The following is a 72,089-nucleotide window of genomic DNA, read 5'->3' on the forward strand; positions in this document are numbered from 1 at the left end:
TATAGATGTTTGGGTTCTGGAGCCTGGGCTCTGGGACCCTCCCCACTCACAGGGTCCCAGAACTTGGGCTCCAGACTCAGCCTGAACATCTACACAGCCATTTGGCAACCCTGCAGCGCAAGCCCCCCAAGTCCAAGTCAGCTAACATGGGTCAGCCAGCCGCGGGTGTTTGATTGCTGTGAAGACACACCATATGAGGATATTTGCACTGCTGCCTCATCTGTACCTGTTGTGTGGATAAATATAGGAGCCCAGCCTCCAAGGATAGTTGACTGGTACCTTCTATCAATACTAACAATTTTTAAATGAACCAAAATTTTTTGTAAAAGAAGGCCATTATATTGCTACAGGCAATTAACTGTATGAGGATGGCTGGCAGGGTGGACATCTCTGAGGTATCTAGGAGCAGGAGCACGACAAGCTGCTATGTTGATCAGAGAGGCTATAAAACCTCTAGAAAGGCGGTAGGATTACAAATAGTCACCACTCCCTGCAAACTGCGCTTCCTACACACTTTAGTTCATATTTAAATTGGAGCCTTATGTTCGTTTCAGTTCATTCTTTGCTCAGACCAGGTGACAGAGGTTTCAACACCCCAGGCAGGAAGAAGTGGGGGTCTGAAGATAAAAAGAAGAAGAGGAAAGCATGTGTTTGTTTCTGTTTGAGTGAGAGAGAGAATGAGTGGGGGGTTGGTGGGAGGGCAGGAGATTGTGTTCACATGAGACAGGGTTGAGGAGAAAGTTAGCCTGCACGTATATTTCTTTCCTGTCTATATATAGCGCTTATTATCCTGGTGTGGGATTTTTCTGCTCAGCACCTGTTAATGTCTGTAAGTAAAAATGACATTTAATTTTAAGCACCAGTGCATACCAGTTTTTATTTAATGGTCCGTGTCTTTGGGGTCTAAAGGAAGCTGCTGTGTGTAGTACTTGCCAGCCCAGAGTACCACCGTGCCCTAGAAACAGAGCCAAGGAAGAAAATGTACAAATGTGGTGTAAGGTAGGAGGCCCCAAACTGTACATTAAGTTCCAGATTCTGGCTCCTCCTGTGCAGGTAGAGGAGAAGGCACAGGAAATCATTTGCCTTTGTGGGGAGCACTAGACTCCATGCTTATGGACACTGGGGGGCAGTCATTGCGCTAGATGCCTCAAAAGGAGCCTGATCAGTAGCAGCATAGCTCCAACTCTTCTTCCATATGGCTGGGAAGAAGTGTATATTGCACCCTGTTGTATGGAGTTCCAGCACTCAGAGAAGCTTTTTTTTTTTATAATCGACCTGTGTTCTCCACTGGTGGAAAGTGCCCACCCCCTGCTAGCACAGTGTCCAACCTGAACTCTGAATGTGGCAGAGGATTTAAAAGCCACAACATAGCCCTTGCCCTTGAACAAGCATCCTACCACAGTGGGCATTGGGTAAAGCCAGAGCCCTGCTTAAGTCTGCCAGGGTACCATACTTTCTACATCTAGTTTCCCCTCTCCTTGGGCAACAAATGATAGTCCTCCCACTACAATTAGCCTGGGATGTTCAAACTTCTAAGGAAGTTAGGTGCCCAAATACTGTTGAAATTCATTCGGAGTTAGGCCTAATATATATATATGTAAGATATAAAGATGGGTAGCAGGACAGAGATTTGACAGAATAGCACTGATTCGTTAGCACGAGTCATTCTCTTTTAAGTTTGACAGTTCTCCAAAGTGAGCTAAAAAAGGAGGGTGGGTTCTGGAACTGATGAAAATCCCTCAGTTCTGAAAACTAAATGTCTTTCTGTCTTTCTGTCTGATTCACAAACCAACTGCCAATTTGCCTGATTTCTTAAAGCTGGTGAGAAATGTTTTGATAAAGGGAGTGAGTTTGAGCCATGAGTTCTAAAAGAAGTTTGAGTAGGGAGTTTTGCTTTGAGGCACCTGCCCATGGACCCTCTGTCAGTCATTTGTTGATGTCCAGGACAGACATTTTGCTTTTGAACTCAGCTCTAATTTTTTTTCTTCTGATTGCTGACCAGTTCCTTTGAAACCAAATTCATTACTGTGAAGTTCAAAAAAAGTCCTTCATAAATCATTTAATATCTAACTATATTTACACACACACACCTGCTAACTACCACATCTTTTTGATTAATGGAGCTCAATGCTTCGAATTTTATAATGGCAAAACTCCCATTGACTTCAATAGGTCCAACATTTCTCCCTAAGAACCTGGTCCTGCAAACATGTTTGCCAATGTCTTTGTTCTCTAGGACTTTTTGTGACAGGTTCTGTAGAAAAGCCCTGCTGGTGCCTGTGCTCTGGAGCTGTACAAATTTTCCATTGAGGGATCTTCATTACCAAGTTTTAGTCAAGATGGCCCTAAACCAGAACCCTGAGTCCAAACAGCACAGTTTCATGGTAACTGAACCTGGATTCCCCCTCCGTGGTCCCTCAAAGGCACCCACTTAGGTTTCTGGCTCCCATCCATCACCTTTTGGGGGCAGAGACCAATGTATCTCCCTCACGACCAGGGTTTGAAGGCTACATAACTCCCTGCCTTACACTATGATATCCCCAGCAAGCCAGTCTGCGTAAAGGCCAGCACCTGTGTGTTTCTTTCTCTCTGAAGGCTAGGAGCTGCCTATTGCCAGCACTTACAAGTTACCACACAGCTCTTTCTCAGCAAGCACCTATATTCTTAAGGTAAAAGCGTTACAGAGAAAACATATAAAAAATATAAGTTCCTACACATGTGCTAAAAGCTTGCCACAGGCCACCAATCAGTTTTATGGGGGCTTAGTAGGCCAAAGTCTTCCCAACCCTTCCATAAGGGTTGTGGTCCTCTTTGGACAGAAGGCTCTGTTCATTTGCTGGATCTGAAAGAAGGTCCCGTGTCAGTTTAAACCTGAGTGATTCACCTTAATCATCCCCTACTGTTCTAGGCAGAGCTGTGGCTATCCTCCCCCCTGGAATTGCACACAATCCCTGGCTCACAGTGATACATAAACCATTCACATACTTTACACAACATGGTCCCCAAAGATATTGCATGCAGCTACAATATCTGTCATACCAAAAACATCCAAATCTAGCATTTGGATCTGAATTTTATAGCATGGTTCCCATTCTAATCTTAGACTGACCCATAATCATCATGCTTTCTGGGTCGCTTCTGACTAGAACTGCATAAAACTTGGTGGGTTTGGTTCACAGATGACTGATGCAAATCTTTTTTTAAATTTCATTTTATGGGACGTTGTCTACAGGAACCCCAAACATTAAAGTGAAACTCGGGAGTTCTGTCTAGTTTTAGGCAGAAACAATGAAAAAACAGATTCTCCCAAGAATTTCTCTGTGAAATCTTAAATTAACCCTGGCTCCCTAATACAACAAAACTGGACCAGTTTTGGCACCACGCTTTTGCACAGTTTGAATTCTGGCTAGCTCAACTGCAGGGAATTTGCACAGAATCATGGAAATAGAGTTCTAGGACTGGAAGAGACCTTGATAGAGCATCTTGTCCAGTCCCCTGCACTGAGGCAGGACTAAGTATTATCTAGACCATCCCAAGTATAGTTAATAAGCAGACGATGGGCCAAATCCAGACTGCCAGATGCTTTTGACTGCAAAATTTTTATTTACTTATCATCATTGTGATTGCAGCATGAAAAATGTTTCTCTAGACTCCTGGAGTCTGAATCTTGATTATATCTTGACCAATAAATATGGATCTTTACAAAAAAATAATTCTACTATCTCCCTAGGTAATTTGTGTCAGGGTTTAATTACCCTTATAGTTGTGAAGTTTTTCCTAATGTCTAACCTAAATCTCTCTTGCTGCAATTTAAGCCCATTAATTTATTGTCCTGTCCTCAGAATTTAAGGAGAACAATTTATCACCATCCTCTTTATAACAACCTTTTACATAAGTGAAGGCTGTTATGTCCCCTCCCCCCCAGCCATAAGTCTTCTCTTCTCCAGACTAAACAAACCCAATTTTTTCATTCTTTCCTTGTAGGCACTGTTCTCTCTAAGCTGTGTGCGTGCGCACACAAATCCTAAACCCCGCGCACATGACGAAACACCGGGAGCACAAAAGTTTGCACAGAAGCACAAAAATTTGCACAGAAGACAATTTTTGTGCACATGGCCTGTCAAAAATTTGCAGAGAAGAAATTTTTTGCGTACACGGCCTGCCAAAAATTAGAGGGAACATTACTCGTAGGTATTGTTTTCTAGACCTTTAATCTACATCTTTTGTTGCTCTCCTCTGGACTTTCTCCAATTTGTCCATGGCTTTCCTGAAGTATGGTGCCCAGAACTGAGTTTTAGTCAAGATGAGGGATACACTTCCCATAATTAATGTCTCTTAATGTAAGTAGCTGGCTACAGTTCTGCTTTCATTCTAATGTACAGATGGGTTTAAAACTATTTTCTGCCCTTTCAAAACCAGACTGAGGAGAACCTGATGAGCCAAGCACTGCACAACTTAAAAAGATCATTTTTCTTAAGTGATCCGACCTCAGTTTGTTATTACCATTCACAAAGTGTTTTTTAATTTAATTCATGTCATTAGTCAGCAAATGTACCAATTATCCAATAACTGATTTGCACTGTGGGAAGTCACATACTTTTCATCCTGCACATAAAGCACAGTAAGTGCTTTGAGATCTACTGATGAAAAGCACTAAATAAGAGCAAGGTATTATTAATTACTATTATGTTGTGACCTAGAGTCACAACATTACAGATTCTTGGATTATCTGGAATTTATATAACCAGGCAAGGTTTCTAAGTGTCATTTGATCTTTCATCTAATTTCCAGGGGATTGCTTTGGAAGTGCTGGTCATAAAAGCACTTACCAGTACAAATATATTTTTAGTAGAAGATACAGAATGATTCACGTCTAGATTCACGGCATACTGGGCTGCATTAGTAGGAGCATCTCCAGCAGATTGAGGGAAGTGATTATTCCCCTCTATTCGGCACTGGTGAGGCCACATCTGGAGTATTGCGTCAAGTTTTGGGTGCCCCACTACAGAAAGGATGTGGACAAATTGGAGAGAGTCCAGCTGAGGGCAACGAAAATGATCAGAGGGCTGGGGCACATGACTTATGAGGACAGGCTGAGGGAACTGGGCTTGTTTAGTCTGCAGAAGAGAAGAGTGAGGGGGGATTTGATAGCAGCCTTCAACTACCTGAAGGGGGGTTCCAAAGAGGATGGAACTTGGCTGTTCTCAGCAGTGGCAGATGACAGAACAAGGAGCAATGGTCTCAAGTTGCAGTGGGGGAAGTCTAGGTTGGATATTAGGAAACACTATTTCACTAGACGGGTGGTGAAGCACTGGAATGGGTTACCTAGGGAGGTGGTGGATTCTTCATCCTTAGAAGTATTTAAGGCCCAGCTTGACAAAGCCTTGGCTGGGATGATTTAGTTGGTGTTGGTCCTGCTTTGAGCAGGGTGTTGGACTAGATGACCTCCTGAGGTCTCTTCCAACTCTAATCTTCTATGATTCTAGGTTAAGTAAGCTGTTGAGCATGCTTACTGAGCCCAGGAAAGAAAGGAGCAATGGAGAAACCATAGGTGATGCGGAGGATGGAAAACACTTTATATATACACATATCCACATTTTAGAAAAACATTTGCAATCTACCCCTTTCCCAAAGTTACAACACAAAGGTGGCAATAAAAATCAACTACAAAAAATGTCAGGAAGTTACATACTGTTAGTAGAACAATCATCCAGAGACACCATGGACCAGTGATAATAGAAAGATCTTAATTCACAAATTGTATAGGGCTATCCTTGTTAAGCAGAGCTGAGGAACTTCAGCAATAACAAATCTATAGTTTCCTTAGAAGCACTAGAAAACAACATCATTTCTCTGAAAGCAGCAAAGAGTCCTGTGGCACCTTATAGACTAACAGACATATTGGAGCATACACATTGTAGTTTTCTCAGGACCAATGCACTGGTGATCTTCCAGAAAACACCATCTAGCCATGGATGTAGAGGCTCTCTACACAAACATCCCACACACAGATGGAATACAAGCTGTCAGGAATAGTATCCGTGATGATGCCACAGCACAACTGGTTGCTGAGCTCTGTGACTTTATCCTCATGCACAATTATTTCAAATTTGGTGACAATATACACCTCCAGACCAGTGGCACCGCTACGGTCACCCGCGTGGCACCACAGTATGCCAAGATTTTTATGGCTGACCTGGAATAATGTTTCCTCAGCTCTCGTCCACTCATGCCCCTTCTCTACCTACGCTACACTGATGACATCTTCATCATCTGGACCCGTGGGAAGGAAACCCTGGAAGAATCCCACCATGATTTCAACAGCTTCCACCCCACCATCAACCTTAGTCTGGACCAATCTACAAGGGAGGTCCACTTCCTAGACACCACGGTGCAAATAAGTGACGGTCACGTTAACACCACCCTATACCAAAAACCTACCGACTGCTATGCCTACCTTCATGCCTCCAGCTTCCATCCTGGACACACCACACGATCCATTGTTTCCAGCCAAGCGCAGAGGTACAACCGCATTTGCTCCAACCCCTCAGACAGAGATCAACACCTACAAGATCTTTGCCAAGCATTCTCAAAACTACGATACCTGCATGAGAAAATAAGGACACAGATCAACAGAGCCAGACGTGTACCCAGAAGCCTCCTGCTGCAAGATAAGCCCAAGAAAGAAACTAACAGAACTCCACTGGCCATCACATACAGTCCTCAGCTAAAACCTCTCCAACGCATCATCAGTGATCTACAACCCATCCTGGACAACGATCCCTCACTTTCACAGGCCTTGGGAGGCAGGCCAGTCCTCGCCCACAGACAACCTGCCAACCTGAAGCATATTCTCACCAGCAATGACACAACGCACCATAGTAACTCTAACTCAGGAACCAATCCATGCAACAAACCTCGATGCCAACTCTGCCCACATATCTACACCAGCGACACCATCACAGGACCAAACCAGATCAGCCACACCATCACCAGTTCATTCACCTGCATGTCCACTGATGTAATATACGCCATCTTGTGCCAGCAATGCCCCTCTGCTATGTACATTGGCCAAACTGGACAGTCCCTACGTAAAAGGATAAATGGACACAAATCAGATATTAGGAATGGCAATATACAAAAACCTGTAGGAGAACACTTCAATCTCCCTGGACACACAATAGCAGATTTAAAGGTAGCCATCCTGCAGCAAAAAAACTTCAGGACCAGACTTCAAAGAGAAATTGCTGAGCTTCAGTTCATTTGCAAATTTGACACCATCAGCTCAGGATTAAACAAAGACTGTGAATGGCTAGCCAACTACAAAAGCAGTTTCTCCTCCCTTGATGTTCACACCTCAGCTGCTAGAAGAGGGTCTCATCCTTCCTGATTGAACTAACCTTGTTATCCCTAGCCTGATTCTTGCTTGCATATTTATACCTGCCTCTGGAAATTTCCACTACATGCATCTGAAGAAGTGGGTATTCACCCACGAAAGCTTATGCTCCAATACGTCTGTTAGTCTATAAGGTGCCACAGGACTCTTTGCCGCTTTCACAGATCCAGACTAACAGGACTACCCCTCTGATACTTGACATCATCATTTCTCTGTGATTCTAATCCTGTTTGTTTATAATCACATCTACATTTCTTACAAATAAATTATGATTTACATATTAGAATTATATTAAATGGCCATTAAGGTTGCAAAATCAAGCAATCAAATGTTAGAAAAATGCCAAAATTAAGGTAGAAATGGGTAAAAAAATTGTTTAAGAATTTTTTTTAACATGAGCAAAACATTTTTCCGTAATACTATTTTCAGAAATGGCTGAACCATTTTTGCTGGGACTTCCCTCCCAAAATTTAGGCCGATATAGACACATAATGGCACATACAGCTACATCTTGTCAAAGTTATAAACAATTGGATAAAAGATCTTATAATGGGACATGTCAGGCAACCATAACTTGGGTAGGAATACCAGCTCCGCCTATAATATATGTCTGTTCTTGAATGCACACAATACTCCATTGCAAACAGTGGGAGCAGCACAAAGGTAGATTTTGGCTATGCAGATATAAGGCCTTATTCTCTTCACCAATGCAAATTACAAATAACTCCATTGAAACCAATGGATCTACAATAGGCTTAAACCAAGGCAACTGTCTGTGGATTTTTTCACCCCCTTGGATAGTTTTTGCATTTATTTTTTTATGTGTGAATTTAGTGCTTGTGAAGAAACCTGGTAGGACAGTCCTGCAGACCGATATGCTCAGTTTATCGACAGAAGAGAGACAGCCAGAGAAGTGGCAGTACAAGCTCACCACACTGTGGCTCCCACTAAAGTGCCTCAGACATAATCTGGAGAGTGAGAGTGTAATTCAGTCTCCATCCGCATTTAGTCCTTGGCTTCTCTGAAGCAAAGTGAGGAAATTAATGACAGCTGAGATGGTGCCTTTTGTGATGTGGGGACATTTATTATGGAAAAGCTCACAGAACACACACAAATGGATCGCAGCAAATTCTATACACTTTGACTTTCTTTCTTAAGCCTTGTCTACACTAAAGGGAAAAGTAGATCTAAACTACGCAATTTGAGTTACGTGAATAGCGTAACTCAAATCGACATAGCTTAGATCTACTTACTGTGGGGTCTACACTCTGTGATGTTGGCGGGAAATGCTCTCCTGTCGACTCCCCTTAATCTTCTTGATCAGGTAGAGTACAGGAATCGATGGGAGAGCTATCAATTTAGCGGGTTTTCACTACACCCACTAAATCGACCGCCAATGCATCAATCGCCAATGCAATCAATTCTCTAGTAAGTGTAGACAAGCCCTCAGACTCTGAACAGAAGAATGTTTTCAATACAACTTGAAAAGCCGCACATTTCAGTTGCTTTTCTTTAGCTAGATAGATGCCATCTGCTCTTGCCTCATTAGTGTATCCCTTATTTGTTTCTTGTTTTTTCTCCTCTCACTCCATGTCCTATCTTCACACTCATGTTTATCATTGTTCAGTTGTTTCTGTATTCTCTCTCCTTTGCTTCCTAAATTTTATTCTTTTACTTGGCCATTTCCAAAAAAGTTTTTTGAAAAGTGCTTTTAAACTGCAACTGCTTAAAAAACATCCAGGGGAAGAATCCTGAATCCCTTTTGGGATTCACAGTCAACAAAATGTAACTTCTTTCCTTGGCATTCCTTTTTTATTCCCTATTTTAGAAAATCTACTCCTATGTGTGCCTGCCTTCAACTTCTGTATTTCCATTATGCAACATCACGAGCCTATGTATTTGTAAAAAGAGAGATATCACTTTCTCAGTGCTTTGTGAACAGAGAATGAATGATGTCTATAATCCCTTTCAGCAGACAGGGAAGGGTTAATGTTTTTGTGAAAGAATTCAGCTATGGCTTTGCTCTGAAAAGTGATTCACTGAAAATAGTACTGTGGACTTCTGTCTGCTGTCCTACAATTATTTCATCAACTGCACTATATTTAGAATTAAAAATAGTTTTTTCCAACTACCACCCCTGAAAACCCAACCCAATATCTGAGAATCAAGTCAGGATGCTCTTTCCTTGAACTCTAGTGATAAAGGTTTGCCAGCCAAATGAGTATCATTTACACCCGTGAAACCCCAAGATATTTACAATTGTGACCACAGTATGACCTGTGCCACATAACGAGCCTCAATGGCAGCTGAACAAGTGTCACTGAGAAGAAGTTAGTAAATAACTGGTGCACAAGAAGGAAGAAAGAATCTAGCTCGCTCGCTCCCTCTCAGCTGTATTCATTCTGTAGTGCTAAAGCAATAAAAACAAAGCTTATTTTTGTAATTGATATGAGAAGAATCTGAATACACACAGAGAACAGAACTGAGCTTTTTACAAAGTCACTTTTCAGACCAGAACTGCACTTTAAACACTGAATTTCCTAACTTTTTGAGCATTTTAATTAGAACTTTAATGTTGCATAAATGTAGAGGGCTTTTTTTTTTGGCGCATTAAATTTACAGAATAGATAGCTGGTGACTGGTCTGAAACTCAGCCTGTGGTCTCGGTATCCTTTATCTCATTATTACCAGCACACTTACACACAACTGTGCAGTTTAATGGAATAATCATATCCATGCAATCTAGTTAAAATACAGTAGTTTAACACTCATTAGCATAAAAGTTTAGCCCCAAAAATGTATTGCTCATGAAAGATTCTACAGGAATAAAATTGAAATTGTAATCAAGTAATTATCTAATGAGGTGTTACACAATACATTCTAGCCTGCAGTAAAAGGAAAAGGAAAATCTTCATCAAAGTGCTATAAAACTTGATCTCTTCAAATAGTAGAACTGGATTTATGAATAGCGACTCTAATGCCTGTCCCAGGCTTATATGTTTTACAAAAAAGATTCATGACTTAGCATTGGAGGGGATGAGACTTTTACCCATGATTACTTGTTGTTTTCACACCATGTTTCATCTGAGAATCTCAAAAATGGTTTACAAGCACCAAGTTGGCCTCACAACTCCCCTGGGAGTTTGGTAATAAAGTTTATATATTAGGGTAAATTTGAGGAACACAGAGGTTGACAGGACTGGATTTTTCAGAGCTGCTGAAGACTTGCTGCTCCCATTGACTTCAACTATAATTGGGGGAATTCCGTACTTTTTAGAACATGGGTCCCCTAAAGGCCAGATTTTCAGGAGGTCAGCACCTTCACATGGGCCCACATTTTGAAAAGGGCTCAACTCCTTCTTAGACAGAGAAATGAATGGTCAAATGTTCAAAAGGGCTCAATGCCCAGTGTCGTAAGCTGTTGGGAAAACCTGTCTGCAAGCGTCAGAATGGGAGCTGAGCCCTTTTGAAAGTCCAGCCATTACTGAGATGTCTAAGTGAAAGCTGAACCTTTTTTGAAAGCCTGGTTACAATTGTGAGCACTAAACACTTGAAAATCTAGCCCTGCTCTTTTAAAAAAAAAAAAAAAATCTGAACCCAAGTGACTTGCCCAAGGTGACACAATTAGGACTAGATTTCCAAAGGTGCGTGAAGATGCAGACAGGCTTCTAAATCTGCCTCTTAGTCTAAGGCTATGTCTGCACTGGACCTGGGTAGACACACCTGTGCTAGCTGTGACTGAACTAAAACCAGCACGCTAGCTTGGTCATAGCTAGTGTGGATATATGTACACCTGAGCTAGCAATTCCACCTCCCGTGTAGACATACCCTCAGATGCTGCAAATGCTTACACAACTGCTTCACTTTGTGCACGTAAGTAGTTCCATTCTACAGACCTGCATAAGTCTTTGCAGAATTGGGCCTTTAGTAACAGAGATAAGAATAGTACCCAGGGCCAAGTTTTGCTATTAGCTACTCATGCACAACTTCTGTTGATGTCAGTAGGAATTGTGTGCATGGACAGCTGGGCACATAATAAAGTACGCATGAATGTTTTACTGAAATAAAATAATATGTGACTTATTCAGTTTTATAAAATGGCTGAATTATGGAAATATACCACCAAATAATGTATTCAACATGTATTATGAAATTCTTCAAATAAATTACACAGCACATAGTATTCAATTATACATAAGTATTACTAGGTGGAATTTGGCTTCAGGAGTTCTGACCCCCAGTCATCTGCTCTAACCATTACTCTAGACTGTCTTCTGCAGGGCAAATAAGAGTTCCAATGAAATAAATATCTAATTATAAACACAAAAGTCTATAACAACTATTTATAAACAGAGCTATATACAATATACTCTGAGCATATTCACAGCTAAATCCTGTATTTAATGTCTTTGTTACAACACATCCAGCCCAGGCATAGAGTAAACTGGAACAAAGCTGTAAAGTCAGGATAATCCAATATAAAGAGGGAGAAACTGCCTGAACCATAATTAGTCTATGATTTGAAGATTAACTGCTCTTATTTCTGTAAAGAAATCTAATCCTTGAAGAAAACTTTTAATATGAGCACTTCCAGAGAGAGACCAATAAAGAATAAATCCCAAGTCCAGCTAGAATATTTCACCCATGAAGGGTGAGTATTATGTTTCTTTCATGAGTGTAAAAGGCCCATAAGTTACAACTGCACAGGCATGAATGAATTATGAAGGTCCTTTGCTCTAGTGAAAGGAGCAGGATCAGCCCTCATATGTGAGACATACTATTTATTCTATATTTTATCCATCTATTGATTTGTTTTAATTTAAAAATGTTTAAGACTCTCATCACCCACTGTTAAAGAGGGGATAATAGGAAAGAACCACTCAAATTTACTAAAAAAAAAAACAAAAAAAACCCAATGAGGAGTTCTTGTGGCATGAAAAGATGGGACTATTAATTGAATTGTCTCGTAAGACTGACTCCCACCCCCACTTGGTAAGGCAACTCCCATCTTTTCATGTGCTGTGTATTTATACCTGCTCCTGTATTTTCCACTCCATGCATCTGATGAAGTGAGTTCTAGCCCACAAAAGCTTATGCCCAAATAAATGTGTTAGTCTCTAAGGTGCCACAAGGACTCCTCATTGTTTTTGCTGATACAGACTAACACGGCTACCACTCTGAAACCTGTCAAATTTACTACAGCACCTACTCAGAGATTTCAGAAGAGTATGATAAGTACAGATGAGTTATACAAATCCCAGCTACCTATGGATGGCAAGCATTCACTACACAATCTCAGCTGATTCATTGTTGTGCCTGTGTGCTGAATGATTAGGGTCCTGTGCAAAAAAATTCTATGTGATCGTGTAATTGAGGACTCTATCCTCATTAGAGATGGTTGAAAAAATGGAATTTCCATTCTAAGGGAAATTCTGATATTTTCAGCATTTGCTCTTGTCCTCAGTCTGGCCCAAAGTTGGAAATATGAAAATTTCTCACTGAACATAAAGTTCTGAAAATTTGCGATTCGGAAATACTGTCATGTTACATATGGGGCTGAGCTAATATTAGTTTATATGACCACCAGAGCTCCCATGGTGCCTCATGGAGATTGAGGCTTATGCCCCCCATTCTCTCCCTTGTTGGTTCTTTTCCCCAGTCAAACTGTACCTTCCATGACAAATCGTGGTTTCTCTCTGTGGCTCATCTGCCATGGAGCCTTGTAGGTTGCCCATTTCCTGATGGAAAATCCCATGTAATTAATCTTTTGCCTTGCTAGCAGGAAAATGTTTCAATTGAGTTTTTTCAACCAGGTTCAATCATAATGTATACACAGAAGGAGGCAAAATTAAGGTTAAATGGGAAAGATGCAACAGGAAATATGAGGGGAAGAGAAAAGAATGCAGTTTCACACGGGTTAATAAAAGAGCTGGTGAAAAACTAGGAAAAAATAATCCGTAATCAGTTTTCCTGTAAATTTGCTTTCATTTTGAAACATTGAAAAATAGAAATACATTAAATGAAATACTTTATAGAAAATTTTTTCAACATTTTCAAAATGTTTCCACCAGCTCTAACGAAGTGCTCCGTTTGATAATTCCCAATCATTTACCAGTGTATCAGTTTAAAAATTCCACATCAAGCCATAACCCTCTTGTGTTTCCTCACCCTCCAGAAAAACCACACCTGTGCTCACTGCCTGTAATTGTTCTGCCTCTTCTTTTCTCTTCCAACCACCCCTCTACCTACCATTATTTGTTTCTTTTAATAGAAGTTTAAGCTGTCACCACAACCCCCTCAGCCAATAATGCCCATCACTTGCTGTGTAAGCCCCCATGCCTGGGATAAAGGTTCTCCCACTCTCTTGCACTATCTGGAGGATGGGAGAGTGCTTGCAGGCAGAAAGTTCATTTATCATGTTTGGGGGGCTGTATGGTTTGATGTCCCTAAGATTTGCACTCTGAAGATGCTAGCAGAGCCTATTATCTCCCTTTCCCACATCTCTCAGCCCCATACAACATCGCAGAAAGTCTAGAACTGCTCACATAGGGTTCCTGAGCCTATAAAGGTGTCAATCCCAGGTGACACAAGCTTTGGAAGGGGTGAGGTGACTCCAGAGGCTAAGGAGTGGCTCTGCGGAGGGGTGGGGTTGTAGGCTTCCCATCCGATTCCCTGATGTTGTTTGCAGCAGCTACTTCTACTGAGTTTGTTCTTAAAGTATGAAATTCTATTGAGGACTTCAGTGCACATTGTGTTCCGGGGCCAGCAGTTGAGCTGTGGCCTCATCCTTCTGAAATGTTGGCCTTTTGCAGTAATCGTCATTAGACTATGAGCCCAAGCCATTAGTATTTTTATCACCTGACCTTTATAAAGCACTTTACAAACTAGTCTACAATAAAAGCTGATCCTCAAGGAAGTCCGACGTAATGAAAAGTAATGGCAGCCTGCCCTCCCAGGAACATAAGCTTGTCCGCTGCCTGCTGATTCAGCATCCGTGGACTGTTTCAAAGAGATGAATATGTTGAGGGCCTTGCTTGATGCCTGTAGCTCCTGGGCAGAATTGACACCACTCTTTCATCTCAAACAAAGACAGATCACTGCAAAGAAGTGAGCATACACTAACCGCAGGGGCCTTGTCTCCCTCCTCCTCCTCAGCACCAGTGTCCAGTTCTAAGAGAGTTTAATTAAGAAGAGTATATTTTCAGGAACATCAAGGAGGGCAAAAGAATCTAGTGAAGACATAACAGCTTCTTTGGTACCACCAGGACCATCAGTAACTGCAATAAAAAGTGCTAGTGAGCCTTCATCTCTAGCATTACAGCCAGCGTTTGACCATGTGGCTAGATTAAGCTTCTTGTCACACTAGAAAGATGCAGGATTATCCCAACTGGGGCAGGGGAGGTTAGAGACGCAGGTGTATGTGCCTGTCCATGCAGACTGGGGAAAAAATACCCACCTCTACCACTGGAGAAGTTGGAAAAGCAGATGCTGCTACTGTTGGCAATGGAAAAAGCAGCAGCCAGAACATCATGCCATGGTCGCTGGCCTATGGCCCGGAAAATGCATTTGGGCACCTGGGGCCTAAGGCTTTGTTACTGTTTGTTACTGTTTTTGCAGGAAAAGGCACAATTGGGTAGAAGTTTCTTTAAAGCACCTTTGTTGCACCTCTATTCTGGAACTTCTCGGAGGAGTGAAAAACTCTGGCCTCAGTTAAAGCAGCCTCAGGGGTGTTCTAGCTCATGCTTTGCTTTCCATCGCCCCCTATGGGCCCAGGGAGGCAGAGAATAGCTGGAGCATGGACCATGTCCCCTCCTATCTCCTTCCTCATTTCCCATCTCCTGGACAACACCAAACACAACCCCTACAGCAGGGAAGAGCTCCAGGGAAGTTTAGGGCTATTCCAGCAGCTTTCTGCCAACAGTGAAGCTCTCTTACACAGAAGGAGTGTTCCCTGTCCCCTTTATGTTGCTAAAGTGGTTTGAGGTGGTCTTAGCATAGTGGCCTTCAGGATTAATGGGTCATTACCTTTTCTCCTAGTAAGTTGTGTTACATCTAGACTTAAGCGGGGAGAAGGGGGTTGCTGGCCTTCGGTAGCAGTGGGAAGCATGAGGGTCTGCAAAGGGCAAGGCTCTTTGTCTGGAGCAAGAGAGGTGAAAGGGGACAGGTTTTTTAAAAAAACCCACAAACACACATACAGGAAGAAGGGAAAAGCGGAAGCAGCAAAATCAAATGTATCTGCTCAATCACCTTGTTTTTATGTAACAACCCTTTCCCCCATACTACCCCTGTGTTTTTGTCTATTCAGACACAGCAGTGGGGCTCGGCTTGGGTGAAACATTCTGCATATACATTGTCACTTGCAGGATGGGAGCCTTAGACTATAAGCTTTTGGGGGTAGGGATCTTGTTTTCATATCTATCTGTGAAGGGCATACCACAATTTTTGCTGCAGCTAACTATAATAATGAATAATTAACAGAGGCAGAGGCATAGTCAGAATGTTGTTATTATTTAGGCTGAATAATCAGCAAACTGTCCAATGCCTACAACAATTCCACCCTTTGACCACCTTGTGTATTATCTATGCGTATTGAAAGGAAAGGAAGTTAAACCGTATTTTTTTCTGCTCAATTTCTCTTTACATTAACCCCTGGCTGATCTTAAAATGTAGAAGACGGTAAAGGAGGCAGTCACATGGGGTCGGTGTGTTAACATCAATGGGGGCTGCAAGCTAAATGCAGGCACAACACTTGGAAAAGGGGCTATTAATGCTGCTTCCACCCCTCTATTATGGTGCCTACTCCTGGGAGGTAAGGGCACTCAGTAGAGCCAAGACGTGTAACTGCAACACAGTAATGCTGAACACTTGCAAACAAAAACTTGCTCTAGTCCTCGCTATTCATATTCAAGTGTTAAATGAAGGCACCATGCCCCTGATCTATATATGTTACCAGGCTTGTGGAGTTACTCAGAAATCCACAAGGATATTTTTAAATAGTTTCCATGGGCTCCTCATTCGCCCCCTCCCAGCACTGCAGTGGCCCGGCTGCAGCCTCTACAGGGCAGATAGTGCAGAGGGAGTTCCTGCTCTGCAGTGGGCTCATGTGTGGGGGGTTCTTTGATCTGTAAGCTCCACAGCCCTGGGCAGTGAGTCGCAGAGCCTGGGCTTGCACTATTGCACTAAAAATAGCTGTGCAGACATTCTGGCCCCGTCTCCTGACTTCAGAGCCCAAGTCCTAGCCTCTATACAGCTGTTTCTAGCGTGGTAGCCTGAGGCCTGCAAATCTGAGTCGGTCAACCTGGGCTCTACGACTCACTTCCATGGGCTGCTGCTCACCGTGTAGATGTACCCAGATGGACACGGAGAGGGCATTATGTTCTCGGGCATTTTCTGGCATGCTGCAGTGCACGAGATGACCATTCGTTTGAAACGGAAAGGTTTTAAAAAAATTTTAACACGGTTTTGGATAACCATTTCCAACAAGCGCATGTACCACAACTGGGACATGTACGACAGTTTGGTAACCCCTTGGACTAGACAGAGAGAAGCACACTGTATCGTTTGCAGAATAAGAATTAATTAAAATGAATTATGTGACTTCAAAAAATGTTTAGAATGATAAATTCTCAATGCAGTATTGGCTATTTGCATAATATCTTGTCAGGCATTAATTAAATTCACCAATCGGAAATTGTACCCAACTGTAGCAAAATGGCCTTTATCATTAATTCTGTTGCAAATGGGAAAAGATTATGTACACTGGTTATAGCATGGATTATCGAACAGGGTATGAGCTGTTAGTAAGGACATACTGTGTGTCTTCTACAAGAAGTCTGGAGTAAAGTGGATTATAATTCCATTAGGAACAATGATTGTGAGAGAAACTAGTTTAGAACCACAAAACCACAGCTTGAACCAGAACTGGAATTTAGAATGAAACTGAACTATAAATTAGAAACATGTGGATGTATCATACCCTCAACATCACCACTGTGACAACCATTCAGCTACAGGAGAACCATCCTTGATCCTACCATTAACTAACCCAAAGCCATCTTTCAATATCTGTCAGACCCTTAATAACAATAGCTGATACCAAGTTAAAGTTACAAATTAATTGTCAGGAAAACCCCCATAATTATATCTATTCTGCTACAACCCTCTGAAAACCCCTCTAACATACTGTATCCAAACTAGTGCCACTTGTAATCTTCTGGAGCCAAATGTCACTCCAACTGTGCAGTTGCTCCAGGGCTCTTATGAGATCCTGTATTGTGGGAACATCAAAATCCTATCACAGAGTTATATTCAGGTTAGGGTATGCTCCTCAGATCAGAAAAATTTAAGGTGAATTGCCCTGATAAAATAAAGAACAGCATGTGCCACAGTGCCTCTGCTTATAACTCCTCTCCCAACACACTCAGAACAAATCTTTGAGGTGTCACCATTTGAGAATGCTCTCTGCCAGTTTACAACTTTAACTTGTTTGTTTACAAAAACTTTTTTAACCTTAGGCAGCTGGGCCAGAATCTGCTCTCTACACCCAGAGTAGGCCAGATGACACCACTTATCTTAAACCTGCACCTTTTTTCACCTCCTCAGCAGGAGAATTACACAAATACAGACTCTCCTACAAACCAGAAGAATTGATGTATGTAGATTTAAGGTAGGGTGACCAGATGTCCTGATTTTATAGGGACAGTCCCGATTTTTGGGTCTTTTTCTTATATAGGCTCCTATTACCCCCCACCCTCTGTCCCGATTTTTGACATTTGCTGTCTGGTCACCTTAATTTAAGGGCATCTAACTGGGTGAAAGGGAGTCTGAGTTAGTAAGAGAGAGTAATTTACATCAAACTAAGCGCGTCCTGTGAATTTGACCCATATGGTGAACTAGAGTAAGCACAGAGCCCAATTTATACATTTTTTAAAAATGTGTATTAAACCATTTGCTTTGCTGTAGTCATAGCATTCATTTTTAACATACCTGTAAAAAAAACGTTAGTGGGTTTATCTCATCCTAGTGGTTCCAGCTTCTGTAATGCTATTCCCCTTTGCCATTGTGCAGATGCAGCTCTCTATCCTCATGTAATCCATCATTTTGGTTTTACTCATTAATCTCTGCCTCTTCTTTGAAAGAGGGTGTCCATTTAATGTCTGACTTATGTAACATGCTTTTGGCTGAGGGTAGCTTAAAAATTCCAGAAGGACAATAGAATAACGTTCCAACAAATTTAACTAGGCATCTACGGCCTGCTCCTGCTCCCATTAAAATCAATGGCAAAACTTTCATTGACTTTGGTGGAATCAGGATCAGGCCTCCATTGCAAGATGTCAGAAGTCTGAGCAGTTTCCAGGTTTGGGAGTTTAAAACGGTTCACTCTGCAGTGTGTCCACAGTAGAGTGTGGGGGGCTTGGTGGAAGGAAGAATATGCCTGATCAGCTAGATTTCCCGCCAAATATCTACTGTATCCTATAAAAATTAGCTTAAATGTTTGAAAACATTCACATACAAAATATTGTTACACTGTAAAACTATCCTCCTTGAATATCAGCTTTATCAGATAGTTGTGCAAGATGAGAGGGCCTGTGAATGAATGAATCAATCAAATCATGTTCCTGGGTTCTGCATTAGTAATTTGATGCCTTTGCATTGAACTTCACCTGCATATTAAAGACACAAAAGGACCTTTAGTTCCTGAAACTTGCTTCATTGGAAATGGTGCACAGATAGGCACTTGAAGAAGCATGGTCCAGCTGTCCATATATAGGAGGCTGGCAGGATGTGGCTTAACTTTTGGCTTTAGACATACTTGGGAACAGTGTGATGGGATATAGAGCAAAAAAATTCAGAGACTGAGGAAGTGAGGAAGAATGGAGTGCGTTAGTTTGGTTAGTGCTAGGTTAATTATTGGATATAGAGAAAGCCTGTTTCCATTGGTGACATTAGGTAAGAATAGCCCACAGACCTGTATAGTCAGTGGCCAGGCCTGGCACACTCATATAAGGCCTACCTGAACAGCACACAGCAAACCTCCTCTCGCCATCCTCCAGTCTTCTTTATCGTCTCCCTGCCCACGTAACAGCAGCTGCCAACAGCCAATGTCAGAGGCGCCGACTTCCCAAGTTCCTGGGGGGTGCTCAACCCCTGCTCTGCCAGTAGCTTTTGAGAAGATTGGGTTCCCTTTCCTTGAGTACAAAGGGGTCTATAAACATTTCATTTTTTTGTCCTTTGTGCAGGAAGTCAGATCTCGCATGTGTGACAGTAACAATGTCCACCAAAGCAAGAGAAAGAGAAACCAGATTAGCACCAACAGTAGCATAAATTTCTGAAATGGAACCTCTCTCTTTTAGGATGACATCCTTCTTGATGGCGTGTTTCAGTCTTCTATCAATTGGTAGATGAAGACTCAGAGCGAGTGAAGCTAATGTAGGTGGAGTCTGCATAATGATTTACTGAGATGGAAAGCGAGTCTAATATGTGGTCAGTGACAAAACATATGAGGCAGCAAAAATGACCCATCTTCATTGCAGTAGACTGTCATACAAGGCTAGGCTGTACCGTCTTTACTTATATGAGTGGTACTTCCTCACAGGAGGAGGCTCGTTGACTTCAGTGGGTCTGCTCATGAGAGTATATGCTCGCCAATCAGAGCAGGGGTGCATAATCTAGTTCATAATTTGTATGCTTATAGTTTGGAATGACACAATCAATACACTCAAACATAAAAATCTGGTGATTAAAGAGAGACATGCATTTAAGTAAGAATAATCAGACGAGAATCCTTAATTGAAATTTTATATGACTATCTGCAAGTCGCTCCGAGATCCTTTGTCAATGAAAGGTGCTATATAAATGCAAATTTCTTTTGTATTATTCATTTCATGTATCTATGTAATTGAAAAATCTGGATTTGTATTGTACTTTTTTGGTTGGTACAATACTAAATATGAAGGGCTAAATTCATCCCTCTTGTAACCTACTGATTTTAATAGAGTTACACCACAAATGAATTTGACCCCAAATATCTATTGTACGCTACTGAAAATAGAGCAGCAATTATGTTAACTAAAAGAAAAGCAATACACTTTTAGATTCAATATATACACAATATTTTTGCATTATAATTCTTTATAAACTGTGCCTTCATCATGGTTTTAGACCCTGTGTTGCTTTATAAAACCGATTTAGTTACCAAGTGCGGTTTTGATAATTTAAACATAAATGAAGGGTAAGAAAATTGTGGCCAGCCCATTGACATTATTTGAGTCTATCCCTAGAAAGGTTGAATGCAATCTTCTACAAGGCATACAAAGGGTTAGTAAGAAAATATGCAAATATTTTGTTATGAGGTGTTTCCAGTTTGGAAGACCCTAAGGTTCTGTTTAAACAGGAGAAAATTCACAAGAGAAACATTTTAAAGAAAAGTCAATCTATGGAATAAGAAGCAGAGAAAAGAATTTGCATATGCAAAAGAGGAGGTGGGTGGAACAAAAATATTATATGTATTTTGAGGGATAAGTCTGCTTTGGAATTGTAACACCTCAACATAAATGACAGGGCTGCATCTTCTGTTCCACAGACATAGCCCATGGAAGGGTCAGAACAAGTTTCATCAGCACTCATTGCTACTGTGGAAACATTCCGCCAGGAGTTACTAATACGGATCTCCTCCCACCTGTGCCCATCACTTCAACCACTCCTTTATGTAGTGGGCAAGACTACAGTATGACCCTCCAGACCAGCAGATGTCCCACAATCTACAGGATTACTGGGACATTCCGGGAGGGCTGGAGCAGTTGCACAGGGGCCCAATGCATCCACACTACTCCCCCTCTTCTGCTCTCACCCCACAATTCAGCACTCTCCCATAAACTCCCTGTTGATTGATGACTGCCCCAGCAACTCTCTCTGGGACGATCCCAGAGAAATCCTTCAGAGGATTTTAATTAAGAAAGGACAATTTCCAGTCACACAGAGTATTCGCTTTGGAAGCATGTCCCACTCCTCAAAGCTCTCAGAGGAAAGAAAACAACCAGCTCTGAACTGTTACAGAGCTAAGAGTGTACTATCATGAAAAGGGTCAAGTAAAAAAAAAAATTATTCATTCTGTAGGGCCACTTAATGGAACATTTCCTAGAGTCCATTCTCACACATGTAACATTTGAGTATCTTTTATAGTCTGTTGTCTCACTGGCCTGGAATATTCCAATAAATATTTTTTTTCATTTTCGCTGATTTGGGTTTTGACTCTCATGGTGTAGTCAATAGTCCCTTCTGTGGCTACTTTGTTCAGGCCAGGAATGAGGAAGACTTTGTTTAGTAACAGTAAGCAGAATAGGCTTTGCTAGTCACCCTGGAGCTAGAGTCAGAGGGGACTCCAGCAGTTTCCTGTAATACAACCAACTCCAGTCTCTTCTTTAGCATAAGGGCCATTACAACTCTGTGTCCTGGGGACTCTTCTTGCTGTGGAGCTCTCATAGGGAATAGATATTTATCCAGAAAGGTGGAAGTGACAGTCCTTGCATGGCATAAGATGTAGAGACACTACAATATTGACACCTACATGACCCAAGATGGGGTGGTCCAATCGGATGTTGGCAGTCTCACCACAGTGCAGATTGTTTCAATTCTTCCCTCGCTCTCTCACTTTAATTGGTGGATTATCATTTAAATGCTCCATAGAAAAGTGTGTTTCAAGGAGGGATTTGAATGACAAGAGATTATTTGAAGTATGGGGTGCAGCATTAAAGAAGGCATGAAGAAGAATGTGGAAGGAGATTACAAAGTGTGCAGTTAGAAAACTGACTTGAGTGGTGTGAAGGGAGCAAGACAGGAACATATACTGTGTATTTACAAGCGGCCAGTAAGGTGATGTGCACTTGAGCGTGCACATGCACCAGACATCATCATAAAGCTATCAGAGATGGCTGTTCTAAATTAGAACACTAGACTTGATTCTGACTTCAGGTACACACAAATAGAAGTCAAGTATGGGTATCCCAAGGCAGAATTTAGCATACCATTTTTAAAAATAAAAATATTCATAGATTCATAGGTATTAAGGTCAGAAGGGACCATTATGATCATCTGGTCTGACCTCCTGCACAATGCAGGCCACCCATCCACTCCTGCGATAAACCTCTCACCTTTTGCGAAAACTAAAACTATGCATCTTCTCTAGTTCACATCACAAAGGTGAGTCACTATTTAGACTGAAGGATTGATGTTACCAAATGCACATATATAGATGTTACAGAGCTTTTATGGCTGTGTTCAGGCGGGAGAGAGGCAGGAACGAATTTTCCTATACAGCTTGCTTATTACTGTTTACATCAAAGAAAACCACCATTTAAATGCAAACAATTCCATCTTCTGCTAGGAAAGATTATCCACAGGGCACTGAATAGTAATCCCCAAAGACATTCAGCAATGTGCATTAAAACTGGATTGACAGCCAATTACCACTGGCGCGTTGAAAAGAATGACCAAAGCATTTAAGGATGAATCTATTGAATTCAATAAACAATTTCCAGGTGATTTGATTAGATAATTAGAACTTCTCAAACACTGAATTATCAGAAGATCCCTGTAGAAAAGACAAATAGTGACATGCAATAATGCTACTCTTTAACAGCAGCATTTGTCTCCAATTCTAAAACTAGTTAGAGAATGCCCAAGGTTTAGTAGAGATGCTGCGGAACAACATTATATTAGGGAGTCTTAGATGTTGTTCTTGATTTGATAAACTGGATATTATGGACAATATTTTTCTAACCTTTTAACTTAATTGGGAGGCTCCTCCTTACTCCACATTTCTAATTCACTACATGATGCCCTTTCCCAATACCTTGCTCAGAATTAAGACAGTGGAGCTATTGTTCTATTCTGAAGGTCAAATGCAGCCCACAACTTTGTAAGTATAACAAGCCACTCTCCACCCCACCCCAACCCCCCCCAAAACAACAAAAACAACAACCCCAAAACAAAACAGTTTTGATGGAAAAATTTGAACCAACACTAGTTAAAAGTCTGACAAAGTAAAGTCTTAGCTGTGCGGAATGTTAGAAATTTTTTTCCTATTAGGGCAACATTAAGGCAGTTCAGGTATATTGGTGCTTGGACCACTGGGAACCACAGGCCCCAGGCAGCTTATGACATTTTAATCCTGAGGATCGTTAATTCTGCTTAGCTAACTTAAAGGTAAAAATGGATCCAGCCACCAAAACCAGCAGGTACTGATACTAACACTGGTGCAGAGGAACTGAGAATAACATTGTTGAAAATATTTTGTAATATTCTGTTGTGTAGACAAGATTTCTGGCTAAAGATCTGAGGGGAAATTTTTCAAACACTGTTAGGCTCCTACGTGACTTAAGTCCCTTTTCAATAGAGACTTAGCCCTGGTCTACACCACGAATTTAGGTCGAATTTAGCAGCGTTAGGTCAATTTAACCCTGCACCTGTCCACACGATGAAGCCATTTTGGTCGACTTAAAGGGCTCTTAAAATCGATTTTTGTATTCCTCCCTGACGAGGGGATTAGCGCTAAAATCAACATCGCTGGGTCGAATTTGGGGTAGTGTGGATAAATTAATAAAGAAAGAATGCATGGTTTCAAAACGACAGTTACTTTATTTCAAAGGGGGAAGAGTGGGTGGCTTACAGGGAATTAAAATCAATGAAGGGGGAGGGTTTGCATCAAGGAGAAACACACACAACTGTCACTCTGTAGCCCGGCCATCATGAAACCGGTTTTCAAAGTCTCTGTGATGCGCAGCACGCCTACCTGTGCTCTTCTAATCAGTGTCTGACTGCTCAAAATCGGATGCCAGGCGATTTGCCTCAACCTCCCACCCTACCATAAACGTCTCCCCCTTACTCTCACATATATTATGGAGCACACAGCAAGCGGCAATAACAACAGGGATGTTGGTTGCGCTGAGGTCTGACCAACAGCACCGGCGAGGTTTTAAAGGTCCAAAGGCACATTTTACTACCATTCTGCACTTGCTCAGCCTATAGTTGAACTGCTCCTTACTACTGTCCAGGCTTCGTGAGCCATGGCAGCAAGGGGCAGGCTGGGGTAGGTGCGACCACGCGGTGCTGCCGGCTGGGAGAGCAGCCTGAGGCAGAAGCCTCCAGCTTGCAGGAGATCAGGATAGTAGAGTTGTAGCGGAAGTGGTGGAGCGAGCAAAACACCATTGATGAGGACAGCTAACAGTGCTATGGCGTCTGCACAGGTAGCCCAGGAAAAAAGCTGTGAAATGATTGTCTTCCGTTGCTTTCACAGAGGGAGGAAGGGAGGGAGGAGCAACTGACGACATGTACCCAAAACCACCCGTGACAATGTTTTTGCCCCATCAGGCATTGGGAGCTCAACCCAGAATTCCAATGGGCAGCGGAGCCTGCGGGAACTGTGGGATAGCTACCCACAGTGCACCGCTCCAAAAGTCGACACTAGCCATGGTACTGTGGACTTACCCCACTGACTTAATGCACTTAGTGGGGACACACACAATCAACTGTATAAAATCGCTTCAAAAATCGATTTCTATAAAATCAACCTAATTTCGTAGCGTAGACGTACTCTTAGGCACTAAGGCATCAAAATCTCATTGAAAGCCAATGGGACTTAGGCTCCTAAATCTCTTTCACAATTTTTAGCCCTAACCTAAAGCAAGATTTGTCATCATCAAGGAAATTTGTAATGAATTTACTTGCCAGACTAGCTAACTGTTGAAGAGATTATATACACATTAAACTAATTTATCTACAGATCACGTTATTTCCTTATCCCAGTCCTGGACAGAAATCAGTGGCATTGCCTCGACCAACATATGGTAGAGCAGCTCTGGCTTTGGAGGATAAAACCTTCCCAAACCCATGCAACTTCCTTCTTATGCTGAAAGAGAAGAATGGCTTCCCTTTCACCTTTTCCATGGCTGCACCAAAAAATAGTAAAGGGAAACCTGACCATTTAGACCGCAGATTCCCTGCTCCATCTTGCTCCAGTGGGAGAAGAGGTTGTTCATAGGGACTCTTTAGAAGAAATTTTTTGCCTTAACACTTACATTGTTAAAATGTTCTGCAAAAATCTACATTCTCAATGGAGGAAAATGTTGTGTCTGTGTCAAAAAAAGTTACATGCTCTGGTCTCTTGAGCTGCTGGTATTAAGCAGCAACTGAACCCCGGGGAGAATGAGACCACCACCACCACCAAAGAAAACAGCAAGAGAACCCTCCAAACTTGAAAGATCCTTAATTAGAATCAGTTCTCTAACAGATAAAAAACCCAGGTGGGAGTGGGGGGAGGACGGGAAATACTATGAAATCAGGCGAGAGTTTGCAGCTTTCAACTTCTAGGCTTTCCAAACAGCTTTCATTCGAAACCTCAGACCATGGGGACAACTTTACAGATCTCCTGAAAACTGATATTATTGAGGACTCGCTCTCTGTTGGAAAGGACTACAGAATCCCCATGTGTAAATCTGGAGAAAAGGACAATCCAGGCAGCAACATCTGTGTGATATCCATGGATAAGCAGACAACTAAAAAAAAAAAAGCAGCAGGAGGCATTAACTGTAAAGGTAATACAATCCTGTTCTTTTTCCTAACTAAGGGAAATTCTCACTTTGACTTCAGTGGGCTTGGGATCGGGCTTTAAGGCTTTTTACATATGCAAAGCTTCAATGAATTTATTCCCGTAAGAAAGTAGGAGAAGCAGAGGAACAAATGGCTGTTTCCTGCAGAGCTCTTTTTTCCCCAGGGGTGACAATGAGTCTTGTCTGCATTTTTGGGGAACACTAAAGAGTATGCAAAAGTGAAGCATTTTGTTTCCTCAGTGCCTCAGAAAAAGACTGATTTAGGGTTTGTCTACACGAAGCAGCAATGAGCACTAGAGAGGTGTGATTTTTCAAGTGCACCAGTGTGTTGCATGATAACTGGCCCATCTAGACCCTCCTGGCACAAACTAAAAGTTCCCTAGTGTGTGTTAAAGTAGTACTGTTTGAAACAGCACTTTGCTAACATGCATGAGGGAACCTTTAGTTTATGCCAGCCGGGACTATACAGGCCAGTCAGTGTGCAACACGGTAGTGCGCCTTAGAAATCATACCCCTCCACTGCTCATTGTTGATTCATGTAGACAAGCTTTGGCACCACATGTCACCTCTAGGCATTATGGGATATTATTAAAAAAATATTAGGTTTTTTGCGTTTGTTTTCTAAGGTCCCTCTCTGCCTCCAATAGTGGGTGACCTCATAATTCTTTCTATAGTTAGATATTTCCCCTCTGCTATCTTGAATCTTAATTTCACAGTTTAAGCCCCCAATACAGGAAAGTACTTCAGCATAAAAGTCTAATGTTAAATATGAAATAGTTCCATTGACTTCAACAGGTCTACTCATGGAATTAAGTACCTTGTCAAACCTTAATTAGGAGCACCCTCCAATGAAAATAGGTGCAGAAAATATGGCCAGTTAAATTTAAATCAAGATACGTGCCCAATTTATTGAAATATTTTGTTCTATTACATTATACTTGAATTTTTGTTAAACTAAAGTTGCCACTTCTGTAATTAACAGAATGATGCATCATGAACTTTGGCTGTGTTCTCTTACTTTTGTTTCTTTTTATTAGAATTTTAAAATTATTTTAATTTATTATTTGTATTAGAGCAAATAATTGCCTAGGTTATCCAATCAGGAACAAGACCCCACCGGGACAGATTTTATATTACACTTTCCTCTATTCTCTGTGTAAAAATCAATTTTAATAAAATCAGTTACAGCCATGCATGCACAATGGACATCAGCCCATAACACTGAATCTGTGATGTTATGTTCATCTGCATGGCCAGAGGCTGATATTGCAAATCCAGGTCATGACTGGACTGCAGGAGGAATTGAGGGAGAGGTTCTGTCTGTGAAGGAATTTTTTATTCTAACATCTACTGCAGCTGAAATAATAGCAAAGGGAATATGGGGAAATAGCCAGCCAAGGAAATTGCTTTTTTTTCTTTTAAAAAGTGTTTGCTTCTTTTGAGATTACTCCATTAAGAAATATCCTTCCTTAAACTCACAACAGCAAGATCTAATTTAAGGCTTGTCACTCCATCTATGACTTGCACTACTCCTCTAGCTTTCAGAGCACACAAGTTATGTAAGATCACAAGCTGACCTCACACCCTCTTGCAACCAATCATATAGTTTAAAGGACACAGAAGGGAATCATTTTGGATTTTCTTTTCTTCTGCCCCTCAATCACACTTAACATTGCCAATACGCAAACAGTGGTATTAAAACAAAAGGGAAAAGTTACATCATGTAATTAAGACTTCAATGGACGTATTAGGAAATGCTCTTGCTATCCACAAATTGGATAGCATGGAAGTACTGGCTCCAAATGAGCTGTCTCTATCTGCCAAGCAAATGTTTATGTAGGGGACTTCATTCAGATGGATCTGCATATGCAAAGTAACTGTGTTTGTTGAAGGATGTCTTGAAATTTCTGATGAGAAGTTCAACACATGCTCAATAACCTTTAAAATGCTGGCATTTTCCAGGGTACCAGTCTACTTAATCATTAATAGAATGAAGATTATTATTTATTTTATCTATTAGCTTATCATAACTAGACCTCAGCAAGTCATCTGATTTTACAAACAATTGCAGTGTGTTGGAGTCCATGATTTTAGGATAATTTCTGAATGTGAATTTTCTCCCAGTGCAATTGCATTTCCCAGATTGGTTACCTTTTAGATGTCTTGGTTATTATTCCACTTCAAACTTGGGGCCAGGTGTTGTAGTCCTTACTCCTGTTCAGTAGTATATACTTATGGGAATATCAACAGAGCTACTTTGATCAGTGAGTCAGGTTATAGAATCTCATAAAAACTCATGAAACTGCACCACCAAAAAGATCTATGACTTGATGAAGTCAATGGCAAACCTCCCATTGACCTCAAAGGCAACAAAACTGGGCCTTTATTTCCTCTAAATCTTTCTGTGAAATCAACATCCGGTCACAAAGAACAGCACAGGATCAACAATAGATATAAAGTTGGGGTCTGTTTCACTCTTCATAAATAGGTACACAAATCAAAGAAGAACAGTGGAGAAATATATTTTAAAAAAGGAAGTCACAAGTGTAGAATGAAGTTTCTCTTCTCAGTAGCTCTGGCTAGCTTATAGAGATTCAGGCTTCCGTCTTATAAAATGGCTTTGAATAAGAAAGGAAGCCATGTTATTGCAAAACAGTATTACTTAAATGCAGAATATGAAAGATCTACTTTTCATAACTGCTCATACTAAAGTCCATGCATAATTGTGCACACAATTACCAGATTTGCTTGCACAAATAACTAAATTATCACTCTTAACAGTAATTACATGCACAAGTTAGAGAGATTAGGTGGGTGAGGTAATATCTTTGATTGGATTAGCTTCTGTTGGTGAAAGAGACAAGCTTTAGAGCTACACAGAACTACACAGAGCAGTTTTTCAAAGCTAAAGTAGAGCTCTGTGTAGCTTGAAAGCTTGTCTCTTTCACCAACGGAAGCTGATCCAATAAAAGACATTACCTTACTTACCTTGTCACCCTGACTTCCTGGGACCAAGACGGCTACAACACTGCAAGTGCACAGAACTGTTATTTTATTGGGTTTTTTAAAAACCCTTGTAAGTATATGGGAGAAAAGTGACATTAGCTAAAAGAGTTATTTGCTGTTATATGAGTTTGAAGTTAACAGGTTAGTCGATGATCAATACAAAATTTCCACTACCTTAACAATTACATTGCTATTTCTAGGACTGTAAAATAATATAAATATATAGGTGCAACATAGCATTGCTATTTCATGGTACCATAGTTGGATGCAATATTGACCGTGCAACAACCCAGCAAGTTAAGGTCTGTATAGAAATTAATGGTTTGTTTAATTATCTATTTAGAAGATGGAAATTAAACACAAAAACTTGCTTTAGTGTAATGTTAAGGTTACAACTTTAAACATTCAAAAAAATCAAGGAAGTAAAAATGTAAAGTATCTCTGTGACATACCAGGGTACAATTCAGACCAATGAGTAACTGTGTCAGCCCTGCCCTGTGATCTGGGGTGCCCTTTACAATGCCTTGCTGATGTCTCCAGCCTGGATTGCTCAGAAACACTCTCCAGCTTGTAAGTCACTCCCAGCTATGCCTGTGTCTGCGCACTGCAGCCAGCCAGCCACACACTTGGCTCTTACCAGTCTTAAATATCACTACAGGGTGAGCCCAACACACTTCCAGATTTTCCCCCAGAAACTCATGTTCTGTACTGACCTGCCTTTCCCTGGACAGTACAGATATGTTAAATCCATTACTCCTTTAAGGGAATAAAATGCACACAACTTGTTGCCTCACATGGAATTACCCAGACCCTTCAATCTGAACACACTGGATTAGATAAAACAATAAAACAGGGTTATTAACCACAAAGAGAGAGATTTTAAGTGAGTACAACTAATGAGGCATAAAAATCAGAAATGGTTACAAGAAAAATAAAGATAAAATGCTTATTGGTGCCTAACAAACTACATTAGATTCAAAGCAAAGTTTTCTCACCACATGCTTTCAGCAGTCTTACTGAGCAAACCCTTTCGGTCAGGAACCCACCCCCAGAATCCAATAGCTGTTTCCTTTGTCTCTTCAGGTACAGTGAATGTGACGGCCAGGCAGAGAGAGGGATGCCTGGGAGTGTTTGTCCCTTCATTTTATAATTGCAGTCCCCCTCTTCAAAAAAAATTCCAGCTGAGAACCAGGAGCCAATGGGTCTATGTGGAAGGATATTCCTTCTTGGTTTTGTCACCTGTTTGAACTTCCTTTGTCTTCCCTTCCTGCTTGATGATTCTGTATACTGCTTACATGAAAACTGAGCAGAGCACATGTTCTTTTGTTTAGGACAGACCTGTTTGCCAAATTCCTTTTGGGCAGGGCTGTGGGATTTTGAATCTTATAACTGGGGGAATCTTATAACTTCACACACAAAGTTGCCACACATTTTATCAAGACAATACTGACCAGCAAATTATGAGTTTTCAAACGATCCTTACAAGCCATATATTGTACAAAGGTTATTGCAGTAGTGCGCAGCGTGTGAATACAAGGGTGTATTTGGTCACAATCTCATAGTAACCTTAGCTTGAAGACATTGAGTGCATGGTTTATTGTTTATTCTCTTATAAGATTACATCTAACAGGCCCAATCCATCCTCAAATATGCACAAAGAAGTCTCATATGAGAGGGGTGAGAACAAAAACTGGATCCCTTGTATATCTTAAGGTTACTAAGAGAATCTTAAGTTTTGCATTTCCAGGCCTGCATGAGCAAAACTTGATAGAGTAACTTATCTATGCTAGATAACATGTAGTATTTATCAAACACAGAGCTCAACAAATCATGTGATAAGAGCAACAGGCAAAACAGAAGATTTTAGCCGCTGCATTTTGAATGGATAGGGTATCAAGTCCCAGCTTCCTTAGTATGATGGAGTATTCTCTACTCATGAGGTGCGAGGCTAGGACCCAGGGTAGTTCCTGTATTTGCACATCAATGGAGACAGAACAGCTGTATTTGATTACCAGTAAAGAAACAGGACAACGGATTAGCCTCCTCAGGGAGGTTCTACTGCTAGAATCTAACCGCTCTTCATTCCCTGAGAGGAGATGCACTGTATGTTACAAATACAAACATATCCAGTTTCCCCAGGCCTGTTCCTGTTTGAAATTTTGCGAGTAAGCAGCCCAGAGGTGACGTGGGCCTTAATGACAGGACTTTGAGTTGTGTTGGTGCCCAGAACAAACCCTCTTTCCAAAAAGGGGTTTCTTTTCACTTCATTCATAAATTCATCCCTATACAGGAAAGCACTTTGCTTAATTTAAGCATGTGCTTTAGTACTACTGGCTTAAAGTTAAATATATCTTCCAGTGCCCTTCCTGAATAGGGATGCTTTCCTGCTGGTAAGAGCTTCCGGGCAGGGAGCAATCTTTATCTCTATTGTAAAATGTCATGCACATCTACATATGAATTAAATAATAAGAGTAATGACTAAAGGTGAGCTAGATATTGATGAAAATTGGGGACAAAAAAAGTTGCTAAAATGTTCATTAAATATTTGTCTCTTTTTAGCAGTAGTAACTCTTAGCGGTATGCTGAAACCACACTGCTTTCACAAATGCCCAGGATCTCGTGTTTTGTCTAAAAGATGGCCCTGCTAGGGCCCGGTTTTAACACTGGATCACAGAAAAGCATGCGATCTCATAACATTGTGGGGGTTTACCCAGATATCTCTCATCCACATAGTGGCCCGGCCCTATATAGCTCAGCTTGTGAGATATGTTTAAATCGTAGCACAATGTGATTTAGTGACTCCCATTGAAGAAAAAAAATCCAGTGGCCTGGACCATGTTCTAAAATATGTACCAACGGCTACAGTTCTGAGTTACTAAAATCATACAATGTTGGGTTCCTGTAGGAAATGAAACCTGTGAATCTCTTGTCTTATGATTATTGCAAAACTTTCAAGCAGCTTTTCCTTTGCTGTTTTCTTTATGGAGACTGAGACTGCATCTACTGGATGTAACACTTTGGATTTAGATCTGCTGCTATTTTGTCATATCTTGCACTGAATTTGAACAAACTCTTCTTTCAGATATAGCTCAGAGAAACAAGCAAGCAGGTGGATAAGGAAGAACAAAGGAGAATTTGACTTGCTTTCAAGTCTGCTTTCATGATCATCGGTGAGGGCTCCACTCAGATAAAAACTGATTTCTGCAGTTTGGTCCAGGAAACATCCTGGGGCTTGAACTGCTTGAGCACCAAGGATCTTAAACTTGATTCTGGAGGGAAAAAAGTTCTTTCTGCTGCTCCCACGGTGCTGAGATTCAAATTCTGACAACATCCGCCTAACCCTCCTAGGGCTGACTCCTCTCTTTGGAAGGTGGTATATATAGAAAGTATTTAAATAACAACACCCCCTACACAACCTTTGCCCCAATCTCAAATTGAACTCAAACCAAAACTCTGAAATTGACTAAAGTTTGGTTAATTGTTTCTTTTAAATTTTCTTTTTCATTTGTCTTGCACTTCCATGCAGAGTCCTTATGCTTCTTCCTTCTGGACTGGAAGAAGAAAACAGATTTCTCAGTTCTTTGTTCTTTCACGCTTGTCAGACTGGTTTTGCCCCTTGCTTACTGTTATTCCAAACATATTTCTCAGGGGAGCAGTAAACTAAATACTTGGGATTGAGTGTGTTCTCAAGGTTAGCAGATGCAACTCCCAATGGGAGCTGGCCTCCAACATTACCATGCTTTTGTATTGGTTTAATTCCTGGATTAACATGACTGAAGTCAAATTGACCCTTATTTTGCTAGCTTGATCTGTTTCCTCTGCAACTGTCACTGTTGGTCTCCACAGAGAACTATGCAGCTTCCTTCTTTTCACATTTCTTTGGCTTATCTGTTAAGTGACTATAGATACGTATTAAAATATAGCAGGCAACGTTTCCTTATAATCATATGCAGTAATGAGAGCTTTCTACCGAAGAGATTGCAGTGTTATGCATTCCAAATCTATCTTTGTCGGGCAAATAACGTCTAATGGTCCTGCTTGCTGCACCTGTGAGTGAATATAATGCCTTCCAAGCAGATGGACATGACTATAGTGAGGCGAGACACCATGTATGTGCTTCAAGTACAGGTATATGATACCCAGTCAGAAATGCGCCAGGGTACTAAATTTATTCCCCCATAGTTCAGCACATATACTAGTGACATCCCAGTGCTGTGCTGGATTAATCTTAAATGTCCATGGTTCCCCGGGTGCGCAAAGAGAGGTTTTGGTCTATGTTGAATTAAGTGAAGTTGTGCATACTGGAATAGAAAGAGACATTTTAACAGTGAAACATTTATTTGCCTTGCTTTGAAAATTTATATGGACTATGTCATAAAATGCCAAGCTTTACCCACCTTCAGCCAACTGTTTCACAGGCTTTCATGCAGGTGGGGTGCAGAACAGAACTGGATACAGCCCTAAATGATTAATGAAAAGGAAATGGGCAATGATCTTTCATAAGCAGAACCAGTAAGCTATCTGCAGACGTCTATATGAATAATAGAGGACCCAGTGATTTGACTGGGAATTCAGCATGCTAAAAGAACTTTGAAAATTTCTTTCAGAACTTTAAGTATCTTGCAATCAACTTCTTTTCTAAATATTGAGCCAGACCTTCAATTGGTGTAAATCATCTCAGCCACATTGACTTCAATGATGCTACACCAATTCACACCAACTGAGAACCTGGCCAAAAAAATTCAAGCACCATCTTCCACACTACCATACTAACACCATATAATTATCTCATTCATATAAATTATAACAAATGTATGTCATTAAAATAAGTAACTACAGCTCCTAGAAATCACTTCCCTGGGTACAACCCATTTTATGTATCCATACAAACATGTTAAAGCAAGGAAAGAGAAGCATATTCCTCTTCAATAATATTTGCACCTTGCTATTCAGTTTTAGTAACAATTTAGTAATAATTGTGCAATGTAGAAAGAATCCAAAGCAACTGTGGCTGAAAAGGAACCATTTTCAGCAGGTATAATGTTGCAAGAAATGATTAACAAAACAAGGCTTTGCTTGTTTCCAGTGAACATTCTATAAATCTTTTAAAACAAAAAAGATCAACACCTTAATTTATTTACATATCAAAACCACTCTGAGTCTTCTTCTGATATCGTTTACACTGGTTTTACATTGGTGTAACTCCACTGACTTCGGTGGAGTTAATCTTGATCTACATCCACACAACTGAGGGAAGGATCAGGTCCAATGTAGATTCTTCTTATATTTTCAATGTAACTTTATATGAGATATCAAAAAACATTATACCTGGCCAATAGTGTATCATATTTCGACAGTGACTAACTGTTCAGCCTTTGTACTGAGGAAAAGCCAAGATCTGAAACTCACAAACAGGAATGAACAAGGTTTATCTTAAAGTGTCACAGAAGTTGTGGTTTGGTGTCTTTTTCTTCAGGAATCTGGAACACTCAGTGCCCTCAAAAGGTTTGAATCCTGGCTAACAAGAGAAAAGAAACTGGTCTTCACTGAGAACATTTGTCCACCATAGTCATATGACATTTAAAAAAAACAAAGACAAAAACAACCCCCCCCCCCCACCATTGCAATCTCCATTTAGAACCAAAAATACTTATATTTTTATTTTAGAAGAAGGAATCCTTATTTGGAAACAGGAATGTGTATGTTTTAAATGGAGAAAAATCTGTATTTGAAAGATTTCATACCTTCATTCTCTGCTACTTGGCCACTGAAAACCCAGCTACTTGTCATATTGGCAAATCAACTAATCACCGTGAAATAGCAATTGTTTTGACTGGATAATTGACTACAGGTGCAATGAACTAAGTATCCATTTTGGAGTCAGAGATATAAAAAGAAGGGGATTTAAAAACAAAACAAAAAAATATACCACCTTCCCTTCCAAAGCAATGATCATTTGGAAACTGTGGGTTCCTAGAACATCCCTGCAGCATTACTTTCAAAGAGGTGTTCTCCCTCTGCAATGCTGCAGGGAAGTGCATCTGTTCCACTGACACGATTTCAAAGAAAAAGGAGAAACAGAGCCATGGGGAGGAAAGTGAATGTTGTGGGATCCAGTGACAGTTTGTGATAACTCGGTTGATCACCTTTGTAAAATCCACAACCATATTGCACTGCGTTCCAGATGACAAAAGTGTTTGGCCCTGTCCCAACAGTCCAAATGCTGTCAACCAAAAAGCAGCTGAGCAAATTAAATGGATAACTAAGGGCTTGTCTACATGGCAACTAAGTGCCTGGCATGCCGGGGTGTTTCTCTACAGTGCACTAACTGGCGTGCGGACCCTACTACTGCACTCTAAAAGTTCTGTCGTGTGCTTTGACATACTGCAGAATAGCAATAAGTCAATGCTTACCGGGAAACTTTTGGTGCACAGTAGCTGGGTCCACATGGCCCAGCTAGTGTGCTGTAGATTCACTCCCTAGCTTGTCATACATTCTGTCTCAGTGCAAACAAACCCTAACATTATCATTAGTCATTTATATTACAGTGGCACTCAAAGGCCCCAATCAGGATCAGGGCCCCTTTGTGCTGTACAAGCACAGATGAAGAGATAGGATCCTTCTGAAAAAAAGATGCTAAGGTGCTTTCCAAACCACAGTAGAACCTCAGAGTGACTAACTGAGCAGTCAACCACACGCGTCATTTGGAAGCAGAAGTACATAATCAGGCCGCAGCAGAGAGAGAAAAAGCCAACTACAGTACAGTACTATCTTAAACTACTAAAAAAAAGGGGGAAAGCAGGCTCTGAGCGGTGCTTACCTCAAGCGGCTCCTGGAAGCAGTGGCATGTCCCTTCCCCAAATCCTACGCATGGAGCAACCCCCAACCCTTGCAGCGGGGCCATGCTGCAGCTTCCAGGAGTCGTGTCTTGCGGTTCCCGACCCGGAGTGGGGCCGAGCCACGTGGTGCGGCCCCTGACCCGGCGCCCCGGCTGGAGCTCACAGGCTGCGCTTTAGTTTTCCCGCCCCTGGTCTAAAATAACATCTTCCCTCCACTTGTTTGTAGGAATCTTCAGTTGGAATCCGTGCAGACTCCTCCTCTGCTGAAATCACTGCTAGCCAGTCAGCTAACTGATTAACCACTCAGTTAAGTGTATAAAGAAAACCCTGTTACAAGAAAATACAAAACGGAGAATAGCAAAATAGAAATGACTCTTTCCCCATTACTACATTTAAAGAAAAGTTGGTGAATCAGACTAGCTGAGACAATTTAACTAGAACTGTTTGGCTAAAATCAAAATAACGTTCAAAGCATACAATTAAAATAGAAGTTATTTTTCCCTCCCAGTTTCCCCTTGCTATAATTAGCATTGTCCAGGCTTCCCTATTAGAGGGTTAACAATATCACTAACCTGCTGCGAAATGCTTCAGAGTTAGGGACAACAACCTGCTCCCTGCTTCTGGGCTCACCTTCTCCCAACTCACACAGGGCACATGGCCTTCTGCAAAGCAGCTGCCCTGACTGAGTCTGACCCCAACAACAGCGAACCTATTGGAGCAGACTCAAAACTACCACACCCAATTCCAGAAGCTTCTGGTTGTGAAGTGCTTAATGTGCCTAGCAAACTTACCTGGCAGGGGAGATACCATGATCATGAAGGTGGCTTTGCCAGGGTGAGGCTCATCCATTGCACTGAGGGTGCGCTGATCTCTGTGATTTCCCCAAATGCGGGAAACTCGACTGCATAATTTGTGGTAGTCGGGGACCACGTTCGCACTCTCCCCTGGAAAAAAAATCCCCAAAAGAATGACCCAAACACAACTCAGTCCTACCTCCCATCAGTGGGTCTCTTAAAGTAACCCTGCACATGGGTTACAATGAGAACAAGGAAACAGACCAATGGCAGGATGGCATCAGAAGTTCTAAAAACTATTGGCCAGATCCTCCACTAGTATAAATCAGCATAGTTAATGGAGCAATGCTGATTTAAAACAGCTGAGAATCTGGCCCTATATTTTTTAGTAAAGGCAAACATTGGAAAGGGAGAAGAAAATAGAAGGGAAGAGTAGGATGAGAAAAAAAGGATGTAGAAAGGGAGAGAGTGTCCTTGTTGCTGGAGAGGTTTGCATATGCCATATTAATGACTAGGAGGAACTTGTGTATTGACTGTTTATATTGACTTCCATTAGTGTTATTAAAGTGAACCATGAATTTCATTCATAGTCTTATTTTCCACACTTCAAGGGGGTTTATTCTCCCATCAACGTGCAAGACGTTTGCATGCATGCCTCCCGTTAATGCTAATGGGAATTAGACATGCACATTTTCTCTGCAAATCCCCACTGAATATTGTGCATAAATCCCACATGCATGGATAGATTAATAGGCCCAGAGATATGCAGTGATTGCACACTTCTTAACCCTTAGTTTGTTTCTTGACTGTAACTCTAATGACTGCTGTCTTTTTCTAGGATCAAGGGGACAGATTATGTGCTGAATTACTCGCTATGTAGTTGCGCTGAAACCAATGCTCAAAATTCTGTAAAGCAGACAACGCAGAATTTAGTTCATTCTTCTCCTTTTATATCTCAGAGTAGTTAGAGTTGGCTGAATAACATTCACCAAATAATTTACTTGATGAATTTGGTGATTTTTTCTTCCAATTAATATTTTCAAGTATTTTCTCCATAATTTGCCCATCTCTACTTACACTGAATATGTATTCAATACTTGAAAATATTAATTTGAGTCAGAGTATGCCACTTTAATGTGCATAATTTATGCAACTTAAATGGTTCACTAACTTTTTTTTTGGATGGCCTAAGAATGGGACAAATCCTCTGCTGATGTAAATCAGTGATGCTCCATTGACCTGCTGTGGATCTATGCCAGCTGAGGATCTCTTCTACTGCATCTAATAGCAGCTACACTGTAGCACCAGAAGATTATTCAGTTGTTCTGCACTGTGGGTTGCAAATAGACTGTGTCCTCTAAATAGCATATTGTTATATTATAAATGGAAACGATACTTTGCTCTCCTATACCAGCTTTTGTCTGAGGAGTTCAAAGTGCTCAACATAATTATTTCATTTTGCCTCAGAAATTCTTGTGAAGTATGAAAATCTCTCCAATTTTACAAGAAAAATGCATAGAGGTTAAGTGACTTGCCCAGGGCCAGACAGTTCACTGGCACAGCCAGGAAGAGATCACATGAGTCTCAGTCTAAGTGTCATGCTATCACCAGCATACGGTTTTATACCCCTGTCAGTTACGGATCTGGCTAGTAATGACCTCTGATATTTTTACTCTCATTTTCTGGTGGATACTTAGCCAAGTGCTACAAGCAACCCAGGAATCAAAGCAGCATCATTCCTTCACCTTCCTGGTTGATTTTTGCTCAAGGTATTTAGGGTGGCAGCAATAAAAGAGCAATACCTTAGTGTTTTGCTTGTGCTAAAAAGGAAAAGGATTCAGCAACGGGGAAGCAAGTCTGGAGGGACTGGCTTATGATGCAAAGAACCCAGTGAGCAAAGTTCTGCCCTGACTTACACCCTTGGGCATCTGGTGAATTTGAATTTGACCCCATGTATCATACAGAGTGGCCAAATGGTGACTCTCTCTCTCGCTCTATTAATTTGAATGGTGTAAACAGTAGATAGGAAGGAATTGGATATTAGGAAAAACTTTTTCACTAGGAAGGTGGTGAAACACTGGAATGAGTTACCTAGGGAGGTGGTAGAATCTCCTTCCTTAGAAGTTTTTAAGGTCAGGCTTGTCAAAGCCCTGGCTGGGATGATTTGATTGGGGATTGGTCCTGCTTTGAGCAGGGGGTTGGACTAGATGACCTCCTGAGGTCCCTTCCAACCCTGATATTCTATGATTCTATGAATTATTTGGATTGGCATCAAGGGGACAGAAGTGGGAGCAAGGGGATAAAATGAAGTTTGGGACAATTGAGGATGAATATCATTTAAAAAAATACTGACAGTGAAATCTATCAGATCTTTCCCATCTCTGATTACTGTCCTATTTGGAACAATTGCATAGACAGAAAGAAGGATATTTTTAAAAGCATGTGGAATGGTACAGTATATCCTGTGTATCCCTGTAACGTCGTCTGATGGGAATCCTTGTAAATTAGTCACACTGAAAACTGAAGTCCCTGTGCAAGAACTTCCATACATAGAATTAATATTTGCTCTATCTACAGTGTAACAGTTACCACACAGCAGTATTTATATTGCTATACAACATATTTCCAGTCACTGTGGCATCTGGGTACCATCCTATTCTAAGTACAGTAAATTGACGCAGAATCCCTGATGTCAGTTACTTGGAGCAAACGTAGCCCTTTTAACAGTAACTACAGTACAGTAGGGACAAAAGTAATTCCCTTTGGCTGGGGTTTACCCATAAGAATTCCATGCCTTAGTGACTGTGTTCAAATACATGGCTGACAACCACCAAATACATGGCTATAGTTCCTGATTATTGGGTCTGCCTTTTAGCCATCTAAACTGATCTCATTTTGCAAGCAGCTGCTCTGACTTTGGGGCCCACTAGCATCGGGAGAACAGTTCTCATCAAGCTGGTGTGCTTATTAGTACCTTGTCTGATCATAGTTGAGTTGTGTAGGAGCCAAGTGCCAATCAGAGATCTGTGCTGCCTTTATTTGCGATCAGCTTTAATGCAGGAAACATCATTTTGATTCATTATCCCCAGCAATGTTGGGGTTTCCTAGTGATTTAACATGCTTGTAGTTCACTGTGCCACAATTTACAGCTTCTCCCTGAGTACCTCACACTCCTGTCCACTGTCTGGACATGCTAAATGAAAGGCATTTCTACAGCAGATAAGCATATTTTCTTCAAGGGGGGCTTTGAATTTTAAATGGTATGTTAAACCACATCCATAAGTTGTGGAGGATCATACTGCAAAAATACGGTTCGGCATCACAGCCATCTGTAAAACTTAATTACTGATGAGTAAGATGTGGCAATAAAAGCACAGCATGCTTCTATCGAGTGGCCTTATTAACGAAGGGGATCACAAAATTCGAAAATTAACCATCTGACAAATGAGAGACATTTGCATCCAAACAAAGAAATCCCAAAGAGAGACTTGCCCAGTTGGTGGTAATTTCCAAAGCCTGAAGATGCTTTACCTGGAGACAGGTTGGCTTCTGCATGAAGTTACCATTCAGGCACAATCACATTTGGGCTGAAAAGAGAGTTAAGTCTACAATATCCATCATCCAAGTTGGGATTTTCAAAGGAGCCTAAATGAGTTAAGTGTCCAACTCCCAGTGAACTTCTATACTTATGAGGCACTCACCCCCACTCTGGTGAGCCTGGGATAGATGCCTCTGTTGACTGTTATCGATTGTGGTATCCATTTATGTTTTCCCTCAGTACCTGAGGTGAGATTTCATCAATTAATTTTAGGCACCCCACCAATTTTATATGTAGTTTAAAAAAAAGTCTTATGCAGCAGAATCTGATTTCTGCAACTGCAGAAGCAGCAGCAGCTTTGGTGGAGAGCTGCCAGTGTCACCCACCCACTGTATATGGGAAAAGATGAGTGAAGCGGAAAATGGAGACAGGCTGTTTTATTTAAAGGAATAAATAGAACGTTGTGGAAATGACAGGCTGGAACTGAAGACAATGGCAGGTAAGTTACAGTATCCCAAAACCTCAAGGTTATTATAGTCACCCCAGATATATCCTCTGAGCTAAAGACCACAAGGTATTCATATAGATGGTTTGAGGGATGCATAACAGGCTTCAGTACATGAAAATATTCCTCTCTCTGGTCTGTGTGGGAGGCCCCCGCTATTTTTTTCCCTATTTAATCAGCACATTCACTTAAAATTTGCTGACGGTTCTTGGACTCACAAGTAATAGTAATGTACCAGTTTCATCAAATCAAAATGAAACATGCAATTTAGAAAGCTAAATAGAGCAATAAAGTATGTGATTATTTAATAGAAAATAGGATTTAAGATCCTTCATGGCATCAGTCTACCACTGCATTTTGTTTGTAACATAGTCAAGTCTTCAATTTCTAAACACGTCTTGCATATAAATATGTTTGTGTGGTACTGTACTAACCGTACTGCACATCCATTTTAACTGCAGTAATAGTGTGCTATAGTATACACAAGGCCAGATGATGCCTATTAGGCACAGGCTTGTGTTGGTGATGTGGAAAAAACAACTCCAGGACCTCTCAGAGCTCACTGCACTGCCCCTTATGACACTAATGTGTGTTCCCTTCCATGGCAGGCCATTTCCTGGAAACATGGACGAGAACACACACCACCACCCAAAAGTTTGCTGTAATTGATGGGCGGTGATTTTTTTTTTTTAACCTCAGTTACAGTGTAAAGAAATAAAATAGAAGATGGGCAATCAACTACTAGAAAGCTCTCCCATCGACTTAACTACTCCAGCCCCCACAAGGCGCAGTAGGTATGTCGGTGGGAGCTCTCCTGCCAACATAGCGCTGAACACACCGGCGCTTAGGTCAGTGTAACTTATGTCACTCAAGGGGGTGGTGTCGGCTACAGCCTATGCTGGCAAAACTCAGGGGTGTAAATATTCCACCGCATTGAGGAAATAAATTATACCGGCATAAATGTTCGTGTGCACAGCATTCAGGCGGCGGAAGAGCTTCTCCCGCCAACACAGCTTATGCTGCTCACGGAGCTGGTTTTTTAATGCCAGACGCATTACAGCGGCGCAGCTGTATGTATAGACATGGCATATTCCCATCTCCGAGTGACATAAGTTATGCTGACTTAAGTGGCAGTGTGTACATAGCCTTAGCATTGGGAGGGTTCCCGATGAATGGAGAGAAGCTGAAACAATATTCCTGTATTCTCTAGCAGGGAAATAGAGGTGATGGAGTGAATTACAGACATGAAGGTGCTGAGGGCCATGTAAGTACCGAGTTTAATAGATCTGTTTTTGTCCTAGAAAAGATTTGGGACTCTTTAAGGAACAAAACTAGTTAGCTCATTATAAAGGGAGACTGTCAGTGAGGGGTTCAAGAAAAAGAGGGCTTGTCAGAAAAATCTGACAGAGTTCGTTGATGAGGTGACCAAGAAATGAAATGAGGGTCATGCGGCTGCTGTAATTTAACCTGGGCTTCAGAAAGTCTTTGACAGGGCTTTGCATGAGAAGTTAATGAGTGAAATGCTAGTTTCTGGAATCAGAGTCAGAATAATAACCTGGCTAGAAAAGAGATTACTGAACGGAGAGTAGAGGAGCACTGTAAACGATGGCAAGTCCTTTGGATAGTCAAAATAAGATTTCTGACAACATTCGGAGCTGGACCTATTTGTATTTAACTCTTATTGCACATATACTGTCTGGAAAGTGGAATAAGTTGGCACTTTGTTATATACAACATGCACTTTAAGAATACCTTTGTTAAGTAGACAGACCTTAACTGTGTCCTCTAATTACACTGCAGGACAATAATTGTACAATAAATGTTAAAACATTTAGGCAGATTGAATGGAGGGTATAAATATTTTCTCCTGATACTGTGGGCCAGTTCCTGTGCTCTGGAAAGAAAAAAGTTTGGAGGATGAAAGTTTTAGCGGACTTCTTGACATGATTAGTTAGCAGCACATGCCTGACTTTTCCTTTGGACTTTCACAGATCTGCATTCATTGATCTGGTTGTGAGATATTTGTTTGTCTGAACTTCCGACACACATGTCCAGTGTTCAGTCTATACCTAGCCCTGCATCTGTGAGCTAGGTTTAAGCATTTAAAAATAAAAAGTTTTTTTTTAAGGTGCCATGTTTTGACTTCACATCAAAAAATCGACTCCTTGATAATCTATTTACCTGAGAGGAGACAGCTCGTGCTGTTTATTATTGCCCTTACTCACATTGTGAGAGATTGTGGCTGGGCCCTACACACTCACATAGTGAAGTAACAGACAGTAAGACCCCATCCCATTGAGTGGCATTGTGATGCAGAGATTGCCCTCTGGGTCATAATTCCTCCCCTGCTCCTGGGAGCTAGTTATTTCCTGCAGGGCTATACCAGTAGTTAATTACTAATGCTCCCCACCCCAGCACACACACACACACACACACACACACTCACTAGCTCATCCCCTCTGGTCAGTGAGTGAGTAGCTAAAGCTCTGAACAGTACCCACTCACCTACTGCATGGAGGACGCAGTTACTCCTGTGCACTTTGGCCCAAGATTCAGATAGCCTTCACTGCAGCTGGGAGGTACGATTCCAAGCTCAGGTAGACAGATAAGCTAGCTACACTCAAGCTAGTGTGCTAAAAATAGTAATGTGGCCACAGTGACATGGGCAGTGGCTCAAGCTAGCTGTCTGAGTATGAGCCTGTCCACCCCTCCCGGATATGTACTTGGGTGGCTAGCCCAAGCTGCCACTCATGCTAGCTCAAGCCAAGCTAGCATATGTCTACCGGAGCTGGGAATTGCATCTCACAGCTGTTGTATAGACATAGTTATAAGTCCCACTATACTCCCAAGTAAACCATTCACTGTGAATTGTTCATTCAGCCCTGTACAGCAATTAAAAGACAATGGTGATGTTTCAAAAGATGTCAAATTAAAGTTCAGGTAATTCCTATTGAAATATTTTTCACTGCTGGAAATTTCAGCACGACACTTAAAGGAAGGGTATGTCAATTTTGCCTCCATGTAGGTTATTTTTGCCAGTTTAGAAAATACTGTCTTTCATTGTAAATCTATACACAGGTTTATGGTCCCGAAGCCTTTCAGGCAGCGTTGCTCAGCCACATGGAGCCTCACTGTGCTAGATCTTGCACCTGGATCTCTGGATTTGTAAGCAGATGTGAGCGATCTCACGTGCAGCCAGATGGCTCCTGAGTGAATGTTTGCGTTGGCTGAAAATTCTAAGTTAACCCAAGTAAGGGCAGCATTTACTAACGCTCAACATTTTCATTCAGGATCATCTTACTTTTATAGTATCGCAATGAAACAAGTGTTTTTTAATAAAATTCCACCTATTTTTGACCAGACCACAGTCCTTCTGGGTGCCGTATCAATGGAAACAAAGAACTCAGGGCAAACGGGTAAGCTAACAGACACAGGGTCCTGGTTTGACACTGAGTAAGGATAGCATAAGGAGGTATATAATTCAGGATATTTTGTGACACTGGCTGGTCTCCATTTTTGCAGACCATTTTTGTTAAGGGATTAACAACAGGATGTTGAAGCCTTTTTCTTCTAGATCACAGACTTGAAAGGTAGGCCAAATGAGTAGCAGCCAAAAGCTGTTACCTTTTGAAAGAGGTTTATTGTGACATGAGTTTGGTGGCTGCAGCCCAGTTCCAAGTGGAGATATGTCCACATCACAAAGAAACCACTACAATAACTAGGTCTAACTGGCCCTTGCTGTTGACACGGTCATCAGAGTCTCCAAGGATTGGTTGACCATGGAGATGCAACTCCTCTCTCATTAGAGTTAGTCTCTACAGAACAGAATTCTTGTAAGACACATACGATATGATACTCCATAGTTTTCTGTAGTTTCATTTTTTCCTGTTCATCTTTTAAAATCAGAATGAAAAACATAATTGGGAAGGAGGGACGAAGGGTAGATTGTTACCTAGGTGCTCAGGAAAGCAGTTTTGCTAGCCGAGTTGCTGATATTGAAGCAAAGTGACAACACAATTTTTCATTAATATAGAATCTGATTCTATTGTGGAGCAATTAATTTTGTGGTCCACAAACAAAAAGTTGACACCTGACTCCCAGCAGACAGGGGAGCACATTTTAATCTCACCCTTGCAAAATTCCTCTCGCCCACTCAAGCCAGGGAGTTTCTTTCTTGGCAGATGAGTAACAGATCATCAGTTTTCAACTATCAGTGGAAGTGGCGGATAAGCAGAGTTAGTGCTTGGGCCAGTCAATTTTCTTGTCAGTTTTGCAAGGCCATTTCCATCTGATGTATATGTCATTTCTACACACAGTTCCAAGGAGTAGATCCCAAAAAAGTAGGGTTCAGAGGACGTAAGTGATGGATACATTTGTTAAAGTCATAGGATGAAATATTGGCCCCAATGAAGCCAATTGGAGTTTTGCTGTGGACTTCAGTGGGGCCAGGATTTCACCCATGTACCTGATACGGCTCTCATTTGCATAGGCTTAAGGGTGGTATTCACTAGAGTGAGAGATGACTGGGCCCATAATACTGGGCTATACTTGTAGAAAGGTATCTACTCCTGCTCTGAGCCAAGAGACGCAGCAGGTGAATGTATCCTTGGTTCCTGTCTACACTGTGGAAGCAGTGTCATTCCAACATTTAGTCAGTCTCAGAAAAAAGGATTTCTAGCTAGGAATAGGTTTCAGAGTAGCAGCCGTGTTAGTCTGTATTCACAAAAAGAAAAGGAGGACTTGTGGCACCTTAGAGACTAACCAATTTATTTGAGCATAAGCTTTCTTGAGCTACAGCTCACTTCATCGGATCCGATGAAGTGAGCTGTAGCTCAAGAAAGCTTATGCTCAAATAAATTGGTTAGTCTCTAAGGTGCCACAAGACCTCCTTTTCTTTTAGCTAGGAATAGTGTCACCACATCCACTGATTAGGAAGATGAGTTAGCAATTTGACTAAAAAAACCCCAGAAAACGCCTCATCATCAAAACCAAAACTTTTCGTGGAAATGCAATGTAGTTTCAGTAAAAATGTCATGGTAAGTTTTCTCAGGTCCTGGATCAATTGGGAGGAGACAGGGACTGGTGGAGAGAGGGAGAGAGAGTGAGGGCTTGTCTACACATACAGCGCTGCAGTGGTGCAGTTGCACCAGTGCAGCTTGGTCACTGTAGCCCTTAGGCTATGTCTACACTGCACACCTTATAATGGCGCAGCCATGCCCCTGCAGCCACGCCGTTGTAGGGTGTGCTACGTAGTCACTTTTTGTTGCCGGGAGAGAGCTCTACCGGCAACAAAATAAAACCACCTCCAACGAGGGGCGGTGACTTCATTGCTGGGAGCGCGGCTCCCATCGACGAGGCACTTTTTGTAGTTAAAACTTTTGTCGTTTGGGGGAAGGTGTTTTTTCATATCCCCGAGAGACAAAAGTTTTAACGACGAAAGTGCCAGTGTAGACAAAGCCTAAGTGAAGATGCCAGCTACGCTGACTGGAGAGCTTTTCCCATCAGCATAGATACTTCACCTCCCTAAGAGGTGGTACGTATGTCCTTAGGAGAAGCCCTCCAGCCAACGTAGCACTGCCTACACTGGGCATTTGGTCAGTATAACTGCATTGCTCAGGGAGGTGCATTTTTCAAACCCTGAATGATGTAGTTATACCAACATAAATTCTGGAGTGTAGACCAAGGGTGAGTGACTCAAGTCCCAGCTCTGCCCAGTTCAGAGCAGGGACTTCAACCCCGCTCTCCCACATCCCAAGTGAGTTCCCTAACTGCCAGGCTATTCTGAGTGGGTTGGTTTTTATCCTCTCTGTCTCCCATTTTTCATGACAATTTTCAGAATATCTAGATTTCATTGTGATGTAACCCTTCTGCCAGACAGAGTTGGCAGCAACAAGGGCCGGGTTCAGTATCTAGGGGTTCCTTTTCAACAATACAACACAGCACCAGCTTGAGCCCACACCCAGTGACCTGGGACAATTACACAGCCCGCCCCCACCCCCCGGGGCGCCTCTAAGAGGCAATACTTCCCCTCTCGCAAGCACAGCATCTGAGTAGCAAAAACTGTTAATAAAAGGTGGGAAGTAACTCAGCATTAATTTGGGAAAACACTGCAACTAGGGTTCATAAAGAAACCACAAACAAAAAACCCACCCCCAAGAAAGTTGGGCAGTGTCCTTTTCCCCTCAGGTTCTTAAGTCCAGCAACCCAAAAGTCCCTTTAACGTGCCCTTTCCTTCTCTTCACCCCACTCACAGTTCCTGCCCTTGGTCAGTGCAGCCCCTGAGTTCAGAGGTTCATGTGCAGAGTTCACCTCATACCCTAGGTGGAAGGGGAGGGAGGTAAGGAGGCATCTTACATGCTCCGCTGCTTGGCACTCACCAGCCACCCACCTGCTGAGCCTCTCTGCCAGCTGCCCACCTAGCCACTCACCGAGAGGTCTTCAAGGCCCACCACTCAACACAGCTCTCAGTGATTTCAGATGTTAGTGGGGGAGCCTTACTGCTGGTGCATACTGGGAAGTCTCTTACATCAGAGACACTCTCCCAAAGTAGGTCTAATACTTAGACCTAGATATCAGTGATTTCAGCAAGTAACAAGACTCTCAAGTGGGTCTAAATTAGCTCTTTTATTATACCATGAAGAGGAAGGGTCAAATGGCATCTAGGACCCTTAAACAGAGCACACACCACCAGACACAAGTATCTGTCCCCACCCTCTCTCAGCTCACTGGCTTTGGGAACCCATGTCCCCTGCCTAGCGAGTGCCATTCAGTTGAGGGTAAGTCCTTCCATCAGGGTATGCCAGGTATCGTTCTGCTGCCCTCAATTCACACAACAAGGATAACCACCCTTCATTACTCCTGCCCCAATAACAAGGAGACTGGGGATCCAACACCAGCCACAAGTGATCATTTGGGCAAGCAATCCCATCATGCTGAGCACCTAGGCAGGGTGGGTGTGCCCATGCAAACGAGATCAGCTCCTGAAGTCCTTTTCCACAGCTCACCACTAGATGTCAGGGGAGAGCTCATTCCGACTCCACTTACAGTGACGGAACAAACAAATGCCAAAACCGCAACCTTTTTGCAGAACAGAATTCTTGTTTTCTGCCTAGCCCTACCGCTTAGGGTGACTGAAGGTATACTTCTCAGAAGCCCTCTTAGTACAGTACAATGTACTTCTCAGATGTCCTCTTACTTTGGTATAATAAAGCGGTTCGGATACAATAAGAAATAGCCCATTTCTCTAATTTAAAATAGAATCCATGTTCAGGTGCTCATAAAACTAATATTTTTTGTCAGTGTGCTTCATTTTCACAAACATCTGCTCTTCTACATGGCAGCCCAACCCAGAAATGCTAAAATGAAGTGGGTAGGAAACAGGGCATGATCATTCAGTTCACATCTCTACAAGCTGTTTTTATTTCAAATTATTATTATTATAATGCAACTTACACCCTTGACTAAAAATAGCAATGCTGGGGCAGGACTAACGGTATAACAAAAATCATTTATTCTAGCGCTGCTTAAAAGTATTGATTTCAATGACCAATTAAATTCTTATTTTCGTCTGCTGCCCCAAGGTAACATTGGTTCAAAGTGTCAAATAGCATGAGGCAAAAAAGTCTCCTGAAAAATCCGAAGCTTTCTGTTAGAGAATGAACAACATTTTATCTCCTAGGAGAAGAGAACAACAGCTCAATAAGCTACAGCAATTTGTGGTGGTGGGTTTTTTGGGGGGTTGGGGTGGGGGTGGGGGAAGAGAGGGAACAGCAGCAAATTTTGCTACTTAATTACCAGGAGGACAATGGAAACAAGGTTTTTTCTGACAGATGTTGGGTGTGGGCATTAGTGCTTGAATGGGAAGACAATGGGAGCTATCAGCCGCTGGGTGGGTAAAGTCTGAAAGGGTGGAGTTGCTGGAAGCTTAGATTGTGACAACTGAGAAGTGAGGTTGAGATCACTATCAAGGGAGGGTACAGCAACTGAAAGAGAGATCCAACAGCTCCCAGAAAGTTCCTAGTCTGAAAGATGGGTCAGGTAGTTAATCTAAACATTTCTGTATAGGTAGATTTAGGCACTTATGGCCCCCCTTACTGTAGTATTTGAGCACCTCACAATCTTTATCCTTACAACACCCCTGTGAGATTAGAACTGCTATTAAATCCATTTTACATATGGATAACAGTCAGACTAAATGACTTGCCCAGGTCGCACACAGGACATCTGTGGCAAAGAAGAAAATTGAACCAAGGTCTCCTGAATCCAAGGCTAGCACCCAAATCACTGGATCATGCTTATTCTCAGTTGATATCAGGTATTGAAGGGTGTGTTGTCAGTAGCTGAGGTTGAAAATACAAGCCTTTACATATCTTCTAGCAGCTGCTCAACGTGAACTAAAAAGAACACCCTGGTATATCACAGTGAAGAAGCAGTTCAGAGGAGCAAGTACATTTGACTGGATTTAAAATTAAAATAAACCCTCCCAGCAGGTAAGATAACTATTATCCCTTCACACTTATTTATATCCTGAAACTTGCAACAAACCAACAGTTGTCTCTTTTCTGATTTGCTGTGGATGAGATCTTCACTCTGGACTGGCCAGTATATTATATTTTTTATCTTGTTTAAAAAACAAACAAACACAACCCTCCCCACTCCCCCACCAACAAATGGATAGATAGCATAAACATTGAAAGTCAGTTGAAGGGTGTGGAACTTATACAGAGAGGAAGCACAAGGGTGGGGTTGAAGCAGGAAAAGCACCCAGGCAGGGATGTAAGATAAAGTAGAGAAGAGACTTATGGTATTACACCAGTGCAGAGCCTCACCAACGTCCAGCACCAATTCTATCCCATCTGATTTTGACTCAAAGTGTGTAAGAAATTGACGGCTCCTACTTAAATATTTGCCACTCTGCTGATTTACCAGCAAAATAAGCCCATATATTTAGAGTGAAATGCATTATGGATACAGAGGTGTCATCACAGCATTAAAAATTCCACAAACAGGGCGAAATTGAAGTGAGACAGTATGCATTTTGGGGACTGAAAAAAAATGAACTCCCCTCGCTTCCCTCTGAAGGCCAGGTTAATTAATTGAGAAGGAAATGTCTTAACCGCTCCTGTTTTCGTCCAACACTAGGTGGCACTGGTGATATACACAAACCTTTCCAGTTGCTTTTTCAAAATAGGCATCGACTGATACTTCAACTTTCAGCAGGCAGGAATATGGTGGAAAACAACCCTGAGATCTCTGTGTTTTATAAGCCAGAGTTTAGAAATACCTGCTGCCATATTGCGGAAGGGATGAGGAAGGATGACCCCCCCTCTCTCTCAGCAATGGCTGACCAGGCGTTGAGCTTGTTAACCTCACTTTCATGTGCTTAGTGATTACAAACCAGCTGATAGAAATGCTATGTTATGCATAACACTTCCTTTATAAACCATTCATTACGCTGTTCTATGACATGAGAGAGTTGCCAGAGGGCTGAGTGTCCGGGATACTGAGCTAGCAGTGCAGATTGATGGCATTAATATCCTTATCTTAACGTGTAATTAGATGGGTTTGAAAGAGTTCCCACTGAACATGGGTTAGGAGCATCACAAATTCCCCTCCACTCAACTGACTTTAAAAACTCCCCAAAGATCCCTTGTTTGCTTGCTCACTAATTCAAGGAAAGCCAAATAAAAGCACATAACAATAAAAAGAAAAAGAAAAAACACCATTCTGTGGAGCTGATGCGTTGAAGTAAATGAAGCCACAAATTTCAAACGTGCAGAAGATAAATCAGTTGGGTGTGACTGAGATAATCAAAGCAGCAGCAACATGCATTGAATTTACAAATACTGTAATTAGCGTCACCAGCTGGTCTCCATGGTTTACAATTAACTTCTTGCTGCTGGTTGAGGCAGCCCAGAATCAGGGTGTCTCAAAGATGGGGAGTTTATTTAACCTAAGGACTGAAAGTAACTCAGCCTCTTTAATATAAATATGGCAATACTGACTATTTTATTTCCAGGTGAATACACTTCTTCAAAGCACCATGCTTCAGTCTCAGATCCTTTTCTTGGGATGGCAATCTGTATCCATGCTCTTGTCTGTGGAACACACAGGACAGCCACTCTGTGTTGGTTTTTTATGCTTCTCTGCCCCTTCTCATAGACAGCTCATGTCGTCAGTAGCCTCTCCCTCCATGAAAGCAATGGCAGACAATCGTTTTGCGCCTTTTTCCGTGCGGGCACCAGACTGCTTTCAGCAGACAGTGCGGTAGGGCTGCACACTGTTGTCATCGAACGACCGCTTCCGCTGCCACTCTGCTCTCTTGGTGCTATGAATCCACCTCGCAGGTCCTCTATATGACCGTTGTCATCCGCCGCTTGCACTGCAACTCTGCTCGGCTGCTCTTGTCTCACCATACCATGGCAAGCATGCAGCCCGCTCAGCTGTTGTGTCCTGGCAGCAGACGGTGCAGTAGGTCTGCAAAACTGGTCATCCAACCTCCGCGTCCCCTGCAACTCTGCTCTCCTGCAGACACCATACACAGGCAAGCACGGAGCCCGCTCAGATCACCGTGGCAATTATGAGCACTGTAAACACCTCCCGCATTATCATGCAGTATATACAGAACCAGAACCTGCAAAAGCAGGCGAGGAGGCGATGGCAGCGTGGAGACGAGAGTGATGAGGACACGGACACAGACTTCTCTCAAAGCATGGGCCCTGGCAATTTGGCCATCCTGGTGGCAGTGGGGCAGGTTCATGCTGTGGAACGCCGATTCCGGGGCCAGGAAACAAGCACAGACTGGTGGGACCGCATAGTGTTGCAGATCTGGGATGATTCCCAGTGGCTGCAAAACTTTCGCATGCGTAAGGCCACTTTCATGGAACTTTGTGACTTGCTTTCCCCTGCCCTGAAGCGCATGAATACCAAGATGAGAGCAGCCCTCACAGTTCACAAGCGAGTGGCGATAGCCCTCTGGAAGCTTGCAACACCAGAGAGCTACCGGTCAGTCGGGAATCAGTTTGGAGTGGGCAAATCTACTGTGGGGGCTGCTGTGATCCAAGTAGCCAGTACAATCACTGAGCTGTTTCTATTAAGGGTAGTGACCCTGGGAAATGTGCAGGTCATAGTGGATGGCTTTGCTGCAATGGGATTCCCTAACTGTGGTGGGGCCATAGACGGAACCCATATCCCTATCTTGGGACCGGATCACCAAGGCAGCCAGTACATAAGCCGAAAGGGGTACTTTTCAATGGTGCTGCACGCACTGGTGGATCACAAGGGACGTTTCACCAACATCAATGTGGGATGGCCGGGAAAGGTACATGACGCTCGCATCTTCAGGAACTCTGGTCTGTATGAACAGCTGCAACAAGGGGCTTACTTTCCACACCAGAAAATAACCATTGGGGATGTTGAAATGCCTGTAGTTATCCTTGGGGACCCAGCCTACCCCTTAATGCCATGGCTCATGAAGCCATACACAGGCACCCTGGACAGTAGTCAGGAGCTGTTCAACTACAGGCTGAGCAAGTGCAGAATGGTGGTAGAATGTGCATTTGGACATTTAAAAGCGTGCTGGTGCAGTTTACTGACTCACTTAGACCTCAGCGAAATCAATATTCCCACTGTTATTACTGCTTGTTGTGTGCTCCACAATATCTGAGAGACGTTTATGGCGGGGTGGGAAGTTGAGGCAAATCGCCTGGCCGCTGATTACACACAGCCAGACACCAGGGCTATTAGAAGAGCACAGGTAGGCGCGCTGTGCATCAGAGAAGCTTTGAAAACCAGTTTCATGGCTGACCAGGCTACGGTGTGGCAGTTCTGTTTGTTTCTCCTTGATGGAAACCTGCCCCCTTGGTTCACTGTACTTCCCTGTAAGCCAACCGCCCTCCCCTGCCCCCTTCGATCACTTATTGCAGAGGCAATAAAGTCATTGTTGTTTCAAATTCATGCATTCTTTATTAATTCATCATACAAATAGGGGGATAACTGCCAAGGTAGCCCGGGAGGGGTAGGGAGGAGGTAAGCACCGGGTGGAGTGTGGGGAGGAGGGAAGGACAAGGCCACACTGCACTTCAAAACTTATTGAATTCCAGCCTTCTGTTGCTTGGGCAGTCCTCTGGGGTGGAGTGGTTGGGTGCCCGGAGCCCCCCCGCGTTCTTGGGCGTCTGGGTGAGGAGGCTATGGAACTTGGGGAGGAGGGCGGTTGATTACACAGAGGCTGCAGGGTGGTCTGTGCTTTTCCTGCACCTCAACCATACGCCGGAGCATATCAGTTTGATCCTCCAATAGCCTCAGCATTGCTTCTTGCCTCCTTTCATCACGCTGCTGCCATCTCTCCTGTTGCTCCAGCCATCTGTCCTCATGTTCATTTTGTGCTTTCCTGCACTCTGACATTGCTTGCCTCCGTGCATTCTGCTGGGCTCTTTCAGTGCAGGAGGACTGCATGAGCTCAGAGAACATTTCATCATGAGTGCGTTTTTTTTGCCTTCTTCTCTGCGCTAGCCTCTGGGACGGAGATGATAGGGGGAGTGTTGAAACTTTTGCAGCTGCGGGAGGAAAAAATGGGAGAGTAAAATTGAAAAAGACGCATTGGCCATTTAAAAGGAGGGGCTGATGTTTTGGGGTTAACGTGCAGCACAAACCCAACTAAACCCTCCCCACACCCAGTTCTCTGGGATGATGGCTTCACGCCTCCCCCCACCGCGTGGCTAACAGTGGGGAGGATTTCTTTTCAGCTACAGGCAAACAGCCCAGCAGGAAAGGCCACCTCTGAATGTCCCCTTAATAAAATTCCCCTATTTCAACCAGGTGCCCATGAATGATATCACTCTCCTGAGGATAACACAGAGAGATAAAAAAAGGATGTTGCTTGAATGTCAGCAAACATTCGGGACCACACGCTGCCAAGCTTTCTCATGCAATGATTCCAGACTATGTGCTACTGGCCTGGTGTGCTAAAGTGTCCTACCATGGAGGACGCAATAAGGCTGCCCTCCCCAGAAACCTTTTGCAAAGGCTTTGGGAGTACCTCCAGGAGAGCTTCATTGAGATGTCCCCGGAGGATTTCTGCTCCATCCCCAGACATGTTAACAGACTTTTCCAGTAGCTGTACTGGCTGCAAATGCATCCCAAGTCTGCAGGGCAAATTAATCATTAAACACGCTTGCTTTTAAACTGTATATTATATTTACAAACATACACTCACCAGAGGTGCCTTTTCCGCCTTCAAGGTCCGGGGGCCCGGGTTGGGAGAGTACTGGCTCCAGGGTGATAAACAGTTCCTGGCTGCCACGAAGAACGGTTTTTCCACTTGACTGGTGTGCGCTATCATCTGCCTCGTCCCCAGAACCCTCAACCCTGTTGCGTGAGACTCCCTTGCAGAAGTCTACGTACAGGTGTGGGATAGTTTGTAGGGGCACGCCCTAAAATTGCATGCAGCTCATCATAGAAGCAGCATGTCTGGGGCTCTGACCCCAAGCGAGCGTTTGCCTCTTTGGTTTTTTGGTAGGCTTGCCTGAGCTCCTTAAGTTTCACGTGGCACTGCTACGGGTCCCTGTGATAGCCTCTCTCCTTCATGCCCTTGGAGATTTTTGCAAAAATTTTGGCATTTCGTCTTTTGGAATGGAGTTCTGATAGCATGTATTCGTCTCCCCATACAGCAATCAGATCCAGTACCCTCCTGTTCAGTCCATGCTGGAGCTCTTTTGCGATTCTGGGATTCCATGGTCACCTCTGCTGATGAGATCTGCACGGTCACTCGTGCTAATCAGCTTGCCATGGTGGCCAAACAGGAAATGAAATTTAAAAGTTTGCAGGGCTTTTCCTGTATACCTGGCCAGTGCATCCGAGTTGAGAGTGCTGTCCAGAGCGGTCACAACAGAGCACTCTGGGATAGCTCCCGGAGGCCAATACCGTTGAATTGCGTCCACACTACCCCAAATTCGACCTGGTAATGTCGATTTCAGCACTAATCCCCTCGTCGGGGAGGAGTACAGAATTTAAACATTTTTGCCAGATTATGATGGGACATTTGAGGATATTTTCAAATTTCAGTTTGTCACATACTGAAATATTTATATATGTTTGATAGAGGAATTGATGTACAGCCTCAACTGGGAAAACCCCCACACACATTTAAAGATTAAATTAACTACAAATACCATAGCAATTGTTTTCCAAACTATAACAATAAAGTGATAATACCTTCTCTCCTGGTAAACAAGGTAGTAAATGCTCAATAATTATCTACAATGATAACAGTCACTTTTTCTGAATGCCTCTGAAACCAACCCTGGGACCAAGTCTGAGACATAGATCAACCAGTACTAGGAGAACTGCTGCAAAAACAACAAAAAATAAATAAATAAAAATACATAATGTGACTTGGAGATTTTCAGGAGGTGGTAAGAAATGGAAGTTTCCTTTAGTTCTATACAGACAAAGGTGATTATGATAACAAAAGTCTCCCTTCTTCTAGTCCCCTGTGATCCCTAGGTAGCAAAAGTGCCTGTCAGGAAAGGGGAATAGGTTGTCAGTGGTTAGACAATTCAGATTTTCATGCTTCACCAACTACAGAAGATAATCTACTCAGTGTCTGATTTGTTTGGCTGATGCTCTCAAGTTGCAGCCAGTTCTGTACCAGAGGGGAAAAAAGGTTGAGAAAAATAAAATACTTTTAAAAATACACATTTTTAAAGAGCGTCTGTTTTCCCAAAGCCCTTCAGTGAACAGTGAAAGTTAGTGGAAAGTCCAAACAGCTCAGAGCAGCACAACTTACACAAGAAAGAGCATGCTTTTGGAGATGGGGCTGGGAGCCCAGCTGATGCTGGGCCAAATTCTCTGCTAGTGTAAATTGGCACAGCTATACTCAAGCCATGACACTGCAGAGAATTCAGCCTCATGTGTGAGCTGGGTGAAAGTGAGAGGGAGTGTTCAAGCACATAACTTCTTCACCTCTACTAAAAGCAGGAGAGGACATCCCCTCAACAATCCCTCACCCTGGTGACAAGGAGGACACTTTCCTAGAGCTCTCTTGCCTCCTGATTGGCGAGGAGAAGACTAATAGGATTTTGAATTTGGAAGAGGAGGAGCCTGGCTGAGAAGTTTCTAGCGTTCCTGGAAACAGCTGGAGCAGCAACCACATCTGACAGGGGAATAAGTGTTATCCCTGCTGGGAGTCGTCCTCTTTTCTAAAATATGATCTATCTTCTTTAGTTTTCCCCTTCCCTCCAGCAGAACAGGAGGAGACCTATTCCCTTCCAATGACACGTAAGTCATACATAATTGATTCTGCACAAAAATCCCTTTGTAATAGTCTTTAAATCTTTCAAAATGTAGAAACCTGCGCCGGGTTTCAGACTTTTCCATGGAAGAGGAAAGACATGGTTCCCCCAGTTTTCTTTGTTTTTAACAGTGACAGATTTTCCATCCTAAAGAAGCATAACAGTGCAGCAGTTCTAGGTATGGGGAAATCAGGACCACTGTAGAGGTGTACCATACAGACACTTTGCTTGGCAGATATAGGCCTACTGCTTGGGGATATGAACTCCCTTTCAGGCACAACTCTTCTTTGTCCCCATTCTCCTCCTCTTTCTGTATCTCACTACAACAAGACCTATCACCACATGATGATGAGACCAGGGATGAAAGCTCACTAAAACTGATGAGCTCCCCATCATGTTGTTCTCCTTCATCCACTGCCTGTGAGGTATTGGAGTGTGACTTTGCTCATGCCTGGAATGTGGCCAGCCAGTGTTTAATAGTTCCCAGTAACAGTAATCAGCTCTTAAGGACTGAGAGTTAAGAAGGATAACATATCTGAATGAAAGCTACAATCCCGTTGCAAAGAGTTACATTTGCTTAAAGCCAGACGGGCAGAAAGTAGAGAAATGCCCCCTCAGTGAGGGAGCGAGCAATGAAGAAGGCCATCAAAGGGCCTCGGTGATTCTGTTGGGGGAGGATGGGGGAGAAAGATGATAAAATGTTAGGCAACTGAATTCCTTGTAGGTAGAGAAAGATGGGAGCTGGAGACCTTTAACACATGACCAGGGCTTCCCAATGATACAGTTTAAGTAAGACAACCTGAATTGGACTAAGTGACTGTTAGCAAGAAAAGCACTTCTGCACATTCTCAAAGGAAGGAAGCCAAGGCAGGAGAAAGCTACTCACCTAAGGATTGAGAAAAAAGTGCAGGAAGGGTGGAGACTGCAATAAATCTGTGACTCAGACGCGTCCTAGTAAGACAATGATCTTTGTTTCCCGGCCACAGTCATATGACATGGATCACGATTACAAAGATCATGTTGTGACCTCTCACAACAACCATGATTCACTGGAACAAAGAAACTGTGGACCAAAAGGGAGGTCAGAAGACAAAACATCAACAAAAGCTGGACCTCAGAAAGGGAACTCACTGGTCTAAAAATAAGAACAGCCTAGGAAAGGTCAATATCACCAGCTCTAGTGGCTACTGATCTCTCTCCACTTTTAAGAGTTAAAAACCCCAACAAATGCAAATCACACAGTAGCCAATACAACCACAAACTCAGCCAGTTTATAAGGCACAGAAACAGATGTCTAGGATGGAGGTTAGGGTACTGGACATCAGTCAGCAACTACCCGTTTCTGAACTTTAATGGTGTTCTGCTCACACAAGCACCTCTTGTTCTCAAAACAGCTTCTTCTGTAGTGCCACCTTCTGTGGCTAGTGATTTTCATTGTCAGTGACTGGGTTGGGCTTCTGTTCATTCATAGTCTGGGGGCCTTAGTTACTTTAACTGAGAAAAGTATTACTATTTAAGAATTGCCCAGGCATCACACCTTTTAGTACAGATAGAACAGAGGGCTGAGAGAATAAACAACCCAGGTCTAATAACTAGATTTCTTCAATAGTCTGAGGAAACTCAGAGTTGCCGCAGCCTTTGGCAAGAGTATATCCCTGGTGTAGTTAAAAGACAGCTCCTTTTTCCCTGTCTATGAATTAATTAAAAATCATATTACATTAATATCAAACATTGATATTACGTGATGTGCCAGAGACAGTAGTAAAATGAGGAACTTGATGGAATCTAATATTATAATTAAAATGTGCACAGGGAAGTCAGCTATAAGGGATACAGCTTTGGGCAAAATATTGTAAGCTTTAATGACAGAGTTCACCTCATGAGCAATCCTGTTAGGAAAGAAAGGGTTTGCATTCATATTGATTTCTTTTAGTTTAAGTGATAAATTGAAGCAGCAAGGCTAATGTTGGCAATCAAGTATGCTTATGCTATCAAGTTAGTGAAATGCATCTGTGCTGAAAGAGGTAGTAAATTAAAGGAACTGAAACCCAATAGTGTGTTTATAAGGACACTTGACCACAGAGTGGAATTAATCAGAAGTGTAACTATTTGATTAATGATGCACAGACTCAGCTCAGCCATACATACTAAGGTCCTTCTATTGTTGTCAAAACAAGCAAAACAGAAATGCAAGATTTATACAGCTGTTCCAGCCTGGTGAGAACAATAGTTCTTGAAGTGACTTTGCATTATATAATGGACTATTAAAACAAGTTTAAAGAGCATCAAAGAATATGGAGGAACTTCATATAAGTTATATGAACTTTAAACTGGACATTTCAACAGTTAGCGGAGTGTTGAAGGAGAAATTGAAAAACTGGCCAAGGGATACACTGTATGGGCCCCATGGAAAGTGACTTGCTGAGGTAAGTTGCTGACTGGAGTAAGTCAGCCGATGTTTAAAATAAGTCCCAAGGTGTTTGTAGCAACTGTTATGGCCAATTTTCTTATAAAAGCTAGAGTGACAAAATGTGTTAAACAAAGAGACTGGAAAATTCCAGTCCCAGCTTCAGGAACTCAAAAGCAGATGTCTCATTCCCTGATTGGATGGTGAGAGAGGATGACTCATTTTTGTTGGACATTTCATATCTTTGGAAGACATAGGGGTCATAATCTAATTGGTCCACACCAACATCTCCAAAAAGGGGAACCAAGATGGGTCACTTAACAGAAGTAGGATAAAATGGCTTATCCCCTTCAGCACATCACTTCCCAAAAATGAAAGACACCTGGAAGAGAAAAGGCTGAGGTTCTGGGCTGGCTATCTGGGATTCCTCCTGGTGACATCAAGTACCTACCTCAGATAGGAACCTTTAACTCTTTCAATTTTCCAGCAATTTGGGTTGCCTGCTAGCACACTAGGAAAACATGGGCAAAGCATAGGAGGGGCATGCTGGAGGCCTTACACCTGCGCCCCCAAACCGCAAGCTTCAGTCAGGCACGGAATCCCCCCCCCCATGCATGGCCCTCTTGGCCTGGCTGGAGCTGCTCCCCCCACCCCCAAACATAGAAGTCACACTATGCCTATGTAGGAAAAGACTACAGTTGTGTCTGTCCTGTGCTCCACATGAGTTTGCAGGGCTCACTCCTGCTGTGAATGATAACTGATGAAAACTGATGGCTGAACAAAGATCTGGTGATAAGTAATACAGACTCTCTTGGATGATGGCCCAATTCAGTCAAATGAACACTTCCTGAAACGGAGTACCTAATTAGTAAGGAAGTGTACATGCTTGTGTATGTGTTTTAAAGATTGTAACACACTTACTGTGTGTCTTTGTTTCCAGTCAAGATTGTAGTAAAGTAGCTTTCAAACTGAAGAAGTTACTCTTGTTACTTCAAACTGTAGAACTGTACACGTGTCTACCATATTTAATGGTTTTATATGGCATTTCAAGTTCCTGGTGTATACAGACATAAAATGAGATCAAGTGTGCAAACTTCTTATACCGCACTTGGTCTATTCAGTCTGTCATAAACGCAGAAGTTTATTTTAGGTAGTTAGGATCGTTAGCCAGCTCCTAGGGCTAATATTCATTGGGAAATAGGGTAAAACAGTTGACAACTCTATATCTATTGGGATGGAGACATTGGTTAATAGGCATGTAAGTAATTGACCAAACTGTTTTGTGATCTAGCTTGGGATTGTTTTTCATCTATTGTGTTAACAACGCTGAAGTTGATAACAAATTGACATAAGCAAGGCCATCCTGAGGGACCCTGTCAAAAATCTAAACAAAAGTCATCTTCCCAAGATAATTGAGTATAAGTGTTATTGTCTATTGTGATTGTGTAAGTTGATTCTGAAAAATCTAAATGATTATATTGACCAACTTTCTAATGTATGGACTAAATATAATTTTTGCCTTCTTATAGCCTACATTCGTTGCTATTGTGAGGGATATTTAATAAACTCTATAAAACAAATTCCAGTGCTTGAGTCCATTTTCTTTAGTTAAGCAATCAAAATTAGAAGGACCCTAAGAAAGGTGGTACGAGTAATCAGTTAAGCAGTTGCTTAACGAAGGCTTGTTTTATACCCTAACTTTCTTATAAAGACTGCACAAGCCACCGTCATCATAATTCTGGATGTCCTCGGGCAACTGAGTCCACATGGGGTTTGTTTGCATTTAATCTTCTCCCCCGCCATCAGGCTGATGCTCAGGAGGTGGCTATGGTATATGATCTCAGAGCACATGGGAGATTGGGAACCATGCACACGTTGAAAGCTAACTACAGTTCCATATCTCTGTAGATGCATCTAATATGCCAGAAGCAAAGTGGATTATTTCACATGGCATTACTGACAAACAGGGCACTGTGCTCTCTGCCTTGCATATGATCATCTCTCTCTAGGTTTGGCTACCACTGACGCTAACCAGTTGAGTTTGTGACAGACGAGGAGCTGTACTGTAATAATTCATGAATACTGTATGTGACTTGGTTATTGGGATCTTTCCTGTATTAATATATTGGTTTAGTTTAATAGGGGTTGTTGTAAAAACAGGCAGGAAGCAAAATAATGGCTCAATATAAGCCACTCCCACTGGGAAACATTCCAGAGTTGCTAAGTGGCAATGCTCAAGCTATTAGTGGTGAGGATTATACCTCCTGACTCCACCAAATTATAGAACTAGCTTTGCCAAGCAGGGGCAAAAAGCTGGGAATGGAGAAGACAAAGGAACTCTAGATGGATTAAAAAAAGAAGAAAAAAAAAGACTCTCTCCCCAAATGCAGGGGTGATGTTATTAGAAAGCTATTCAAGATTGTTGGGCTTTAGGTAATAAAGCCACGTGTGGACTGTTTAGGGTTTTAAAATCCTCTCTCGTGTTATACTTTGTTCCTACTATTAAGATTAAATGGGGGCCCTTAGACAAGGCTGTCTGGTCATGCTATACATCATGAATGAGACTCCTTTAGGGAAGAACTGCAGGTGCCAAACCCAGCTGGACCTGCTGGGTAAGCACAATTGGTACCCACAGTACTGTAGTCCAGGACCCAGTCCAAGAGTGGGAGAACTGTGGAATTTCACACCAGAAAAGGTGAGAGGATAATGCCTAAAGCCTAAATGGGTGCACTCAGAGAACCCAGATATGGGACAGATGTGCATCTAGATCTGTAACTATGGCAAAGTTAATCTCAAAAGGCGGCTATAAGGAACATTCTAAAGAACAGAACCATACGGGCACTACTCACCCAAGGCCTGAGGGCCCACAGTTGATCCAACACAAGTGTAATGAAGGATGGGGCTAGAGACTATGTTTGGTTGATTAAATAGGATAATGTCTATGGGTAGTTGGTTGATCACCGACACCACGCCATATGGCTGCCCTCCAGCAATCAGCTTACTTGCAACTAGTACAGGAAGGACTTGCGGCCGGGGGAAAGAGAAGAGTTATCACAGATGGCTGGATGAGTCAGACATAACAAACCTAGTTCATCACTAACCACATTTTGTGCCCCACACAGCCTGCAGCTGCCACAAGGCCTGAAGCAGAAAGAACCTACTGAAATTCTGTGGCACCACCATTAGGCTTTTGTGAAGCACCCCAAAGCAATACAGAGAAAACAATTCACCTAGAACATGCCTTCAGGATTCATGAGCATCTAAAGTCTGCTACAGTATTCAGGTAGCCCGTGTGGTGTATGGTATGCATGCCACAGCTAAGATATGGGCTTACTTAGTTTTAAGCTTCTGTAGGATGACCTGAATTTGAAAAGAAAAGAAAAGAAAAGAAAAGAAAAGAAAAGAGGAACATCTTGTAATATTGGAAAAAAGCTGATCAGCGAGATAAAATAATAGAAAGTTAAATATGATCACAAAAGCGAGGGAAAAAAATTCAGGCCAAAGAGACATGTCAGAAGGAAATAAAGAGGGTGGAAATGAAATATAGACATAAGTGAAGGTGGAAAGTTCCAGATATATTTATTGCCCTTGGCAATACAGGTGTTTTATCTCAGTGTTCCAATTCAGCGAAACATTTAAGCTTACATTTCAACCCAATGCACCAGATGAAATTTACCAAAAACATACTTAGATCAGAATGATTATTATTGCCACAATAAAAGAACTACATAGTTTGAATGTGTATATAATAGGTTGGCCTTCAGTGACGTGCTCTTTTCAGAGCAGTTGATAAATGGGAGCCATAAATTAAGGTACTTGTATGTCATTTTCAAACTTGGCATCTTCTCCCACTCTCAGTGCTTTGCAAACCAGTTTAGTCTGGTCACACAGTGTATGGCTGACTCATTGTTTGAGACCAACATCACTGTAGCTCAGTTGTCCCTCCAAAACCCCTAAATTTTTCCATGCAAAAGGACCCCAAAGCAGTTTAATCAAAATGTTTTGTGAAAACAATTCAATTTTTCCACAAAATATTTTGAAAAAAATACAAGAATTTTCTTTTTGTTTCAAATTGAGATTTTCATTTCATCAGTTTTCAAAAACTGAAAACATCATATTTTTCAATTTTCAGTTCACCAACATGGCGAAAGTGAAACCATTTTCAAATTCAAGTGCATACTTGTGGAATTCATGGTATTCCCCCGCCTGGGTTTAGACTATTCAATGCTTAAGAGAGAAACCCAAAACACTGGCTTTGCAGAATGCGCCTTACAGGGTTAAGTTCTGCCTTGTCATAGTAAGTTACATCACAAGTATTGCACAACCAATGGCATGTATGGCATAAAACCAACAATCTCAATGCACTAGGAATTGGAAAAGTGATTTTCAGAAATATTCTCTCCCATAGCAGATATAAAGAAAATGGTACATTATGTAGAGATGCTGCGTAAATAACTTAGATCCAAGTCCACACAAAATTAGATGCTTCAGGACAATTTGGTAAGGCCAACTTTTCAGACTTAGGTGCCTAACTTTAGGCATCTAAGTAAGTGGTCTGATTTTGAGAGGTTCTCCATATCAAACAGATCCTGGTGGACTTTAATGGGAGCTGCAGGTGTCTGCCTCTGGAAAAAAGAATCAGGCCAATTATTTAGGTGTTTAACTTTGAACACCCCAAGTATGACAAAATCTTCATAGTTCTGATATATTGAGGAACTATTCTTTTGATAGGTGGTTGAACAAAAAACCTCTATATCATGCCCTATCGTTTTGGCTTGGGGTGCATGCCATTGCAAGAATTGACCCCTGTAAAAATTAATTTTGAGATAATCTGACAACTTCATTAATATTTGTAACACAGTTAGAGATCCTCAGCTGACTTCAGTGGGCTTTGGATCAGGTCCCAAGGCCAATGTGCTATTAATAACTATCCCCTATTATCTGTTACTGACAAATCCATGAAAACACTAGGTCAGAAATACCAAGCCCCACATTTACATATAATTTTAAGGATCTGGATAATTGGGTTTTTTAAAGCCCAAACTCAGCATTCATTTTGCTTTCAAACTTTCCCCACTGTATTTGGTTTATCTGTGGGCCTTTGTTTTTATTTACATTGGATTTTCAACACATGCTATTTACTGCTATTTCCCCCTTCTTTCCAGAGGATTTATCATTGAGATATTTTTTTTATTTGGGTGCACAAATACACTAAATCCAGGCATGAAGCCTGATCAAAACATCTGGAAAGTGACACTGAAATTAAGGCTATGGAGCTGCCCCTCTAATCTGCTGAGCAGTTTATATAAATACTGTTTAAATAAAATGAGTCTGAAAACAGAAAAGCTTAAAGATGTATAAATCCTGGCTTTATAAGGATGGGCAAGCTTGAGAGCCACCCCTAGTGTGTAAGCTTTTCCTTTCATGTAACAACATTATCTAGCCTCACAAGCTTCTTAGGGTAAGCTTAATTAAAGCCAATGGAGAGAAAATGTACGAATGGAAAAGGATAACTGTTTTGGCTCAGAAAATGAAATATTACCAAGCACATAAAGTAGCGGCCATGAGGAGGGCTGTGTCCTCCTAAATCTCAATGAAGGGATGGAGCTGGAGCTGGAGCTGGGGACGGGTAAGCTTTGAATACAGAGGTTGGCCTACAAGGTGCTGAATGTGGCAAACAGGAATCTGTTCCCCATGCCTGTGCACATGAGAGCTCACTGAATAACAAGGGTTCCCCCAAGGACAGAACATGCTACAGCTGTTTGCAATAGATTTCAGTATTACTAACATTTCGATGCAGCTGAAATTCATAGGATTAATAAAATATTGATAACCATTCTACAATTCTACCACACAGCAAAATTGCCCCATCTTTATGTGCTCTAAATTAAACATGTCTGCAGCAGACTGGAGAAGGAATGCAGGTTCTTGTCCCAGTGGAAAAAGCTCTGTGCCACCCCATCTGCCATTCCAAATGCCAAGTCACAGAAATGCTATGTGTGGGGAGGCTTGTTTGTGATGATTTGTTTACTATTTTGCTCAGATTTCTTTTTAGCCTGGTAAAATATTTCTCTATCAGTTTGTATTATTGAGCTGTTGCTGGGCTCAGGCCTGAGTCTAATCTCAGATTGATGAAATGAAATGACAGTCTGACTTAATCTGCTCATAAATAATAATGTTTTATGTGTGTATAGAATACTTTTCAGTGAGAAGTATCCCAGAGTGCTTTATCAACCTCAGATTTAGCTGTTGCATAAATGGGTGCAACTCCCAATGAATCACAGGGAAGTGTAAAATTAGTTACTTGCCATCACCTGTGTAGTGGCAATAGCCAGGAAATAAATTGCCTGTATGGTGAAGTTTTGACCACCTCATCTGCACCAGGCTCACTAATTTCTCTACAGAGATTACCTGCAACATTAGTAACATAGCAGCAGCTCAGATAGCTGTCAGTCTTGTAAAAATCCTCCTCTCAGATAAATATTTCCTCCAATTGCAGAATCCCCACCACTGGGCCACTCCCTCAAAAAATTACAGTAGTCCGAGGACCATGATTGGCAATAGTTAGCTGTGGAAAATGAGGGTTATAAACTCCAATATCTTATAACCCATGATTACTAGAAACAGGTGCTTAATGGAGCTGGCAAGTGGAGATCCCCAGGTTTCTAATAGGGGAACACAGCGCTCATTTCTGCTATAACTAAGGAGCATGCCAAGACATTGGACTATATTACGCTGACATTTTGTTTAATATAAGCATTAGTGTAACAGCAGTATGTTTTTAAAACCACAAGTTAAAACATTACCCTACCTCTTGATTTTGTATGGTCGGTTTTGCAGTCAGTGATCTACCTCTTTTGATACTTAACTATCTTTGCAAATCAGACTGTCGTGAGGTACTCTACTCACTGCCAGAGCACACTTCCTACTGGCTAATCTGGGGATTGGCTCTTTCAGCCTGTTGCCTTCTTCCTGCAGTTCCTCTGCCCCTCATCTTGCTCTCTTTGTCTGCTGCCCCTTTCTTGGTCTTCAGGAGTTGCAGCACCTTGCCTTCGTGGCTTAGCCTCCCCATCCATGGTAATAACTCCTTCCTCACTGTCCCAGAAAATCCTTAAACCACTGCCCTTGCTGGACCACTCCCTCAGTGGCTAGAATGCATGGTCTAGACAGCATCAAAGTTCACTTCCCAGATTGTGCCAGTGGCTGGTAGGGGAACCGGGCTCGCCCTATACTCTGGGTTCCAGTCCAAGGCCCTATATCCAGCAGCAAAGGTCTGGGTAACCACAAACCTTCCTAATACTCCTCTGTACTACTTCTTACCTTACCCATCCCAGGTTCACATTCCCCACCCTTCCAGCCAATCCCCTTTCCTCTGGGTTTGTTAGACAAATCCTTCCTCTTAGCGCTAAGTTTCTCTTTCTTCCCCTGCTCCCAAGGGGAGTGACTGTAGTCCTCTCCCTGCAACCAGCTACCTAGCTTTTAGAAGCCCTGCCTATTCCTGCACAGGTGAACCTCCCTTAATTGGGGCTCTCCTCTCAGCCAAAATATCCCCCAGCTTGCAGCCTAAAAGGTTAATGGGCCCATCTTGCCTACATTAACCCCTTCAGAGCAAGTGTGGGAAGCACACCCCATCTCACCAACCCACGGTAACTATTGGAGGATGGCGTTACATGGAAGGGATGCCCACACAGTTCAAACAAACATTTTAAATGTCTCTGAAACAACTAGCCTATGTATTCAAATGAGTTCAGTGTTAGCCCAATCTGCCACCATTGAAGTCGCTGGTAAAATTCCTATTCCAGTGCTGAGCACTTTTGAATGTAGACATCCCAAACTCATGCCAAGAAAGCCATTATACAGTAAACAGTCCCACCGGCTCTTTAATTACTGTAAGTAATGAGGAATTTGGTTTTATGTCTCATTAAAAGACAGCACAGAGATTCCTTAACACCATTCTGAGGCCTTGATACAATATTGATTCAGAGGAAAAACTCATCTATTGAATCCTTCTCTAGATTTCTTTGAAGGCTTCCCATTCACATTCTGGGCATGCCCACTCTTTTCTATTTCTCCTTTCTGCCCTCCCCTGCCTCACTTCCAACCCTCCAGTACTTCTCACCTTCACCTATTGTCCGCACATACTAAATGGTGCTGCTTTAAGAATCAGGAATTCACTTGCTGTGTACGGGGAGACTTTGGCAAACCAGTAAAGTGCCTGAAACCACTATGGCTTATTGCTAAAAGCAGCCAAGTCAGCAGGCTGTAAATTAGCCAAGTCAGCAGGCTTAGTTTAACCAAGGCAGGAGGGGAGGGGGATTTTTGGGTACCACAGAAAGGGCAGCTTGACCCCGCATCCTTCCTGATAGGAATTGTGTTGAAGTTGCTGATACGTGCATCTTAGAAGAGCAGGATGTGTCCCAGGAATGTCTGTTGGGGCCTCAAGGCTGCAAACTCTGGAAAAACCCACACCTGGTTAATCGATAATCAGAAGGAGCCTCTTGCTTGCCCATTAGAACTGCTTGCTTAACAAGTTTTCTTTAAGGGACATGTCATTCTATTACTAATGTATAAATAAGGGGGGAAAGTTTGAGGTGGTGGGACTCTTCAGGACTGGACTCTCCCTCTGAATGCATCTTGTGTTCCCCACTAGCAGACGAGCTGCCGCTGTGCCACTTGAGAGCCACACTCAGCTTTGGTAATTATCAAGGGTTGGAGGTGTTTTACTAACCTGTTGCGGATGTGTGTATAAGTGCTTGAGGCTAAGTAAAGTTTAGCTTTAAGTGAAAGCACTCTTGTGTTGTCCTCTTTTTGCCAGCCATCTATTGGTCAGACGGCCACATCTCCCCTGATTTATTTCCTGACACCACCTCGCACAGAGTAAAAGTTACCAAGAGCTTTGGGTTGAAAGAACCCCGGGTAACAGCTGCACAGAGATGGACAAAGAGAGTGGCTTTCATATCTGGATTTGGGGTTCAGATTAGGGTTCTTTGGGGTCAAAGTCTCATATATTTGCTCTTTACGTGCTATCACAGCTAAAAACAGTGGAAGCCCCACAATTTCAGGTGATCTTATTAGATTTGTATCAGCAGGAGCCAAGTTTTAACCAGTTTACAAAACATGCCTAGCTTTGGATCTGACTCCAATCCAAACCCAACAGGTTGATTTAAAAGGTTCAGATCCTGGGATCTAAATTTGATCCTCTCTCCCCTCACTTTACACACACTAAAATAGAGTGTTCAAATTAGATAATTAGGCACCAAAGAGAATTCCTTTTCCTATCATGAAATTAAGCATTCAGACTTCCATTCTAGATAGAAGGTGTTTTGGTATTTCTGATTTTAAGGATCAGATTCTGATTTTTGCACCGGGGTGCAACAGTGTGGCTCTGTTGATTTTCTTATGGTGGATAAAGTGAAATGAAAAGCAGATAGATCTGCCCTGGCAGCGAACCATTGGATACAATACTTTGCTTCACTGAGGATCCAGATTATTTTCAGGTAGTTTGGCATATATGTAATTTATGTGCTACGTTCTCTGCCTGGTACTGAGAAGCTGTTTCTCCAGTAAGGATTGTTCTTTGAACTATTCACCTTTGCATGCTCTATTTCACTCCTAAACTCTTCTCATATTCCTTTTAAGGTTAACTTAGTCAAGTGAATTCAATATGCTTTTTTATACTTGGAGACTGTTTCCAGTTGGGGTCAGAATGAAAACAGAATGAGGGCTCTTAGGTCAGTACTTCCTTGGTGATGGCATGCAACAGAGACTGTCTCAGCTATGATACATTTACTGTCATTGGTCAGAAGATGATATAGGCACACAGAGAGTCACTGAAAAGGGCAAATGTCATCAAGTGCATTTTTTGGCCCAAATGTTCACACCATCTTTTCAGACCTCACATATTAAATGGACTTCGAGACACAGCAGCTCTCTTCGGAGCCTTTTGGTAAAGAACAGCTTAATTCACATACAAGTCATTTGATTGGAGGAGATGAATCATAAGTCCCCGTATATACAATCTAGAACTTTCCAGGAATACGGCTATTCAAGAAATAGATATGGGAGCTGAGAATACTCATTAACTCCCAGGAGGTACTCAGTCCCTGCAGTTTCTATCTATCTTAGGACCATATAAGTAAATACCTATCACCATACTGAGCACGGCACAATAGTTTTAGTCTATTTATCCTCACAACACTCCTATGAGGTAGTGAAATGCTATTAGCTTCATTGTACAAATGGGAAACTGAGACACAGAGAGTCTAAGTGAATTCATCCCGGTCATACAGGAAGTCTGTAGCAACGCAGGGAAGAAATTTCTGGATTCCTAAGTCCCTGGCTAGTGCCCTAATCACTGGGCATTCCTCTTCCAACAATATACTTTTCAGGCCCTTAGTGGGCAGAGTAAGTTAGTGGGGGTGTGTAATAAACGCAGTTTATTACATGGTTTCATAATTTACCTCATGGATATCACCACCACCACCAGATCTATCTGGACATAGCTAAAAACAGCTTCCCTCCACCTTTGATGATTTCCTAAACTATCTGAACTTCATCATTCTGTTTAATTATTAGACCTGGTTTAGAGGTTGTTTTCTGGAACCGTGCTATAGAGCTGAACCAAGTAGATTTATCAAAAAGAATAAATCTTGGCAAAAATACTGCACAGCAGTTCTATTAACCTGCTTCAGGGAAACCTAATTTAATTGCTGAAATGCAATCACTTCCACTAAGGGGATAAGGTTTGATACTAACCTCATTATCTGTCGGTAAATGTGTCTTTACCTGATGTTCCTTTTAGGCAACTAAATAAAATTTATAGCCAACCATATAAATAGCAAAATATTCATCATAGTATAACTTGTAAAACAGCTAGTCCAAGACCAATAACTAATTTTATAACAGACTGGGGAGAATAGGCTCCTCTTTTTAAAGTTTGGGACGTTGCTGTTTTTGTTTGTTTTATGATTCCCCTGCCACAATGCTGAACTTAATTACTCTGTGGTCACCATCTTGCCAACCAGCTTCTGTGCACTACTTACTGTAGGATTAAATGGAGAAGAACACCTCATCCTAGTTCCATTAAAATTAGCTGTCCCAAAAATAAATCTTTGAAGGTGTTGAAAAAATTGCTTTTCTAAACATTTTCCTATGGTAACATTTGACCAGTTTTATATATGTGTAGATGAAAACACCAACTATTTCTGTTTTCATTTACACTACTGCCATGTTACACCATTCTAGATGTATAAGGGAACTTTAAAGTGGGTACAAATATAGTTTACTTCCATTTTAAGGCCATCTGTGCTGCCTGAGTAGTGTCAAGTGACTGATATAAACAAGAACAGGATCAGTTGACTCATCTCCCCCAACTTTGTGCACTCAATGTCACTTTCCTGATCAGATGGTCAGTAGTAAAACCCTACCAGTACATTTGTATTTTTAGGTCTTGGGATTTGTAACCGACAAGCCCTACTTTATGGTTCTTTCCACTCAAATTGTATTCATTTGATCAGACTGTCTTCTGAGCTTGGTCAAGTTTCCTACTCGGTCTAAGCAGAGTGTTTGTAGTGGTCATGTTATTGTTTCCCAGTTTATTGGTAATACCTTGAAAATGAGAATATCAGTCACTTCTAGCCCTTTATTCATTGTCACACAGAAGTGCCAAAATTTTACAGCTAAGTGACCAATCTTTTGAGGTAGTGGGATACATATTGTGAAGAGTTGAACATGGGAATACGACAGGGTTCTCATTAGGGGCTCTAGACACTTCTGATATAGAAATAATGAATAACAAATAGAAATTATTTGACAGGAATTAAACTCCATAATAGACATGAGAGTTGCTCTGATGGTCTCTAACATCCACAGGGATACTCCTACTGTAGTGAACGTAATTATTGTTAGCACCTTAATTTGTATGGATTTTTTTTAAACCTAGAGAAATTTACACATGTAACTCTGAGGTAAAAAAATCCCCAAACTATTGGGACTGAAGTTTCTGAGTTTTGTTAAAGCAAAAACTTAATATAAAATAATCTTGTGCAGAGGCAAAATTTAGCAAGACTAATTATTTTATAACTGTACCCTCTAAGATAGATTTGTAAGCTTACAAATCTTCAGAAATGAGGAGAGCCAGACCTCAGTAAATGAGAAAAGGTGATAAAGCATGTACATTTTAACTAATTGTAGGTGTAATGTCTAAAACTCTTGTGAAACAAGTTTCTGTTATGCTAGGTATTAATAGAAATTAACATGGTCTCTTTTCTGAAAAGCTGAATAGATTGGCTGTGACATTAGTGTAGAAATCTCCAGAGATGCTTAGTGGATAATGATGAATATTGAATTTATTTCCATGGTATTAAACTGCATTGAAACATTTGATTCATTCTAGCTGTATTACTAGTCTGTTCTTGCAGCCCTGGCAGACACAGCCTATCAACATATACTTTGTATCCAAGTTCAACAATGCTCATTATGACACACAGTAATAGCCATTAAAGAATCAGTGTTTGCAATTGTGACAGTCTGTATTCCTATGTTCACACTTTTTATAAAACTATAATGGATTTTGTAAAAAGGTACGCCTTCTGAGGTATCATTTGATAACTCATAACATGCTGATTGTTATTGTTCTGGTAAAATACGTGTGGCAGCATTGTATGTAAAGTTATAAGATTCTATTGTATAACATTACTGAGATGTATTCCAAGTTTAGAAAAGCAGGTGCAAACCAGTTCCTGGAAAACAAAAGGTAAACAGACACTTTCACCAGGTATCAGTAAAATCAAACGGCCCAACACCAGGTTAAGTGGCCATTCTTTGGCAGGAAAAAGGGTGTGAGCGAGAAATTTAAATCTTAGCTAAGAAGCAGCTGGAAGTTCTCATCTCTCCAGACTTTTTTGTCTCCTGAACCTCATCTTGAGACAATTCTCAAAGAAAAGGAAAATGATAAAAATGAGGAACAGAGGCCCCATATCATCTCATCTCTACTCATGGCATCAACAACACCTGAAGGACAAGAAAATTAACACTGAACTGGGAGGAGGAGTCCTGGCTGAAAGGATTCCAGTCAGTAAGATTGCTAAAGCATGTGGTGGGAGAAAGCTTTACTTTCGATTCATTTAGCTTGTTAAGTTAGGTATTAGTTTGCTTTTTTTTTTTAAACTTGTAACCAATTATGACTTTTATGCCTCATTACTTGTAGTCACTTAAAATCCATCTTTCTGTAGTTAATAAACTTGTTTTATCTAAACCACTGTGTACTTGGATTGAAGTCTTTGGGAAACTTCCATTTGAGATAACAAGATTTATGTATATCATTTTTGATTAATGAAATAATGAACTTTATATGAGCTTGTCTTGTCCAGGAAGATACTGGGCAGTAAAAGAGGCACATTTCTGAGGGAAAGCCTGGGACTGGGAATTTGCTGGTGTTGCTCTAATGTAATTCATGAGTGGCTGGCTGGCTAGCAGGATACAGAACTCATACAGTATAGCTGGGAGTGATTTACATGCTGGAAGCTGTGTGGGGGTAGACCAGGAGTAGTTATCACAGCAAAGCAGTGTAAAAGGCACCCAAAGGTTGGAGAATTGAGGGGATACAACTATCAGTCCAGACTGTACCCTGGGGTAATGTCACAGCAATCTATTGGCACAACGCTATTTTCTAATCTAAGGAAGGCCCATGGTATCTTAGATAACTGTTA

The 72,089-nt window shown here is 41.8% G+C and overlaps 1 non-coding gene across 1 annotated transcript; it reads left to right on the forward strand.

Moving 5' to 3' along the window:
* Window positions 1–36,629: 36,629 nt before the first annotated feature.
* LOC141981114 (U1 spliceosomal RNA) lies at window positions 36,630–36,793 on the forward strand. Its single transcript, XR_012637668.1, has one exon. It is a non-coding gene; the product is annotated as a U1 spliceosomal RNA (small nuclear RNA).
* Window positions 36,794–72,089: the final 35,296 nt, after the last annotated feature.

The sequence above is a fragment of the Natator depressus genome, chromosome 1, assembly GCF_965152275.1.
Source record: "Natator depressus isolate rNatDep1 chromosome 1, rNatDep2.hap1, whole genome shotgun sequence".
Classification (NCBI taxonomy): Eukaryota; Metazoa; Chordata; order Testudines; family Cheloniidae; genus Natator; species Natator depressus.